The 68,627-nt window shown below is 38.3% G+C and overlaps 2 protein-coding genes across 7 annotated transcripts in view; one reads left to right on the top strand and one right to left on the bottom strand.

The window, feature by feature from the left end:
* Nucleotides 1–5,740, bottom strand: part of radil2b (Ras association and DIL domains 2b) — a 26,591-nt gene extending 20,851 nt beyond the window's left edge. The window contains exons 1-4 of one of the 2 annotated variants that reach the window (XM_026915474.3): nucleotides 5,597–5,740; nucleotides 5,302–5,474; nucleotides 2,959–3,276; nucleotides 171–403 (exon numbers count right to left, since the gene is read on the bottom strand). In XM_026915474.3, coding sequence (XP_026771275.3) covers nucleotides 171–403; nucleotides 2,959–3,276; nucleotides 5,302–5,429 — 679 coding nt within the window. In that variant the 5' untranslated portion in view covers nucleotides 5,430–5,474; nucleotides 5,597–5,740. Of the gene's footprint in view, nucleotides 1–170; nucleotides 404–2,958; nucleotides 3,277–4,055; nucleotides 5,261–5,301; nucleotides 5,475–5,596 lie in introns of those variants that run through there. The other variant, XM_053238906.1, reaches the window with a different exon arrangement.
* An 8,305-nt stretch (nucleotides 5,741–14,045) lies between these two features.
* Nucleotides 14,046–67,751, top strand: abcc3 (ATP-binding cassette, sub-family C (CFTR/MRP), member 3). 5 transcript variants are annotated; one of them, XM_026915886.3, is made up of 31 exons: nucleotides 14,048–14,294; nucleotides 32,381–32,557; nucleotides 33,222–33,347; nucleotides 35,335–35,472; nucleotides 36,405–36,530; nucleotides 36,656–36,717; nucleotides 37,563–37,694; nucleotides 40,473–40,703; nucleotides 42,752–42,929; nucleotides 44,891–45,052; nucleotides 45,480–45,572; nucleotides 45,938–46,141; nucleotides 47,604–47,750; nucleotides 48,074–48,161; nucleotides 48,249–48,315; nucleotides 50,314–50,440; nucleotides 50,537–50,713; nucleotides 50,955–51,122; nucleotides 52,116–52,299; nucleotides 53,333–53,441; nucleotides 53,675–53,831; nucleotides 54,057–54,264; nucleotides 57,637–57,950; nucleotides 59,616–59,815; nucleotides 60,014–60,140; nucleotides 60,854–60,955; nucleotides 61,976–62,122; nucleotides 62,282–62,440; nucleotides 63,912–64,078; nucleotides 64,202–64,396; nucleotides 66,091–67,751. In XM_026915886.3, the coding sequence occupies exons 1-31, from the start codon at nucleotides 14,259–14,261 to the stop codon at nucleotides 66,197–66,199; spliced, it is 4,617 nt and encodes a 1,538-aa protein (XP_026771687.3). In that variant the 5' UTR covers nucleotides 14,048–14,258; the 3' UTR covers nucleotides 66,200–67,751. The 5 variants fall into 5 exon arrangements, with proteins under 5 accessions (XP_053094676.1, XP_026771689.3, XP_026771687.3 ...); XM_026915887.3 differs by lacking the exon at nucleotides 57,637–57,950 and adding an exon at nucleotides 56,142–56,452; XM_053238701.1 differs by lacking the exons at nucleotides 60,014–60,140; nucleotides 60,854–60,955; nucleotides 61,976–62,122; ... (2 more) ...; nucleotides 64,202–64,396; nucleotides 66,091–67,751 and having other exon boundaries at nucleotides 14,046–14,294; nucleotides 57,637–57,856; nucleotides 59,616–59,631.
* The last annotated feature ends 876 nt before the right edge of the window (nucleotides 67,752–68,627 follow it).

Here is a 68,627-nt window from a genome sequence, read left to right as displayed (position 1 = left end):
CTAAGGCTTTTGAACAGTACTGTATATAAGTGTAAAATAAGTTTAAGAAATGCAGCTCATGTTAGTCAACAGGCTTCGGACCTTACTATATACGAGCGTCTTTCATAAAAGATGTTCTAGAAGATGCAGAAAATCTGTTGGTAAATATTACAGAGGACCTATTGCTGTACCTGCAGTCACTGTGTCCTTGTCTTTGGAGATCTTTTCTTCAACGCTGGCTCTGCTCTGGATTTCAAAGCGCCGAGCGTAGCCTTCTCTGGGCTTCCAGAGTGACTGCAGGAGCAGCGGCCGCTCGTTGTCTCCCACCACACGCACACACTCGCTCCTCCATTCTCGTTCTCTGATGCAGCCGATAACATCACAAAGGACGTAGGCATCAGCATCCGCCTTGTTCAGAGAGTATCTAAGAAAACACAACAGAAGTCATAGACATTCATATGTTTTTGTACAAGGTATTCAGGATATGAATTGAAAGAGTGTAAGATCTTGATAGTGGACTTTTTATATGGTGATAAGATTATTAGTACAGGCATGCGTATAACAGGAACAGCCCAGTGGTGCAGTGGGTAGCATTGCTGCCTCACAGCTGCAGGGTTCCTGCCACAAAACCTGAGCTCAGGTTTAATGGAACACACACGAAACAAATTAACATTCAGTCTTTTTAGAGAATGCTTCCATGCTTCTGCCTGATTGCTGATTTTATATGTACAGTAGTATTATAGACTCCAATACAAACACACTCTCAAGTATACACACACACACACACACACGTTTGCCTTACTATCCTTGTGAGGACCTTTCACTGATGTGATTATTAATGCAGCTAATTAATGCTATGTTACACCTAAATCTAACCCTAACCATAGCCTCAATAACCAAAAGGAAACATTTGGCGCTTTAGGTTGTTGTTTTTTTAAATAAAAGTTTTAGTTTTTGTATAAAAATAACAGACCAATTGTGCCTACAAGGTGAAAACTGTCAGATATTTCTATGTTTTTGTGGATACTTGGTCCCCACCAAGATATAAAAACATGGGGCATGCACACACACACACACACACATACACACACACACACACACACACACACAATGAGTCTAGCTGTGGAATGGGAGAAAAGTGAAAGAAACCCACTTTCTAAAAATCCGAGTCAGCATCCTAGTGGTTAGCATTCATGGTTTGCACTGCATTGAAGGAATTCATTTCTGCTCAAATTTCCCTCCATCTCTAACAAAAAATGGGACATTTGGCATTCAGACATTCAACTTAACCCGAACAGACATCTGCCCATGTGCACAATGGCTGTTTCATGCTGATTTTCTTACTTTCCCCCACACCCTTTAATAGTATTAAGCTATAACCCCATAGTTCAACAGCTCTGAATTTGACATCATTGTGAATCCCATCCTAAAGCCAGCTCACACTGCATAACCTATAGCATATAGCATATATTTAGAACATTCTTCTTTTTACAAACAAGGATTATCAGTTAAGTTTTGAAAGGAAAAGTACAGAGATTGGTTCAGGAATGTTTGGGGAGATAAACTGGCTTCCATGCTCTGGTATGACGTCACAAATGTGGTTTAATGACACTGTTCGAGCCATTTTCTGCTCTATAAGGAACAGGACAAAAGACAGAAAAGAGGCTGTAATATTCAGAGAGAACTTGCCTGCACCCATAACTGAACTTATTCATTTGGCAGATTTGATTTACATGGAAACCAGGATCCAATCCTAGCTTGGATGAGCAGTTAAAGGTTCATGGTCTTTCTCAAGGACCAAACAGTGGCTTTCTGCCAGGCCTGGGACTTGTTCCTGAAGCCACTATCAAAGAAGCTTTACCACTAAACTACTAGTGTTCCTGCTGATGCGTCATTATGGTCTGGTTAACTAAAGGTTTCTGTGTATAAAAATGTTATTAACTATATTAACATTATTAACTTTATTCATTTATTAACAGGGACTATAGAGGACTCCTCTTTCACATGAGCAAATGAGCAAGCCGTCCATTTTGTGGGTTTGCCTTAATGAATATGCAGTTTCAGGCCTTTCTATCTAAAGTTGCAAAACACAGGGTGCTGTCTATGCACATTGATTTATTTTGCATCTGCAAAGGATCAGAGCTTGCTTGTGCATATTAGTATGGCCACAAGGCAGGTATAATACTAGTGGAATTCATTTGAAGCCAAAATTATACCATTTGTATACCAATTATAACATTTGTAATTATAAAAAAGTTTAGCAAAAATATGCCCTAACAAAACAAACATGATGCTTCTCAAAATTATGACTTATTATTACTGCTGAAGTTGGTTTCATATTAGGTATTGAGTATACCTCCAATGGTGAAGGCATTTAAATAGAGCATTTGAAAAGGTTTTCATTCACATATAGGCCTACGTTATTAACAGACTCACACTCATATATTGAATTGGATTGTTATTGTATTTCAGACCAAATTTTGACACATCTAATTTCATTTAGTCTTTCAGTTTCTTTTTCGTCTTCCAGGAGTAAAATGAGATCTGAAGATCTGTGAAGCACATGCAAAAATCTTATGCACAAATTATATTCTCAGCCTACTTTGCATGTTATGTCACTCGCACAATCCTTCTTTGTAAGTCACCCACAACACGTCCATTAACTGTGCACATGGTCAGATTGCTTACGCAAATTAGAGCTCGTTATTTGGGATTTTTTGAAAATCAATCCTATGTGTGAATTTTAGTAGTATTTTTAGTAGTATTTTTAGTAGTATTTTTAGTAGTATTTCAGACAAGGTTATTACCAAGTCAGTTATTTTGGAAAGCCATTTAATATCTCTAATGGCAAAGATGCAGTGTCATGGGAGAGGGCTTGTGCATGGGCGTTTTACTCTAACTGACATAAGTGAGTAATAAAAATATCAACGTTTCAGATGAAGCCACCCAAATAAGCACAGGAAGCTCTGGTGTCCTCACCTCTCGAGTGCTTCTTTCACCAGCTCTTTGGCACTGGAGTGGGTTGTAGCCAGGACACTCTTATAGTTGGCACCTTCGCAGATCTCGTTGCCAAAAATCTTCAGGATTCCTGGTGCTGTTATGTGACTGGAGAGTTCTGAGGGATCGTCTGTTACTGATGGTTCTTCTCCAGCTGTAGCTATGTCCCCACGAGCCGAGAGCACACTGCGGCTGAACACAGCGGAAATGCGGTGCTGATGCCGGCGGATTCTGCTCTTGGCTGGTTGCCTGAAGCCCACGCCTTCTGCAGACATGGCAGTGCCACCTGATGAGCTGGATCTGGGTAAAAGAGTGAGAGGGGGTCAGAACCATGTCGACTAGAACCATCTTAACCTCCTACTCAATCTAGAACCATATTAGCCTCCTTCTCAACCATCCTGCTATGGTCTTCTATTAAAATGGACAGGAGCAAGGAACTTTTGATGGGACGTGAGACTGGAACTCAAACTTGAACATGCGTAAACCATGTACTTTGCTTAATCAGAGGCACAAGGGTCCCCTTTCAGCACAGAGAACCACACCAGCAATGTATATTTACTGCATGCCATATTTGAAAAATATTATAAAATAATACTTCCTGTCAAAAATAAAGTCTATTCAAAAACACTACAGCCAAGTTCCACACATATAATGAATGCCTTCAGTCATCAAAGTCTGATAAATGTGTGGTTCAGCATATACTTCCTAAACATTTAATCAATTTTATTATTTTATTGACCTGTCAGTCAAACCAGAGAAGTCTGGAAAACCAGGAGTGTGGAAAATCTTTATGATTGTATTACAATATAATTCAATAATAATAACCAGTATAATTGTTTTACTACCACTATACATTAATCATACTATTAAATCGATCTGATTTGTATAGTGCAACACTGTATGAGTGATTAATGGCAGTTTAGCCTGTATGCTTATATTATAGATTTTCTTGAGATACAACAGAAAGAAAATTGAATAAAAGTCCTTTGTGTAATTCGTACAGTATATGAATGTATATTACATGTAGGCCTACTAAAGTCAGTCTATTTTTTTTTATTCTGTCTGAGTTTGTTACACACCTGAGCAGGGGTGGACTGGGAACAAAAATCAGCCCTAGAAAGTGTATCTATTATTATGACATCCTGCACAGTTTCTGCCCTTCTTGCCTCATGCTTCATCTGCTTTAGTATCACCTGATTCCACATAAACAGCAGCAATCAAATAAAAATACATGAAATTAATTATTCAGCTCATTTTGTATACTTCAATCATTTCTTTGATAAAGCATTGATTTACTTGGTAAGCAAACAGTCAATGGCTCAAAATTATATTCATCAGGTAGCACAGGTGCTCCCATTTCAGAAAGCTTGGAAACTAGAAATGATATATGAAATGATACATCATAAGTAGGGTTTCTGAGTGGTAGTGTCCTAGTGCTGGCCTGCTATACAGTGTGTGTGTGTGTGCGCGTGTGTGTGTGTGTGTGTGTGTGTGTGAGACCTGTCCCCAAGCATGCATCAAAGAGAAGAGAATAAGGGAAAAAAAATTAAAAACATTGGCCCGCCCAGAGGAAAATAAAGCACCCGCTGGAAAAATTCCTGAACTTCCTGATGGCCAGTCCGTCCCTGTACCTGAGCCAGGTAAATACATACTGCAGAACTGCAGATCTCTGCTCTGTCTGAATTACCTTCCATAGTGTCCAGCGTCTTTGATATTTTTGGTCCTGCTAAAGTCTTCGAGTACATAGATCAGGTGACTGGGGAAGTAGATCTTCAGGAGCACCTTCTCAGAAATAAAGGTACCAAACTGTACTTTTCCTTGTCGCTGAGGTGGTACTAGCGTTTACCTGAGGAGGTGAATGTGAAGTCATGTCCCTATATTTACCTGTTAGAGTACTCCAGTGGTCCTTTAAAAGTTTAATATGCACATTTCCAGGTGACAGATGCATACCAAAGGTACAGTAGACGTATTTTTGATGGTACGACCTCAGCAACAAGGAAAACCACATTCTGGCTCATTTATTTATGCAGACATGGCTGACTATAAGAGAACACTGATTTACCTGACTCAGGTGTGTTGGAGCTGGAAAAGAATAAAGCCATGGACAGGGAACTGTTTGGTTCAGACTGCAGATTCAAGAGTCAAGATTTGTATTTGTCACACACAGTTATACACAGTATATAACTTGCAGAAATGGAAGCCTGGCCTACTCCTCTTTAGACTGTGCATTAAATACTAAATGAATGTTAAAATTTAACAGTCAGAAATGAATAAGGAATAAGACAAGAACAACAGCAGAGGTGACTTCAGTCTTCACACACTCACTGGACAGATCCATTGCTGTGTTTGCGGCTCAGCTTGGACAGGCTCCTCTTGGCTGCACTGATGGGTGCTGCTGCAGGTGACGGAGGTGCGGTTCCTGTTCTCCTTAAGGTCCGCTCACTCCACGTCATCGTCACAAGAAAGCTCTCTACAGGCAGCGGCTCTTCGAAATCATTCTTCAGAAAGAAAGACAAGACAAGAGCTCTGTAGCACTGATACTCCAATGGGCATGATGAGAAAAAGCGAAGAGGTTCACTTAAAAAATAATAATAATAATAATAATAATAATAATAATAACTTTGTGCAATATTAATGCGGGGGTAATTATCAAGGTGCAAACTTTGGTTGCAAGATTTTGCAGAAAAAATAAAAATAGTGACAAAAGACAGCAAGGTAACCACTCTGGAGAAGCCAGTCTGACTCTACCTCTACCTCTGACTTGCCCGCGTCTTTTAAAGCGCAGCACTGCCTGGAGCTATAGGCAGGGTTGCCAGATTGTGTGACAATTTCACTCCTAATCTCAAAGCCAATCCTTCTACAATCACCAGTTTATACAGCGTAGCAGCTTCAACTACAAACCTGAGAAACATTATTCCAAGCCAAGTTCATTTACTAAAACAAGCACATTTTGCAATCCAGTAAGTTCTACAGAGCCTGTCCTACAGATGAGGGGAAATGAGACCAATCTGGCAACGCTTTCCAGAGGAAGGGAATGATGAAGCTAAAGGGAGGGTCTATGGCTACTTTCGTGTCACTTCATCTGACTGACTTAAAGGTGCAATAGTCGATTTTCTGTGTTACTTACTTGTTAAAATAACCTGGAAAATACAGTCAGGTTCATAAGTATTTGGACACAATTATCATAATTTTGCCTCTGTACTGTATACCATCACAGTGGATTTGAAATGAAGCAAGTGTGATTCAAGTGTAAACTTTCAGCTTTAATTCAAGGTGTTTAACAAAAATATTGCATTAACCACTTGGAACTATAGCCATTTTCACAGGCTCAAAAGTAATTGGACAAACTAACATAATCATAGATATTAGGATTATTTGTAATACTTGGATGCAAATCCTTTGCAGTCGATGGCTGCCTGATGTCTGGAGCCCATCGACATCACACATCAAATGCTGAGTTTCCTCTCCTGAGATGATTTGTCAGGCCTTTACTGCACCCGCCTTCAGCTGCTGCTTGTTTGTGGGTCTTTCTGCCTTCAGTTTTGTCTTCAGTAAGTGAAAAGCATGCTCAGTTGGGTTGAGGTCAGGTGACTGACTCGGCCATTCCATTTCTTTGCTTTGGGTTGCTTTCATGTTATTTTTTGGGTCATTATCCATCTTTAAAGTGAAGTGCTGTCCTATCAGTTTTGCAGCATTTGACCGAATCTGAGCAGAAAGCACTGTATAGCTCTATATGCTACAGAATTCATCCTGCTACTTCTATCAGCAGTCACATCATCAGTAAACACCAGTGACCCAGTTCCACTGGCAGCCATACATGCCCATGCCGTAACACTGCCTCCACATGATGCTGTGGTATGCTTTGGATCCTGAGCTCTTCCTTTTCTCCTCCACACTCTTCTCTTCCCATCGTTCTGGTACAAGTTAATCTTTTTTTTTTTTTTTTTAGCAAGTTTAATCTGGCCTTTCTGTTCTTGAGTGTTATCAGTGGTTTGCATCTTGAGGTAACCCGTCTGTATTTACATTCATGAAGGCGTTTCTTGATTGTAGACTTTGTCAATCATATGCACACCTCCTCCAGAGTGTTCTTGACTTGGCTAGATGTTGTGAAGGGGTCTTCTGCGATCATCCACTTTAGTAGTCTTCCGTGGTCTTCCAGGCCTTTTGGTGTTGCTGAGCTCGACAGTGCATTTCTTCTTTTTAAGAATGTACCATACAAATGTTCAAAGCACGTTGAACCAGATGGGCTACAACAGCAGAGGACCACACTGGGTTTCACTCCTGTCAGCCAAGAACAGGAATCTGAGGCTACAGTGGACACAGTCTGAAAAAACTGGAGAGTTGAAGAAATAAAGTATATATAGAAACATTTTCCTTCTTTTCCTTTTTTTTTTTTTTTTTAATAAAGCCATGCTTTGGTATTTAATGCATTTTGGATAAATAAATACAACTTGATATTTCACACAAATATGTCTTAAAGCCATGTGTTTAAGATATGTTTAAGTGCTAAATCTAATAATAAATCAAAGTGTATATTAACATCTAGTCATATTTTAACATCTGTTCATATTAAGATCTAGTCATATATAGTCAAACTTAGGGAGAACAATTTTCAAAAATAAAGGCATAAAATATGTCTGGAACCTGTGGAATGAAACAGAAGGAAACTACTTACTAATGGGTGCCAGTCACAACTATTTTCCCTGGGCTCTCGTTATAAGGGTGTGTAGAGGTTGAATAAAAGGCACTGAGTGAAATGATGCTGATATAAATCATCAACAATGTTATTTACTTTAAATCCATTCCAGCTGAACCATACAAGGAAAGAACCACTTTTCTCAAGGCTTTAGTTAAATCTGTTCCCCGTAATGTTCTGACATTAAAATACATGGCAAGTATACTCAAACTATACTCATACTGTAGTACACAAGTAGGAACCACTTTTCTAAGGACTTTCTAAGGAATTTTTGACTTCTGCACTACTGGGTCAGTAAAAAAAAACATTTTAGATTTCCAAACATTATATTACCAAAATTAATTCAGGCTGTAGTTATTAATGTTACAGAACATGCTACAGAACCCATGTTACATGTTACAGAAACATGTTCGTATGTCAATAAAGAAGGTAACATTATGTAATTAAGGCCACTTTTCAGACCAAAAAAAAAACAAAAACATAATTCTGAGTATTGGGGGATTACTTGAAAGAAAGAAAAAAAAACACAAGTGCAACAGATTAGCATGTTTTCCAAGATGCTTAGAAAAATCTACCAGCCAATGTCCTTATAAAGCCGCACAAAGTGTACCTGAGACTAATGATTTTCTGGGTTTTTTTTTAAGGAATTGTCACACAGAATATTGACTCTGTTTATTTATTGTTCTTTACTGCTGTTTACAGAAGTTGTTTTTATGTAGGATACTGAATGTTGAAGTTAAATTTCATTATTTTTGAAGGCATCTTTATTTTACATCATTTCTATTAATAAAACAAAATACCCCAACATACACATTTCTAAAATCCTCAAGATGAATTTGAAAGTTTCATAAGAAGAAAATGATAGTTTGACATCAGTGTGGGTGTTAAGCTTACAGTATATCTGCCTACAATCTTTTCAAAAATAATTAGATTTACGGTCCATTATTTCAGTCCAGAATCGGTTTTGTGATTTTTGGATTATTAATATGTAAATGTTACATATGCATTATAAAAGGATCTTATTCAGACCTTTATTAAAACTCTGATTATAGGCTACCACAAAACACTGAAATTAAACAGTTCTGCTAGCTACATCTTTTCATCCATCAGTAAGACTTGATGAAGGACAGGATTCATGCACTATTATAACAGAAAAGGGAGTAATTTAATGCTCCACACCATAATGTGATTAAACTTGCAGGAAGCATTGTAGGTATTTTTATAGAAGTCAGTCTCAACCACAAGCAATTCGGACACCCAGATGGGGCCATGTGAAGAAGTGTGACTCCATCTGGTGGTCAGTATGTATGGAGGCATTGTTGTTTAAAAAATAGTTTAAAAAATAGTTAAATAGTTTAAAAAATAGTTAAATGTCTATCTATCTATCTATCTATCTATCTATCATTTAATCTACAGATGAAGTTAAAATCAAGACAACCCCTTATAAGGTTCTATCTGACAATTACATGATTTTACGAGAGGTTTTGATTCCTAGGCTGCTTTCATATTAGGTGTTTTTTTTTTTTCCTCAAAAGAGTAACCAGCAGTTAATGTACATACTGTACATAATGTACATACTGTACTAATTGTCTATGAGCAAACCATGCACATTTCTGTGTACCACAATTCAAACCCTATGTAAAAATTGTACAGAATTTGTGGAATTTAACTTTATACTGTCTCACAACACTATCTGACGTATCACCATTAAAGGAAATCTCCACAGTGAAACACTAAATATGATTATCTTAAAAGATTTGTGATGTGTTTAGCAATTCTGGTATTTATCAGTATGGTTAGTGCTGTATTTTTTTATTCTTATGAGAAGTTAGTGGTTGTCTGCTGTGCTGATGTCACTGGGGGACATTACTTGCAGCATTACAATGACATTTGATAGGAGTAAACATTTGAACGATCTCAAGCATAAGGGATAAGGCTCAGATTTCACTGTTAGCTCTTAAAAACAAAAGAAAAAGAGTATTTTTTTCTAACTCACCATTTTCCAGCAACATTATATGCCATATTAATGAGAAATCCATAGAAGTAGTGAGAACAGCAAACACTGGACTCAAAGTTTCAGACTTCAACGCAGTTGTGCTTTGTCATAACAGAAGCTCAACTCGGCTAGTTAGTGATCTCTGACATGACAAGCACAACAGCAGTGTAATGTAGGATAATTGTTAACCAAAGTGAAAAGAAACAAACATGTCAATCAAAGAAGTTAAACTAAAAAGTCGACTCAGAAGTTGAGTACAAAATAAATCTTGGATATCACTGAAGATCACTAGTTAATTATAAACATGTATATGCCAGTCCTTTCCTTTAAACAAAAGGTTTTTTTTTTACAATTTAGAGATTTATGGTCACTCTAATGCAGTCAATTTGCTATGAAGGTTTTTCATGTTACAGCAGTATGAAAGCCTTCTGAATAATGTTCTGCCATACCAATTGGATTAGAGATAATGCAATAACAAAGGACAGAGTGTGTTCACAGAGTAAACCAAGGGCTTCTGGGCAGCACAGTGATGCAGCTCCGTGTGTGTCCATGATGTCCTGCCAGGGTGAGCTCCTGTTTTGCACCCAATGTTCCCAGGATAGTCTTTGAATCCACCGTGACCCTGACCAGGATAAAGCGCTTACTGAAGAATTAACAAGTACTACTCCCTCAGACACAGAAATGAACAAGCTTTTAAACTGAAAAGCTAAGAGTGCTGTGTGTTCACCATTAAACAATGTATGGACACAGATTTATTTTGGAATATAGGCAGGTTGTAATGCATGTAATAGGATTTTCTTCACCAAGCTCAAAGCTTTTCTTCCACTCTCAGCAGGACCAGGAGAGGGCGGCCTTGCTGTTTCCATAGACATTTGCTTGTCTGCTTCACTGTTTCATTTTCACTCACTGTTACAGTCCCAGTTTTATTCACAGTTATCATTTTCCTCTTTGTTTGTTGGAATTGTCATCTCAGTTCCAGCTAAATTGTATTGATTGTTATTTTTAAACCCTTATAAAGGGTGCTACAAGCGTATCATTCAGCTATTCATACACATGCATTATGATGAATTATTCAGTAAGTACAGTAAAACTAGGAATGTTAGTCTGGGCCACTGATCATGTTTTTACATTACAGTGCAAAAATCTGTTTAGTTATTATGGTTAGGATTTCATTATTAGAGCTAAAAGCCTAACTGTGCAGTCTGAATTTGAATTTAAGGTTTTTAATCTAAAACTTAGTAACTTAATTCCTTAAAGGATGGATTCAGACATAAATTCCTTACTCTTGTATTTGTATACCTATTCTATCAGTTTCACTGTAGTTACTGAATAGTTCAGTGCGGTTATAGAATAATATGCTTTATTTAGTATTACTATGAATAATTGAACAATAAGATGAAACTTTAAGGGGATAAATATTTAATGTCTATTAAGTTACTAACTGTAATTTTTTAAATAAAACTAGGAAAAGTGATGTTAATATAATATGTCTATATTTCATCATAATGTAACTGGTTTGGGTTTTACTGGTGGAAAGTTCAAAAATAATAAGCTCCAACTGCTAAAATAAACTAATGTGATTTAACAGCTTGGACTAATGGTTAGATTATATTCGTAAAATAAATCGATGCTGTGATCAGAAGACAGTAGGGGTTCGTGTCTGCAATAACTTTGATACAGTGGGATTCATTTATACGTTTTATGAGAAGTGTCTTCAGTAACATAAAGTAATTTGTGTGTGTGTGTGTGTGCTTGTGTGTTTGTGTGTATGTACACTACCAATCAAAACTAGATTATACACCATAGATATATTTTTCAGTTTCTTTCATTTTGGAAGGCCTATAGTTGAAATTTGTTTCTAAGACAAATGTAAATACTGAAGTTAATGGTAATGTAGAAATTATTTTCTGAATCAAAATCCAAGTGCTCGGCCTATTTCAGAACTTTAACAAGTTTCGGCTTCCTCATGAATCTGTGGTGACCAAGCTTTTGACTGGTAGTGTGTGTATATGTGTGTTTTTGTAATGAGACAGCTGTTTGTGCAGTTTTAATAGCTTTAGGAAGAGGAGTTGTGTATGTGAATATGTTTATGGAGGGAGGAATTGCATGTGTGTGTGCGTGTGTGTGTGTATTGGGGAGAGGAGTTATGTTGGTGCATATGTGCGTTTTTGGAGGGAGGTAAGTTTGTTTGTGTGCGTTAATGGAGGAAGTGTTTATGGAGGGAGGTAAGAGATGTGTAGGAGTGTTAAGGCTGTGAGATATATACAAACATAAGTAAAGAACAAAACTGTTTTAGAGAAATATTCAGCGACCGGATGGGGCGATGCCATTGCCAGCCTGAAGTGTTTTATTTCTCTTACACCACAGAAATTTGCCAGTGACTACAATTTTTTCATTTATTAAAGAATGAAGGACATATACTTTTTATTAATTTATAAATATATCTAATGGTGTAGATGGTCCATGAAACAAGTTAATTCCCGAGATAACTTACATTATAACAGCTATAAATTACAAACTGTCATTCTCTCACCAGGCTCTCTTTTTTTCTCTTTCTTGAAGTGAATAAGAAAAAAAATGCAGTGTATCATGATACTGAGAAACTCCAAAGCCCTCTGTCCTGAAGACATTCCTGTATTGGAAAATATAAAGGAACAGCTGACTATTACAAAGTGCTGCCTCTAGAGACTCCTTCCTACGTACATTTTTTAAAATTTGCTTAGCTGGAGGCAGAGTGGCTTAGTGGTTAGCATGTTTGCCTCGCCCCCTGGGGGTTGGGGGTTTGATTCCAGCCTCCACCCTGTGTGTGTGTGTGCAGCTTGCATGCTCTCTCCATGGCTTGGGGGTTTCCTCCAGGTACTCTGGTTTCCAGTCCAAAGACATGTGTTGTAGGCTGATTGGCATCTCTAAATTAATTGTGTGTGTGTGTGTGTGTGTGTGTGTGTGGTTGGCACCCCACCCAGAGGGTCCCTGCTTTGTGTCCCAAGTTTCCTGGGATAGGCTTATCCCATGACCCCGTGTAGGATAAGCAGTACAGAAAATGGATGGATGGAGTGTACACCATATACTGTAAGTGCCTTTGTATGTTGTTACTATAGAAACAATAACATATTAGAACAAGTGCATTGATATAAACCTGTGATTATCAGCCAGCACTCTTATCAGATTCAGTAAATTTGGGATGAATGTACACACTGATGTGTCCAAATTGTTCCATTCAGCTTTAATGGCCCTTCTTGTATGACAGACAGGCTGTCAAGAGGCTGTGTCCTAACTTGTTTCTGATGATCCGCAACATCTAGTGGTGAAAAGAGCCTCAGAGAACCAGAACAGAGAAACTCCTCAAAAATATATATTGTATTGTTCCAGCCTGGTATCCTATAAAAATGTTCGGGGAATGTTATCTGATATGAAACTAAAAATGTAGTATTCAACGTATTGCAGTATGATATTTTTGCCATTTTGCCCATGCCTGGTGTAAATGTATGAGGAATGTGTGAGTTTATGGGGAAAAGAGTGCTGCGTATAAAAGTGTGAGTGCCTGTTTATGTGTTTATGAAGGGAGGGAAGTTTGTGCATGTGAGCGTTTATACATGTGTGTGTGTGTGTGTGTGTGTGTGTGTGTGTGTGGGGAGGGCATGTTTTTATATCTTGGTGAGTAGTATAGCAAGTATATCAAGTATAGTTATATCTGACAGTTTTGGCATTGTGGAGACATTTAACTGGTCCCCATGAAATAGACTGCTTTCTTATACAAAATTTAAAAAAAATAATAATAATATATGTATACGTATAGGAATATCTGTCAGTTTTGACATTGGCATGGTAAACTGCTTTCTTATACACAGGATGGGGTTAGATTCCGGTGTAACATATTATTATTATTATTATTATTATTATTATTATTAGGTACTTATGTCACGATTATAGACTAGCAAGACAAAAGTGTGTGTGTATGTGTGTGTGTGTGTGTGTGTGTGTGTGTGGGCATATTTTTATATCTTGGTTGGGACCAAATGTATAGAAATATCTAAAAGTAAAATTATAGGAATATCTGACAGTTTTGGCATTGTGGGGACATGTAGCTGGTCCTCATGAAGTAGACTGCTTTCTTACACAAAATTTTATTAAAAAAAACAAACAACAGACAAAAAAACAAACAAAAAAAAACTAAAGGGGCCAATAACTTGCTTTTTGGGTACTGGGGCTAAGGATGTGTTTAGATTTAGGTGTAACATAGCATTTATTAGGTACTTTAATAATTATGTCACGACTATAGACTAGCAAGACAAACAAGCGTGTGTGCATGTGTGTGTGTGTGTTTACATGAAGAGGCGGGACTATGGGCGGGGCTGTGGGCGGGGCCTTGTGTCTCTCTCCGAGCTCCGGAGGGTTTCTGGTGCTCCGCGATAGCGGGGAGGCCAAGACTTACCCCTGTGCTGTCCGTCTCTCAGTCGAGTTACACCCTTCTGGTCAGTCGTGTGTGTGTGTGAGTGTGTGTGAGATATATGTTTGGCAGAAGAAGCTGAGCAGACCTGAAGCTGCGTACTTTCTGCCTGAGGAAGAGTGGGCTTGAGGAGCAGCGGCCAGATGGAGGTTTTGTGCGGATCTCAACTTCCCTTCTGGGTGAGTGTCGGTGCATCTAATAAGCAGGTAGATTAATGATCAGCTTAGTGATCAGGCTGCAGTACAGTCTGTAGCACGACTAGACTTTCCCCTAACACGTCATGAAATGGCATTTTGTCTTACTGTAGGCTATGAAAGCTCAGCTGAGCTCTACCAGTGCCTGAATAAACCCTCTGCAGCTTTACAGCCTGAAGGATGTTCAGCACTGGGAATTAGGATGTTGTTGCTACAACAGAAAAACAAAGCTACAGCCTCCTGTAGAACTGTCTTCAGCTTGTTTACTGGGGTTTCAGACACTCTAGAAGCATCAGTGAGAACAGCTGAACTTTGTCTAGCAGAAGGTGACATGGCTGGTGTGTCTTTTAGCCTAAATGAAGGTCTTTTGAGACATTTGTTTTTAAGGTCATTCAAGCTACATTCATCTGTATGGATCTGTATGGAGTCCTCAGATAGCCTCTTACACTCACACAGGTTTGGTAGTGTAGTGAAACTGAAAACACTGCTGTGCTGGAAGAAGAAGGAATCATGCATGAAATGGATTCATGTTCTGTGGAAATGTAGCTTCCCTTGTCCCTGGGATGGTTGCTTCATCTTTTCTACCTTTAATTAATATCTATATTTTACCCGAAAACATGGATAGAGTTGAGATACAGTTCCTTTTTAAAAAATGATCTGACGTAAATAAAGGGAGCATAATTAGTTTACAGTGTAAAGCTTTAAAGGTCCACTACATGCAGCGTTCTAGGTAAAAGAAATATACCCAGGCACAAAAGGTGTCCGGTTGAGGGTACCACCCCGAGACACCCTTTTTTGTAAGAGTGTAGAGCATGACGTTAACAATATATCAAACTTACATTGGACTTCCTTATCATCGTATTCCATCTTCCATTGCCGCAACCCTATACGCAGCCAGACTGAAGTATTTCTGCTTTAAAAAAAATGTATAGTCTTATAATACCTATAATAATAATAATAATAATAATAATAATAATAATATATACGTCTAGGAGTAACATCATATATTTTACACACACGAAATGCCGACCTCTTTGAGCATGGATAATTTCAAACCTGTTCTTTGAATATATTACATTTTTATACAACATGTTACGATGTTAAAACCAGTTAACTGTGAAGTAATGCTCAACAGGGGACATTTGTATCACAGTGTTCAGTAAAATTTTATTTTAATTTCTTCATGAAGATGAAAAATCAGCTCGACTGTTAGTGGTACAAACAAAAATATATTGCATATATATAATTTTCTTCTGATATATGAGAATCTTACACTGATTTAAAAAGGAGTCTGTGGTAACAGATCAGAAGACTATAAAAATTATATTTAGAAAAGATCAAATAATTTAATTTCATTTCTGTTATTATGCTATAGGCTTGATTACAGCATAACAAATTAATGTAAAAACTGTCCCAAATATCAGGAGCATTGTAACAAGTGCAACAAGTGTACATGTCTTTAAAGGGATAAAACACGGTAGGGCATGCTGTATTAGGCAGATAATTAATGAACTGGTGGTGTGATGCGACACAACATGAAATTGATTGTTTTCCAATAAACGGCACATACCAAAGTGTTTATTGCTCTTATATCATGGCGATGTTTCACTTTTTTATGAGTTTATAGTTAAATTCAGTTTTGTGGAATGTCTAAGAAACAGGTTCGTTCCTGTTTTTACATGTTATAGCAGCTATAAACAGTCATTCTTTCACCAGCCTCTTTATTAATAAAACAAAAAAAAGGCAGCTTGTCATGTTACTGAGAAACAACTAAGCCCTCCATCGTGAAACCCTTCCCGTATCAGAAAACGTACAGCTTTACTTATGACGGCTACAAAGCACTGACACTACAGACGCCTACACTACAGACATTGCTAAATAAATATCTCTTCACAAAAAAACTTACAACAACAACAATTACACACATTTTTAAATTCGTTTTGTGTATGTTGTTTCTATAGAAACATATTAGGACAAGCGCATTAATATAAACCTGTGCTTTGACTTGCATCCAGAACTACTGCTTGATCCGTGAAACAGAAAATGAATCAACGCCATCTGACCAATCAGAAGTGAGCTGTGCTATGGTATAAAATATATATTTGAACATGTTGGTACAGAGTTAAATGAAAGTACAGTATTTGTGTGTAGATGCAAAAAAAACCCCAAAAAAACTGATGTATTAGTAACCTCTGTTTTCCAGGAAGTGAATCATCCATCAAATTCACAGTTGGCGTATTAGACATGGAGCAACTTTATTTTGACTTGGCAAGAGCTGAGACATATTGCTCTTGGATATACTGTATGCAACCACATGCATTTCCCCTCACAGTCTTCACTAATCAGTAAAGATAAGACTTGTGAGTAATAGTATACCAGTCTTAGTATCAGTGCCACTGCTTACTTAAGGCATAACCTTCTCATGAGTAGCACAAAACCTTAAGCACTGAATTAGCATGCAACTTATTTATACTGTCAATGTATATCCCGGAATGTTAGATGTCCTTTAATCGCCAGCTAATGAGCAATGCTTTGTGTTGGGGGACAAGAAAAACTTGAAAGGCCTGGTGTTAAGAGGTCAAAGTTCTTCTAGGCTTCATCTATAGTTCTCAAGCTTGGTAGATTCCTAGGTGTTAGATTTCTGCACCACACTGTGTATGCCAAAATATGCAAACCTGAGTGCTACAACAACAGGCTGAATAAAAGAAGATGGAGGAGGGGAAGACAGATGTGCACTCAACAGTGAGGCTGACCTGCGTTCGCTCTGGCTTGAGGGTACTTTTAATCACATCAGAAATGTCCATGTTCACTTAGGCTCAGAGCTTTTGCTTGTAGATAAGAGTGAAGAGAGAGAGTTGAACATTAGAATTATTCATATTACTATAGAAAGGTTGCTTTGTGGAAAACTTGGTTCTTAAAGTTTCAGATGTTGTTTTGGGTCATGAAGATTACTCGGAGTAACAGAGCCGTGTGAAAGGAGGGAAAAGAGGAGAAGTTTGAGAGAGAGTGATCACGAGGAAGTTAAGAGCCCTTGCTTGTCATGCTCAGATCACACATGAGAGCTTCCTGAGCTCAGCAGAACAGAAGTTTTACTCACTGGTTAACCATAATTTCAACAAAATCGCTACACTGATTTTGTCACACTGACTTTGACTGTAAGCATTTCTTTCACTTCTGCTGCTTTACCCACAGCAGGGTTTCACAGTATCCCAGGCCAAAAGTTTTATCTTTTGGTTTATCTGTTAAAACGTGATAGAGTTTGTTGAACTTTGCTTGTTCATGCATTAGAGTCATGCATTAGAGTCAATTACTAAAGAAAAAGTCAAACTAATCTCTGTAATGCACTAGATTGAGGTTTGCTACTGGCCATAAACACAGCACAGATCTTGCATGTGAAAACAGCACAAACTGTCTCACATCTGTCACTGTCACGTCTCTGTGTTTCACATAACTACGCAACGGAAAGTTGCAGAGTCAGTAATATTCGGATGAGCCAAGTTTACAGACATATGTCTGTTAAGGACGTCTGTAGTAACTATGACTAAGTGTAATCTCTTTATAAATTACAGATACTGTATTTATACAGTATCTGTAATTTAAATTATAGATACTGTGAGTGTACGCCTCGTGTCTTCAGTGCACATTGATTGCTTTGATGATTGATTGGTTTTATTACAATTGCTTCTTTTTAGTAATTAGTAATCCATGCAGTTTGCATTTGATCATAAGTAGGCCACAAGCCCATAGCGAGTATGTAGGCCTTACCTGTGCTAAGAACTCAGTAACATACCTAAAACCCTCAGAAGTAGCTTTTTCTGCATTTGAATGTTTTTAAATATTTGGTTGTGGTTTGGCTTAGACACGAGTTAGTAGCAAAGAGCTTGTCAGTATCGGATACACAGAGCTGTGAGCGCTGTATTGTATCACGGCAGCCACACTTCTCCCATACTGTTTCTTAATATTAGTAGACTTCAGTACGCTGTAACACCTCTTTCTCACACATACTGACTTCCTGAGCACTTTGTCTTGAATTATTTTTTTACCCTCAAGGCACAGCCAGGTCATGTCCTGAAATGTCCTCGGCTCTCTGCTCATGGAGCAGGCAGCCGTGCTTTCCTAAGTTATTCAGGTGAGTTATTCCCTGAGTTACTCAGAATGAGAGACAGATTTGTTATCTTAATGAAAGGTCCTAAATATGTGGAGCAAATGGATGAAAAGGTAAAACTGGATGAAAATAGCTGAGTAAGGCAGATGATCATTATCGCTTTTCAAAAACTGATTCAACAATTATAACAAAGCTCATCACCTAATTTCATTTCAGAAAGTGTACATGGTAAAAGAATTATTGTATACAAGTCACATACAATTTATTAATTTAGAAGTCATTGGATTTAATATAGTTTACGTATTTCATATATCTGCACAAATGGGTCAGGTTTTGGGCAACAACCTATGTTTGGACTGGCACCATACTTAGCCCAAGATGAACAGGAATTAGACATAGTGATGTTCTGCCCTAATTTTACACGAGCACAAGTGGATTTAGACACTTAATCTGGAAGAGATTATCACATTAAGTCTTTCATACTGAACATTGCAGTGTGTAGAACTCAAGCAACTAATGCAGATAAACATATAAGGCCATGCAAAAAACACAAAAAAAACAGTTATTGTGGACAAATAATTGTTGTTGTTCTCTGATTACAGAATTCACAGTATGTCTAGCACTTAGCTATTTTTTTCTTTTCTTGGGCTCAGCTTCCTGAATTTGGACTTGCCTGATATTCTCATGACTAGTTATAGCATCAAAATGGTTCACTGGTTTGTTGCATTGTAAGGGTTGTAAGGCCAAACCCCGACCAATTCAGGTGAGCAGTTAATCTGAGCTGATTCCCTCTTAAAGTCTTCTACTGCCACTTTCCCTGTGCACTGAAACCCTTAGGCTATGTAATCCACTATTGTTGTAAACATGCCACATTGCTACCTTTGCTAACATTCCTAGCATGTTTGTAAGTGACAGGTACCTGACAAAACATGGCGTTGCTGACCAGAGCAAAACCAAACATCTATCTGACAGTGTAAGCAATATTTATGGAAAAGCTATTCTCACAAATGCATTTCTAAGAACGTAAAGCAAATGCACAAATATATATATATATATTTTTTACACAGATCTCGGTAGTGCAAATTCTTTTAACATGCACTACAGACTTGCGTGTTTTTAAGTGGTCAATTAACGACAACATGAGACTGTGAGACTAGGTTGTCATACTGTGAAACTTTCAAAACTTCTTGCACACAAAATATCTTGCACACCTCCTATCGCTGACAGCTGGAAAACGTGACTGGATCAGTATCTCTGATCAGCTCATATTCTGAGAAAAAAAAGACTGCACATAAACAAATCAGAAACCAAGTGGAACTTAGTTAGCCTAAGACACAACTTTACGCCTAACGTATGCTTCTTTCATGATCGGAGTAGCAGGAATTCAACCACCTGAGACATTTTCAAACTGAGATAAAATCAGAAGATACTGTTATGCCCTGCTCTAATACTGCTCTGATTTTCTAAGTCTAATTCTGGTCTTCGGGTTACCAGTTACCGAGAAATCCCCAAGTCCCAGCTTATTATTCAGTTATTTATCTTCAAGCGCACTGTTCAGTAACTAATATGAATTATTCAGTAACTAAAGTGAAATAATAGGATAGGAATGTAATTAAAAGAGTGAAAAATAAGTCTAGATCTGTAGAAAAAAAAGATGTGTCCCTTTAAAATATGGTAAACTACATTGAAATTGTGACAAAGCATTTGTAATGTGAATGATCTTTGGTTCACATGAAAATGATTGTCCTTGGTTACATATGGTTACATAAATGTCCAGTGCATAAGGTCAAGCAGATACAGGTAAAGAGGTTCCGTTAATGTTCACATCAGACGTCAGAATGGGAGGAAAAATGTGATGTCAGTGACTACGGCTGCTGGTGCCAGACAGCCTGGTTTGAGTATTTCAGAAACTGCTGACCTTCTGGGATTTTAATGCACAACATGCTCTATAGTTTACACAGAATGGTGAGAAAACAACAACAACAGCAACAACAAAAAAAAAAAGCATTTAATGAGCAACAGCCCTGTGGGTGAAAAAGCTTTGTTAATGAGAGAGGTCAGAGGAAGATAATCACCACTCTTTACAACCACGGCGAGCAGAAAAGCATCTCAGAATATATGATACTTTAGACCTGGAGGTAGATGGGCTACAGCAGCGAAAGAAAACAGCCATGAACAGAAACCTGTGGCTACAGTGTGCACAGGCTCACAGAACCTGGACAGGGTTTGAAATGTTGTGTGTACGGAGTTGCTTTTCTGCTCATCAAGTTTCATGTTTTATGCAATATTTTGTGGCAAAAGTCGCTGAGGTCAGATTTTTTCTCCATTCTGTTTGTTGTGAACATTAAATGAAGCTCTTGACCTGCATCTGCATGATTTTATGCAATGCACTGCTGTCACATGATTGGCTGATTGGATAATTGCATGAATGAGCAGGGGTACACGTGTTCATATTAAAATCATATCATTTACAGCTACATACTATCATTAAACAGCTTTCCGACCTTTTCACTGTATATTTTATAGTGTAGACTTGATATCCTGAGACCAGCTATTAATCTAAAATAAAAGACAAGATCCAGGCAGTCATGAGTCTCAGTCAAATAATCTGAAATTGTTATGTACTTCTTGAATAATCAGAGAAAATCACTTGCCTTTTGGTCAGCTTTTACACTCATTTGAGTTTCACTTCTTCATCTTGTTTTGCTCATATGATTGTCAGGAAGAGCCACTGCAGTGTTGTAAAGAAGCAACAAGGAACCTGTTCTTGATAGGAAAGCAAAACTGGTCTTGGGGAACTACTTATCCAATAATGCTTTATTATATGACTAAATAGCTGTGAATTTATGTTATTTGGTTTTAATTAATTGTTCATTTAAAATAGATTTCACTTTCCTAAAACATTCTAGACATCAAATGACATGCTTTTCACATCAGTGCGAGAATAAACATGTTGCATCATGGAAAGCGAAATGTAATATTACTTCCTTGTATTGCGGAATAACAAAGTACATCGTTATGTTTTATTGCTGCACACACATCCTTTAATGGATTTAAATTAAGGCAAGTCATCCGTGTGTAGCAAAATAGAACTTCTACGTAGGAATTTGTGAGATATTTGGTCATACACACCTCTTATCCTCAGACTCCTTTTGGGACACTTTTTGGTGTTTTAGTTGCATGGGAATGACATTTTTAAAGCAATCAATCAAGTGGACTGTAAACCCAGTTACTCATGTTTAATGAGATGGTTAGTCTTGCCAATTCTGTCATAATTACATTTTCTCAGTAGGTCAGTAAGAACAATGTATACTGTTGTTACAGGGATCAGACAGGAAATCCATATGAGAAGAGGCCTTTGTGGCGAGAGCGCATATGTGTACAGTGTCATGGAGTGCAATGGTTTGGAATTACAAGCTAATTTTTTTTTCTCACAATTGCTGTGCAGCTCCCAGGAAATGGAACATACGTTGTGAAATTTGGTGGGAGATTATAGCTTAAACAAACATCAAGAACGCCTCTTAGAAGCTTTCATATCAGTCAGGTTTATATGGTACAATAAAAAAAATCCCACTCGGGTGTGTTTTATCTGTAGTAGAGGAGAACTGCAAATATGAAAATGTGATTCGTATTTATTTGACAGTTGCTTTCATCCAGTGTGAATTACATGTGAGACAGAGTTCAAACCAAGCACTTATGGACGCTTGACAGCATTGCTTGAGCACCCAGCAGTGGCTCTCTTGCATCTCTGGCATTAACTTTAACATACCACCATCCTATATGTACAGTATTAACATACAACATGTGAAATAACAGGAAAAATATCAAATAACCTGCAAGCTGTCTTCTCTGCTTCTTAAAAGCACACTGCAAATATATAACATTGTAAAAAATAATAATAATAATAATAATTAAAAAAAAAAAACGCTGTTAGAGAAATAACCTGCAGGAAGCAGGAAAACTAATGCTGTGTCATATATCCACACATGCCATATCCACTACCCTTACCACAGGTTTAGCTATTACACCCGCCACTGCCTGGCTGTTCCGGCTGGATTAGATTACACAAGGGCACAGCAGTCTGTTTCCCTCCCTCTCTCGCTCACTCACAGCCATACACAAGCATGCACATGAACACAAAGCCTGCTGTGAGTTTGGCTAGTGTTGAGGTAGCTCAGCAAGAGTAGTTTGTGAATGTCAGAAAGCATTTGCAAACAGTATGCTGGTGGGTGCGTGCATGATTTGGATGCATGAGTTGTAATGTTATGAATAAATGACTCAGTGCTTGTGTGTACCTTGGCAAAAAAAACAGCTTGCTAAATATTTACTTTGTGTATATTTTAGTCATCCCTGGTGTTGCACTGTGAAGTAAATTAGAAGGAATCAAATTACTAAAGGATGATGTGTTATGAATTGTAGACTATTTCATCAGCCCTACATGATTTTACACTGACATGATATCCAGTGACGTTTACTCTGATTATATTGTATCACCAGACCTGCCAACCTTTACATATTTTGTAGGAGTTCTGCAATTTAAGATCAGGGAACACTAGTATTAGTTATCACTAAAAATACACCATTTTTTAAACCATTTTCAACTGAAACAGAAAAAAAGAAGATTTTGACCTGAAGAGATTAAATAAGCATACAATGATGTGTCAGATCTAACACTTTATAAAGTTTATAAACACTGAATTTTGCAATTGCCACTGCCATCCAGCAGTTCCAGACTGCACAGCTTTTATTACTCCCTCCCCTATTCTCCTTAAACCTGAAATGGTTTAGGACTAAGTACTAAGGACAATTAAATCATTTATCAAGAATTTTTTAAAATGGAAAATCATGAGCAGGGAAAAGTCAATATCTCACAAGCCTAATGTACACTTGTGTAGTTTGTCAGCATGTCTCTCTGCAATGCAAGCCAATCTTTCCAAGATTCTTTTACAATCATAAAGATGATTGAATGAGTGATATAAAGTACATTCATAGACAAATCCTTATCCTTGACAGATATTTAGTTTAATTGATTGCTGTAAGCATGTTCTTATTGAGGGATTTTCTGAATTGAACACTAGTATTTAAATATAAACTCTATGAACATGAGTGGTTAGGAATGCCACAAGGTTTCCACAAAGTACTCAGGCCCTGATTTGCTAAGGGCGTTTTCACACTTGGTGACAAGACATGCATTTTGAGTGCACACCTACTGACACACTGTGCTCGGTTGGGGGCAGGGCTCATAACCAGAAAAAAAAAAATCCTTCCGACTGTGAATTTTGCAATTTCCTACATGACTACATGAAACACTATTAGATCACTTGTCTTGCTGTGTTGTATGTTTTGGTGGTTTCAGATTAGCAGGACACTCCTGGAGAGTGGCATCGCATGCAGGGTGTGAGGGAGGGATGTACGGATGGAGATGCTCAAAGAGATAAAACAGGTGCAAAACTCTCAAGGACAGGAAGAGAAGTTAAGTTTAGACAGCAAGAAAAGATTAGTAACCAATGTAGTCGATGAAGCACAGGGTTGTTTTTAAGGCAGACCATGAAAATACTTCATATTGTAGAAAAATATTTTGGAAGCATTATTCATTTCAACTTTTTTTATGTACAAAACAAAATGATTCTCTTTAATTCTCTTTAATTTAATTTAATATTGTCGCCACTTCTTCTTTTTTTGTGGTGTTGTCCTTTTGTGGTGGTTGGTGATGACGGAACTGTTTGATGCCACATTTCCGTCTGTAAAATTTTAACACTATAACCATTTTAATTTCATCTACAGTAACAGTTAAACCTTTTCGACGAATAAACTTGTGACTTCATATGTAAATGGTATGGCAAAAAAAACTATTTTCAGAATGCTCTGTTTTGAATGCAAAATGCATGTCACATTTATTCAGACTTCACCTAGGGATATTATTAATTGCATGATGAGATGGTGTATATCATGTGTACAACATGACTGCATCATTAGTTCATTAATTGCAATCCCTTATAGATAAATTTATGCTTGTATTCTTTCAGAATGACTTGAATCATCACATTGATTAGTTTACTGGCATGATTTATTTACTGGCAATATTATGATGCAGTGTGAGGCATGGAATTATGAAATAACTGAAATGAGGGACAAAGACCATGCCAAAAGCTCCACCTCCTTCCTAGTAAACGTCCTATACATTCACATCTTTCTCTTTCTCCACTAGCGATGACATTTCTACACCACCACTTCCCCATCTCCTCGTTATATTTAACAACTCCTATCAAGCGTCTTTATTGGGAGGCTTGGCTCTGTAGCACAAACCAGAAGACACCCAGAACTCTATGTTGTCAGAGTTCTCCCCATTTTTAATGGTTCCACAAACACTCTTCATGTCACTTAGTTCAGGGCGCGGTCTGCACTCGGAAACTGTCATGCTGGTGATCGGTCACTATGCAAAGCCGTAACCATGCTGTACTTCCTCAATACAACTGATAATGAATGTTCTCACGTTGTCTGGTAGTGAGTGAAGTGAGATGCAGTTTTCTGGAAGGTGCAATTAAAAATAATTTTATTACATACTAAATATGATCATATCATTTGCAAATGAGGAGATAATGTGAACGTCACCAAGCGTCATTCGAGCTACTGTTGGAACTGTGTGTTTGATGGGGCTGTTTTGTACCTGGTAGTTCAGGGGCACTTGTGTAAAATATGATTGCATCATGAATTTTACTAAGTACCAGGATATTTCAACCAAAAACCTTGTTGCTTCTGCCATGAGGTTCCAACTTGCCACAGTTAGTGCTTTCAACAAGATGATGCAGTAAATATACCTCTGGATCAACACAGAAATGGTTAAAGATAAACAAAACCAATGTTTCGCAGTGACCATCTCGGTCTCTGAGTTTGAATCCTACTGAAATCCTTTGCTCTGAATTGAAGAGGGAAGTCCACATGCACAAGATTATAAAGGAGATTAAAATGTTCTGCATTGAGGAGTGGACTAAGATCCCTCTACAACACTCTCCAACATTGTTAGACATTACGAGAAGAGTCTCAGTGTTGTTATTCTCTAAGCCAGGCGTCATAAAATATTAATCATAAAGGTACTGATCATTTTTGAAGAAAAAAATGTATTACTAATAAAATGTTTTGTGTTTTTTAAAAAAAAGGTTTCAATAAAACTACAAAAAAAATATAATTTATTGCTTGTTGTTATTCTTTCTATACTGTACATTAATTGTTTCTCATTTACATGAATGGTACCAATAATAAGCTTTTGTGATCAAATATTTCCTCTGAACAAGATGAATGTGTAAAAACTACCCTGGTGGTCTTTTTGATTATAGTTTACCTCGCAGCTGTGTGTACGAGAGGATAAATTGATAGAGCCTGTTCCTCATCCAGCTTTGAGGACAGATATTGGGCCATCTGGCTGCCTGCTTAAAGAGGCCTTGCCAAAGAAGACAGAGATGGGTGTAGCACATGGATAGATCAAGCAAAGCTATCTTTAACCCCAGTATCCATGCAGTGCCATGGCAGCAGTTGGCATATGATTTACTCATGAGTTCCTACTTTGCAGAGGGGGAGGCAGATGCAGCTTGATGCAGTACAAACTCTCAGTGAAATATTCTGTCCTCTGCGTAAATGTTTATATGTTTGTATAAATTGTTGCTTCTTTGGATGTGATGCATTTCTCTTGATTTCCTCTTTATACTCAGCATGGCTTGTATCTCAGAAGATCAAATCTCACAGTGAATCACTGATGCAAGGCTGAAGGCCTCTCAGGAAAATTCCGGCTTCAATGGAAAACCATGCCGGTTAATATGAGTGTTATGCGCTTACACACACGTTCACACTTAGTGCTGCGCTGACAGACTGAGAGCAAGCCAGGCAGCTGTGTTTATCTTCCGACAGACCTTTCCCTACAGAGAGGGCACATTTCACCTCAAGCTCACTTCAACATTATGCTACATGCTAGCATGTAAAGTGTTTGCTGATTTGTCCGTTTTATAGTTGTGTGAAGAAATGGCTCCAGATGTCATCCATCACTTTGTACTTTATTTTAAATTAATATATCTTGCAGGTGAAAAAGCACTGAGAGTAAACATCTGTCTTACGCATACCAACCCCACCCTATTCAAACTTCTCTTTAGCTATGGCAGTAATGAGGAGAAAGACCAGCACATTTGTATGGCGATCTGAGAAAACCAATCAGATGTTGGTGTGACTGCTGAAAATTTCAAAATATAGCATAGTTTGACACCTCAGCTTAAAGGAAGCGTAAATATATTTCGCAAATCAGCATAGAAATATTGTTATTGAATTGTTATTCAGTTGTTAGGTAGCTACAGTATGTGGGCTATAATAACTTATAAAAACTATAATATACTTATATAAATGTGAAATATAATAACTTAATCAGTTGTATCAGACACTGGCTGTGAAAATGTGCACAATGCTACCTGCGCCACGGCCAGAATGTCATTTTTTAAATGCTTTAAACAAGGTTTCTGTACCATATAGAATAGATAATATCAAAAGTTCCCCACGTGTGTTCTGCCACACATATTTGTTGCTGATACTGTTAGAGAATTCATAAGAACTTGCCTGTGAACATGTGTTGCATACCACGTTTCTGTACAAACAGGTAAATCAACTTTCAACAATGGCCACAGCACGTTATCAGACTTCTCTTTTAGAATAGGAGTAGTCCCACTTGGAGTACGTTATACCATCATCCTTGCATGTTTTACAGTGTGATAACTACTTATGTTTTAACCAACACCCTGTAACATTAATACGCTACCTGTCTGCTAGCAAGATAGGTGAGGAAAATGTGCAAATGTCCACACATGCTGTAAATGGCTGTGGTTTCTTGGCAATTTCATTTTTGAAGTTCAGTGTACTGATTCACTGAGTCAGTTAGGTCTCAAATGTAGGTATGGTTTCTTTATTCCAGACCATTAAAAAGTTCTTTTATTTTTTTTTCTATTGTCGTGCCATATCACATATTTAAATGGTACATCAGAGATCTCTAAATGTGATGCCTAGCCATCAATAGCAGGTGTACAGGAGGTCAGCTTCATATACAGTACGTACATAATTATACTACTATTATGCTTATGAGTGGCAAAAGAAAAGAGAAATTGCTAATCGTAACTGTTTGTATTGCAACTAACTGTCAGCCAGATTTTCTTAATGGTGAGAAGCCAGCTATTGCATCTTTTCAAGCATGCATTCCCACTTGCAAAAGAAAGAAGATGCTTGGAAGAGAGGGCTAACTGCCTTAGACTGTTTACATGAACAGACAGACGCCTGTTGCACTAATAAACAAAAGGGAGATGGGAACAAGGCGATTCTTCTCATGCACAAAACAGCTTCTGTTATGCTCTTCCACATTCCTGGCTATTAAAGGCTATATAATTGTTATCTAATGTGGGTTTTGTGGCTAGATGGTGTGTTGATAAGCCATTGCTGTCACAAAAGAACATCAAAGACAGAATGAAGTTTTAGGCAGAATATGGAAAGTTCGATTCAGTGTGGTTCAGTGTGCGGAGTTGTGTGGAGTGATGAATCACGATTTGAGTGAAATGGTGATGCTTCAGAGAGGTGTCTCTGAAGATCTGGTGGGAAATACAATAGTGAATGCATTTCTACCACAGTTAAGCATGGAGGAAGAAGTGTCATGGTGTGGGGAGCCTTTTCAGCTGCTGGTCCTGGTGAGCTGCTTCACTGTGAAAAGTCAGTTAATGCTTTGGAATACAGGAGAATATTGCAGAAAGGCTCGCTTCAGACAATTGAAAAGTCGTTTTCTAAAGAGGAACGATGAAATGTCCTTTTTCAACATGAAAACGTTCCTGCCCACACTGCAATGACCACCAAAAAGTAGCTTGAGAACAAGTCCATCAGGCTCATGTTTTGTCCTGGTCAGAGTCCAGATTTGAACCCTATAGAGAATTTAGTCTCACATTAAACACAAACTAACTGGGAAATATTATTCAGCTACTCATCAACATTGAATGGAATAACACTGACTCTTCTTTCTGTAAAAAGCTGCCCGCAAGTTTACTCACAACGCTGAGACATTTAATGAAATCAAAGGGAAAAGCTATTCCATACTAAGTTACTTAATCTATTTGTTTAATTCTTTAATATCTTTAACTTCCTGACTTGTTGATTTGTTGTCAAGACCATTAAAAGCTTAGTATTTTGCCATTTTGGGCATGGCTCATTTTTTTTCCCCCAGTTAAAAAAAAAAGACAGTGTTGCTTCATATACAGTATTTCAATGGCAGTAATATTGGTCTTAACATAATATTGTAACATATTGTATTGCATATAATTAGTAAATAATGAAAATGAAAGATGATGTAATCTTTGGTCTAAGTTGAATGTATGACACAGTGCCCTACAGCCCTACAGCTATATTGTGAGGTATGATAATAATGCAATATGGATGATAATGCTGGTTAATAGAAATATGCCTACTCTAGTACCAAATATTAAGAGAACACTTGATCGTAAGTTTATCTTTCTTAGTGGCTCCAATAGCTTTCTTTCCTGCAAAAAAAGTAAAGGAGGGAAGCAGAATATCTTTGACTACTACTTCCCTCCTTTACTTTTTTTTTTGCAGGAAAGAAACCTATTAAACCTATAAGAAACCTTAGTGACTCCAATAGGTTTCTTTCCTGAAAAAAAATAGTGGAGGGAAGTAACAAAGGTATTGTACACTTTAGGCAGCCATGCAAGGGTGGAAGTGAATATTTCTCCTGGACATGCACTCGTCCAGTAAATTCCTCAACAGCAATATCTGCGCAGTAATAATACAGAAAGCAGAGCAAAGCCTGACACCAAAAATTCTCCTTAGACGTCATAAAAATGCTGCTGGGAAGTGCATGACTGTGTGCAATTTCATGGTACTACTGTATATAATAATAACAACCTGTGATTTGCACTTTCTTTTGGGTTGTATGGGAAATTTTATACTGTATATGGTAATAATAACCTGTGATTTACACTTTCATTTGGGTTGTATGGGAAATTTTATACTGTATATGGTAATAATAACCTGTGATTTGCACTTTCTTTTGGGTTGTATGGGAAATTTTATACTTTATATGGTAATAATAACCTGTGATTTGCACTTTCATTTGGGTTGTATGGGAAATTTTATACTGTATATGGTAATAATAACCTGTGATTTACACTTTCATTTGGGTTGTATGGGAAATTTTATACTGTATATGGTAATAATAACCTGTGATTTACACTTTCATTTGGGTTGTATGGGAAATTTTATACTGTATATGGTAATAATAACCTGTGATTTACACTTTCATTTGGGTTGTATGGGAAATTTTATACTGTATATGCTAATAATAACCTGTGATTTGCACTTTCATTTGGGTTGTTCCTCTTGATGGATGACCAAGTGGTGCTTCCCCATTTTCAATATAGTCATACTTGTATGTGCTTACTGTCTCTGTTGTCCTTTATGCATTTACATTCTGATATATCGTAGGATAGGTATTCATCATATTGCGTGACAGGTCAGTATGGAAATCCATATGTTTGCTCATGTTTAGGCTTATAACTGTGAAGATAATTTCATCCAGAAATATGTTGTTCTAAGCCTGGAAAAATCCCTAACTTGAAACAGAGAAAAGTACAGTTAAATACTAGTGGGCTTTTTCTCCATTTTAGACATGAGAACCATACATAGTGGAATATAAAAGTCAACTAACAACTGTTTTTTTTTTCATTACTGAAACACAGTTCAGTTTGTAAACTGAAACTGAAAGCAAATAGTGGGAGAAACAAAAGGAATTTAAGCAATTTTTCAGTCACCCCAAATGTAACCAATCAGCCAAGACTATGTGGATTTATTAAGCAGTCTCAAATAGACCTGTTTATACTGCACACACATTATGATTACATGACATTGATTTTGTATTAAATATTGACATATCTTTTGAATTTAAGTAAACAACTCTGAATGCGAAATTCCAGTGTACACCTGGAATAACCTGCAAACTGCAAACAAAAGTGATATTAGTCAGCTTAAGATATAATTTCCACATACTTACGCGTGAATTTCTGCTGCATAGTTCACCTACTGAATGGTCTGTACAGTGGATGTAAAAAGTCTACACACCCCTGTTAATAAGGCAGGTTTTTGTGAAAGTATACAAATAAAGTGAAATACAATCAGAAACTTTTTTTAGGGAAAAAAACAATACAATAACCTAGTTGCATAAGTGTGCACACTCCTAAACTAACACTTTGTTAAAAGAGCTGTTGATATTATTACACCACTCAGTCTTCTTGGGTAAGAGTCTAGCAGTCTAGAGTCTTGACTTGGCGATATTTTCCCACTATTTCTTGCATAAACATTATAGATCAATTGTGAGGGCATCTCTTGGGCACAGCCCGCTTCAGGTCACCCCACAGATTTTTAGTTGGATTGAGGTCTGGGCTCTGGCTAGGCCATTCAAAAACATTGATCTTTTGGGGCAGTTGTGGCCTAATGGTCAGAGGCTTGGACTTGTAACCCGAAGGTGAACCTGAAGGTCATGGGTTCGATTCTCAGGTCCATCAGGGATTGTAGGTGGGGGGAGTGAATGACCAGCGCTCTCTCTCCCAGCCGCAGCAAAAAAAGGCTGCCCACTGCTCCGGGTGTGTGTGTTCACTACTGTGTGTGTGTACTTGGATGGGTTAAATGCAGAGCACAAATTCCGAGTATGGGTCACCATACTTGGCCACAAGTCACTTCATTCCATTGTTGATTTGGATGTATGCTTTGGTTCACTGTCATGCTGAAAGGTTAAATTTCTTTTCATCTTCAGCTTACTAGCAGACACCTGATGGTTTTGCACTAAAATTGACTGGTATTTGTAGATATTCCTGATTCCCTCCACTTTGATAAAAGCCCCAGTTTTAACTGAAGAAAAGCAGCGCTAAAGCTTAATGCAACCACCACCATGCTTCACTGTGGGTATAGTGTTCCTTTGGTGATGTTCTTTTTTTGTGCCAAACGTACCTTTTGGAATTGGGAATTATGGAATTATTACACCTTTATGAATTGGTCTCTTCAGACACATAACACATTTTTCCACATGGTTTGGGGTGATTTAGTTGGGCTTGGAGGTTTTTTGTGAGAAAGGGTTTCCGTCTAGCCACCTACTCTGTAGCCTAGACATGTGAAGAATATGAGAAATTGTTGTCACATGCAGAGAGTAATCAGTACTTGTCAGATATTCCTGCAGCTCCTTTAATGTTGCTGTAGGTCTCTTGGCAGCCTCCCTGGTAAGTTTTTGTCTTGTCCTTTTGTAAATTTGGAGGGATGCCCTGTTTTGGTGATATCAGTGTGGTGCTCGATTTTCTCCACTTGTTCATGATGGCCTTCATGGTGTTCCATGGTACATCTAATGTTTTGGAAATTCTTTGTACCCCTCTTCTGCTCGATATTTTTCAACTAGTGAGATACCATGCATGCTGTGTAAGCGCTTTGCGGACCGTGGCATCAACAGTCAGATGAAACCAAGAAGATATCAAGAAAGTCCTACAGAAACATCTGGTCTTTATATGATGTTAATCAGAATTATTTCATTGACGACAGCTGTGTGATAATTACTTTTGAACATGAGATTGAATATGATTGGTTCATTCTGAACACACCCACATCCCCAATTATAAAAGGGTGTGCATACTTATGCAACCAGGTTATTGTAACATTTTTATTTTTCCTATTTTTTCCCTAAAATATGTCTGATTGTTTTTCACTTAATTTTTATACATTATAATTTCACATTAAGGGTGGAAAAAGATGATTTATCTGACATGCTTTATCTTGGATTCAATTTTACTTCACAAAAACTATTTTATCAGGGCTGTGTAGACTTTTTATATCCACTGTACATATGCTAATGCAGATATGACCTGTGTAAGCTGTAACAAACCATTTTGTTTTCCATTTGCAGGACCTGAATCTGACCCTATACCATAACAACCCTGATCTCACAGAGTGCTTTCAGCTTTCTGTGCTTCCATGGATCCCCTGCATCTACCTGTGGCTGGTCTTCCCTTTTTACTTCATTTACCTCAAGTTGAACAACAGAGGCTATATTATGATGTCTATATTAAACAGAATAAAAACGGTAAGGGTTGCATGGCTGTATGCAGAACTTCTGGCAGATATGGTAATTGAGACTTGCAAAATCTTTTATACCTCCTTGCTCCATTATTGCAAAACACTCTCTAGACTACAATACATTCAGTATTACATTACATCATATCACATTCTCACACAAAACAACCGTTTTGTCCATGTCTCCCTCTCTCCTGCTGTATTCAATACAAATCCTTCCTCCTCACCGACACAGCGTCTAGCTGAACTCTTCCTTCTTTATATTCCTACCTGTTGAGGTCATTTGATTCCAGTTTACTCCCATTCCCTAGATTTAGACTTCTCTTCATGGGTGCAGACCAGTCAGCTGTGGAATTCACTCCCACAGAGCCTCTGTGATAGCTCACCTTCTGTATATTCCAGTCTTCTGTATATAAGATCTGCATTTTACTCCCTCTTATACAGCCACTTTAGTGATTTTCACTAATCATGCTATTCATTTTATTTTCTTATTGTCTTGATCATGAGAATTGTGCGTTGTTGTTTGGTTTTATAAGCGACTTTGAGTATAAGAAAGGTGGTATTTAAAATTAAATGTATTATCATCATGCATTATACTACTGTTTTCAGTATATTACCATAGGCTTGTGATTAAATGTCTTCACTCTGTCACTCTTTTTTTCCTCTGTGTGCAGGTGTTTGGCTTGATTTTATGGATTGTGTGCTGGACAGACCTCTTTGCCTCGTTCAGTGAAATGGAGCAGGGGATTTTCAGACCTCCAATATACTTTGTTACTCCATTAGTACTTGGCATGACTATGGTAATTATAGAAACATTTGGATAATTCTGTCATTTCAGAATCAGAATCTGTATTTGCCAAGTACAAAAATTACAATACACAAATGTACACTATATTACCAAAAGTATTCGGTCACCCATCCAAATGATCAGAATCAGGTGTCCTAATCACTTGGCCTGGCCACAGGTGTATAAAATCAAGCACTTAGGCATGCAGACTGTTTTTACAAAAATTTTGAAAGAATGGGCCGCTCTCAGGAGCTCAGTGAATTCCAGCGTGGAACTGTCATAGGATGCCACCTGTGCAACAAATCCAGTCGTGAAATTTCCTCGCTCCTAAATATTCCACAGTCAACTGTCAGCTTTATCATAACAAAATGGAAGAGTTTGGGAACAACAGCAACTCAGCCACGAAGTGGTAGGCCACATAAACTGACGGAGAGGGGTCAGCGGATGCTGAAGCGCATAGTGCAAAGAGGTCGTCGACTTTCTTCAAAGTCAATTGCTACAGAGCTCCAAACTTCACGTGACCTTCAGATTAGCCCAAGTACAGTACGCAGAGAGCTTCATGGAATGGGTTTCCATGGCCGAGCAGCTGCATCCAAGCCACACATCACCAAGTGCAATGCAAAGCGTCGGATGCAGTGGTGTAAAGCACGCCGCCACTGGACTCTAGAGCAGTGGAGACGCGTTCTCTGGAGTGATGAATCACGCTTTCCATCTGGCAATCTGATGGACGAGTCTGGGTTTGGAGGTTGCCAGGAGAACGGTACATTTCGGACTGCATTGTGCCGAGTGTGAAATTTGGTGGAGGAGGAATTATGGTGTGGGGTTGTTTTTCAGGAGTTGGGCTTGGCCCCTTAGTTCCAGTGAAAGGTACAACCTTGTGGGAACAGTTTGGAGCGGGCCCCTTCCTCTTCCAACATGACTGTGCACCAGTGCACAAAGCAAGGTCCATAAAAACATGGATGACAGAGTCTGGTGTGGATGAACTTGACTGGCCTGCACAGAGTCCTGACCTGAACCCGATAGAACACCTTTGGGATGAATTAGAGCGGAGACTGAGAGCCAGGCCTTCTCGACCAACATCAGTGTGTGACCTCACCAATGCGCTTTTGGAAGAATGGTCAAAAATTCCTATAAACACACTCCTCAACCTTGTGGACAGCCTTCCCAGAAGAGTTGAAGCTGTAATAGCTGCAAAAGGTGGACCGACATCATATTGAACCCTATGGGTTAGGAATGGGATGGCACTTAAGTTCATATGTGAGTCAAGGCAGGTGACCGAATACTTTTGGTAATATAGTGTACATCAGCCAATCAGCCAATCATGTGGCAGCAGAGCAATGCATAAAATCATGCAGATACAGGTCAAGAGCTTCAGTTTATGTTCACATCAAACATCAGTATGGGGACAAAATGTGACCAAGCCACATTTTACACCTGCTAATGTCCAGGTTGTGTGAGCTTGTGTCCACTGTAGCCTCAGATTCCTGTTCTTGACTGACAGCAGTGGAACCCAGTGTGGTGTTTTACTGTTGTAGCCCATGCACCTCAAGGTTTGTCATGTTGTGCTTTCTAAGATGCTTTTCCGCACACTATAGTTGTAAAGAGTGGTTGTTTGAGTTACTGTCGACTTCCTGTCTTCTCAAACCAGTCTAGTCATTCTCCTCTCACCTCTTGCATCAACAAGTCATTTTTGCCCACAATACTGATGCTCACTGGATATATTCCCCCCATTCTGATGTTTGATGCAGACATTACCTGAGGCTCTTGACCTGTATCTGCGTGATTTTATGCATTGGTCTGTTGCCACATGATTGCACGAATGTACAGGTGTACCGGTTTTCCTATTAAAGTGACTAGTGAGTGAAAATGTACAATGTATTCTGTTCAATATAATTTCAGTATAATAACATAAAACTCAGCTTTGCCTTTCCTACTGAACCCAATATTTCCATATCTGTATGTGACTCTGTCTCACTCCACTCTCTCTCTCTTTCTGACAGCTATTAGCCACCTTTCTTATCCAGTTTGAGCGTCTGAAAGGGGTGCAGTCCTCTGGAGTGCTTTTTATATTTTGGGTGATCTCCGTACTGTGTGCCATCGTGCCTTTTCGCTCAAAGATCCTTCAGGCCCGCCAAGAGGTTCGCACCAATTTAGTTTTTTTTACACCTAAAGCACAGTTGCAGCTTGAATTAAATATATTACAAATGTGCCTGATCATATAAGCTTATTCCCCAGTTGACAAAACAGAACTGTAGCTTTTGCTTTTCTCCATCTCCTTTATTTCACTCTCTCACAATTTAATTAAAGCCCCTGTCAACTTAATTGAATGATTTGCTTCTTATCTACAGTTCTCTGGTGAGTTTACTATCAAATGCAAAAGAAAGAGCAGTGGGGGTTCTTCAGTTGACATAGTTTGCATCTGGTAGCAATTTGTATGATTCTGTAGAGACCTTTTTTTTTGCAGTAGTTTATCTGTGGTCATGATCAGTAATTCTGTCGTGGTTTTTTTTTTTTTTTTTTATGAGGAATAGAGCAGGACTTAGTGGTTTATGATAATTGCAATGTTCAGCAGTCACTTGAAATATCTGTGCTTAGTGCTATAAAAGACAGGAAAAACAAAATGCACAAAACCAAACTTTATGGTGCTTTTGGTGCCTTTCGAAAAACACTATGCCCCTAGAGCTATGTACAGCATACACCCTGCAACATTTTTGGAATTTCAAACCATCACTTGTTGTCATTCCTACAGTCACTTTAAAAAAAATTCTTTTTTGTTAATGCTTATTATGTAACAGAGCTGCTGAATTATCAAATCTGATTGGCAAGAAGGTATAACCCAGGCCAAAAAAACTTCCGAACCAGTGTACTGTACCTTTATTTTTGCATCATCCAATACACTGTACTTTTGTCTTGAATGAAAACATATTCCCACTGGTTTGTATGAACTAGACAAATAGAGGAAGGTCAGACATTGGGTAGGGTGAAGAGCAGGAAGAGAAGGATTTCCTTGTGTTTGAAATACTGTTAATAAATGTGATGGCGAAATGAAAGGCTATTTCTTTTTATCCAGGATGATATTAAAGACAAACTGCGGTTCACAACATTCTACATGTATTTTGGCCTCGTGATGGGAGAACTCATTCTGTCCTGCTTCAGTGAGAAGCCTCCACACTTCTCCAGCGCAGTCACAGATCCTGTAAGTGTGGGTGTGTGGGGTTTGTACTATTAATTTGGTCAGTGAATTTTATACGTATGGGTTCAGATGATATGTTCAGTAATGCACATGCTGAAGTGATTATACTCATTTTATTTATTTTCTAGAATCCATGTCCAGAATCATCTGCTGGCTTCCTCTCAAGAATGACCTTTTGGTGGTTTACAAGGTAGAAACCATGTTTATTCTGGGCCATAGGTTTACACCAATGTAGTGTGTCAAATACTTTGTTCTTTCTTTGATGTTTTCTCTTAGCAATTGTGCTTGACGCTCTGTACAGACTGAGTGATCAGATTTAGTTACAGAAAACTTGAATAACTAAGGTCATTATCACTGTAGTTATTAACTGTATCAGCAATGTCAAAGAGGAGTGCAAGTATTACTGGGCGTTGCTGCTGCAGCTTAGATAGAGAAATGATTTGCAAACATTAGCATTTGTTGTCGCAGAGGCTGGGCCAGATATTAACCTTTAACCACCACACCATGGCCTCCGGGTAAGAAAACAATAGAGGTGGTATAATACCAGTACATAAAAACCTGTAGCTCACAATGTCTTGATGCCAGTACCCAAATAGCTGCCCACAAACTTTTTTTAATTTGCACCCAACTAGTAGCATGATTGTCTATATAGTGTCATAATTCCAAAAAAATTCAAAAGCTTACATTTAACCTATCCTATAAATAAACATCAGTGACCAACCACCAAATATTGCTGTTCAGCTACCTGAACTCATCTTTAGGTTTCGTTCCAGTATACAGTGATGGAAATATACATCTATTTAGCTTTTCTAGTTTTACTCCTCTTCTTTTCAAAAATATTAAGATATAAGAATCACATATTATTCAACCAGTCAGCACATGAGAAGTTACGCTACGATTAAATCTACAGTGTGCATCAATGCATAATCTCCCTTGACTGTCTGAACTCAATCCTTCATCTGACCTATTTAGCTTAACCTTGTTTTTTATTTGTTTAGTGAATGTGTGAGTCTGATATGTGTTTCTGTTTCCCAGCATGGCAATAAAAGGCTACAAATCTCCACTGGAAAACAAAGACCTGTGGTCCCTGAACAAGGATGACAGCTCAGAGGTGGTGGTACCCAAACTCCTCAAGGAGTGGGAAGTGGAAAAGTCTAAAGTACATAGGTATGCTGTGGCTCAGTGCCGTCTGCACAGAGTGGATGTGTTCGAGTGTCAGTTCTCTCAAAACAAATAGCTTCAAGATCATACTTGCTGAAAAAAATACAGTCTACCACATTTTATAGTGTTACAGCCTAGGACTGAATGTCATGAATTTACATAAAATAGCCTATAATATTTAAGTGGGGGAAGAATCTGAATGGTTTGCAAAATTATTTACAAATGAAAAAGTAAAAGTTAAGTATTTACATCTGTTAGCTGAATGGAGTTGGCCTGTGTGCAGTTAAAGTGTCACATGGAAAAAGGGAAAGAATATGGTACAGCCACGACTTTGCCAAAAATGGTAGTGACTAGATAAGGAAGGCATTAGTTATAGAGCAACCAAGAGGCCAAGGGTAACTCTGAAGGAGCTGGAGAGAACCACAACTCAGATGAGAGAAGCTGTTCACAGGACAACTATTAGCCACCTTTCTTATCCAGTTTGAGCGTCTGAAAGGGGTGCAGGGAGTGCTTTTTATATTTTGGACGATCTCTGTACTCTGTGCCATCTTGTCTTTCGTCTCGAAGATCCTTCCGGCCTGCCAGGAGGTTCGCACCAATTTAGTTTTTGTCAACATCTAAAGCACAATTGCAGCTTGAATTAAATATATTACAAATGCGCCTGTTCATATATGCTTATTCCCCAATTGACAAAACAGAAATGTAGTGTTGTAGTACTATTAATAAAGTGTCACATGGAAAAATGAAAAGAATATGGTACAGCCACGACTTTGCCAAATGGTAGTGACTAGATAAGAACGGCCTTCGTATTGGGGGAACCAAGAGGCCACGGGTAACTCTGAAGGAGCTAAAGAGAACCACAACTCAGATGAATGAAGCTGTTCACAGGACAATCACAGCCTTGATACTCCACAAAGCTGGGCTTTATGGAAGAGTGGAAGAAGAAAACCATTATTGAAAAAAAAGCCACATGAAATCCTGGAGAGTAAGCAACCATGTGGAAAAATAACTTTTTTGCCTTGGGACAAAGCACTGCATTTGGTGAAAACCAAACACTGCTCATCACCCTGAGAGCACCATCCATGTAGTGAAATATGATGGTGGTAGCGTTACGTTGTAGGGATGCATTACTTCAGCAAGGACTGGGAAACTGTTGAATGAAAGATGGATGTAGCCAAATACCACGCACTCCTAGAAGAAAACCTGCTCAAGTCAGCCAGAGACATGAGACTAGGGCAGAGGTTCAACTTCCAATTGGGCATTGACCCTAAGAATACTGCCAAAGTTACTCTGGAGTAGAAGAATGTCAAGAACCTGAATGGCCCAGTCAAACCCCAGACCTCAATCTGATTGAGAATCTGTGGCAGGACGTACTAACAGTCTCCATCCAATCTGACAGTGTTTGAGCAATTTTGTCAAGAAGAATGAGCAAAAATATCAAGATTCACAGGTGCAAGGCTGATAGACATTGTAGCTACGTATAAATATAGCCAAAGGTGGTTCTACTACCTATAAGAATTCACCCATTCACCAACTTTCTGCTTTTTTGTTTAATTAACCTTTGTGTCACAATGAAAATATGTTGCACATTTCAATTCCAGGTTGTAACACTACCAAATCAGGAAATGTTCAAGGGGATGGATACATGCATGGCATTATTAGTACATGATATGAAAAGATGCTGGAGGCAAAAACAGGAGTCACGAATAAGTCTTGGATGTTAGGTGGCCAACACTGATCATTCTCGTATTTGTTGTTTGAAAACACCAAAATCTGATCAAAGATTAAAATTCATTTTTAAATGCTGCAGATGGGCAAACAGAATGCAGTGCATAATAATTCTGCATTAATGTGTAAAAAAAAAAAAAAAAAGAAGAGTATTCCATGTTTCATGTATTGCAAAGTCTTATTAAAAATGACTGAAACGGTTTATCAAGGTAGAAAGTAGAAAGTGGTGAGTGGCATTGCTGCACTTATGATTTCATAGTCAGGGAGAAAGTAAGGTGAAAGCAGAAGCCTACGAGAATGCTGTCTCATTTCAGATCTAAGGGACTTTCATCTTTTCCTAGTGCATGAATAAAGGTGGCTACAACTCTTTATAGAGCTTTCTTGTTTGCTTTTTGGCACTTGGTTTCCTTTCTTTTTTATCCATAGTGGTAGGAAATGTCTGCTTGTGCCTTCTGCTACAGTCACAATATAACCTATTGTGCAAATGTTCCTTTGGTTTTAAAAGCTAATTTGGTGCACTTGACGCTCCCATCAACTTGAGCCCAAATAACTGTTGCAATGTTCCTCTTTCACTTTTATAGCCAACCTTTTCTGTTCTCTGCTAAGCATTGTCATGTTCTCCCTTGGCACACATTTCTAATATTGACTTTTGTTATCATGTCTTTTCAGGCCACCAGCTTCTAAAAACCATTTGAACAACATTCTGAACCTCTTTTAGATATGCATTTGACTAGATATATTGTATACACAGGGTTTTTTTAGTGTAAATACTCACTTTTTTAATCATATACAAGAAAACAATTCTTATTGTGGAAAGGATGCAAAAAGGTAATTGGAAATATCCTTGTTCTTCCCATTCAACGTTCAATGCTAAGATTTCATGTGTTATTTCGACCCCTACAGCTATTGAAACAGTTCCAAAGAAATTTCCCTAAAAGATGCCTTTTATCACGTGACATTTCCATAGGAAACTGTTAACTGTTCTAAAAAAAAATACACCACAGTTACAAGCTAAGCAGTTCCTCATGACCACTGCTCTGTGAATAACTCCCACAGGTCTGCACAGGAAATGAATGGGCAGGCCGTATACTCTAAAGCTGAGTCAGAGAGCAACCACGTGGGTGTAAATCCTGAGGAGGTGGAAGTGCTACTCTCCAAGAAGAAGGAGTCACAGCAACCTTCCTTCCTACGTGCCCTAATCAGAGCCTTTGGGCCCTACTTCCTCATTGGCTCAGCCTTCAAGCTGCTACAGGATATCATCGTCTTCATCAACCCTCAGCTGCTCAGGTGAAAAGCAGGGATGGCATTGAGGGCCAGTAATTTATGACAGGGAAGAGAGTGTTGTGTGAAGAGTTACAGCTATGTACTGAAAGGCAGAAGCGATAAATGGTGTTTGATCAGCCTTATCTTGGAGTCATTTATCAGTGGCTGTCAGCAGCTCTGTAGCGTTGCTGGGTTTCCTGTGATGCTGCTATCTACTTAAATATTAGATATTAGAGTTGCATCAATGGGGACTAATGAAATGGCACAAAAAGGACAGTTGGGAGGGAACAGATGTTGCAGCACTATATGAATACTTAAAATTGATAAGCGCCTGCATGGTGTTCATGGTGCTAACTGCTTTTGAACCTACTTTTAGAACATACATTGTATTTTTGAACAATTGACCTACTTATTTCATAAAAGTTTGTATTAACAATAGGAACGTACATTGTATTTAATGTAACTCTAATCAACAATTCCATATACTCTCACCATTCTCTTCATTAGGAATATCTACTTTTAGAAAATGACCTTCGCGTATGCAATAAACATGCATTTACCTTCGGCTTGTTTGCGTGATGTAAACACAGAGCTGCATATGCCGATTAGATGGTCAGCATGAGCACAATGCTGGCTTGTCCTCTGCTGCTATTTCTTTTTGTTTTTTCACAGCCATAAGCCTGTAGGGAATTTGAGTCATTTGCAAAGCAAAGGCCAAATGCAAATTTGTTTTATCTCGGCACATTTCCTTCCTAAGGTGTTTGTGAATGTATGACCAGAGATATTGTACAATTGGTCAGGCTTGTTTCCAGTGCTCTGATGTTCCTACATATTTGGCAAAGCTACAACTAGGCTATGTTTAGTGTATGAGCGAGCACCAGATGAGAATATAAAAACATTTCCGTGTACTAAGCAAATAACTAAAAATTTGCCTGTTCACAGCTCACGTACATAATGAAGGTCTAAAAGCATAATCATAAACATTTTATTGTAGAACACTTTAATGAAGTCTTCGGTCAAAGGCGTTTGCAAATTAAGCTTTAAATTGTAAAGTGTAAATTATCCTTTCAATGATGGGACCATTTTTTCAGAAAGGAGAATTATGGTTATTTGTTGCCAGCATAGTCAAGCTAAACACACTAACCACACAAGTGATGGCACATGGATAACACAGAGAAAGCACAAGTAATCAGAATTGATTCTATCTGTATTGCTCCAGTGTTTGAAACTTGGTTAAAACAACATTTCATTTTTGGTCAAACTTTTCACATGTCTGTCTCATCCTAACATTTTTATTATTAGAGTATAACAAGTTGTAATTTTGAATTCACATTATACATTCACCATCCACTTTATTAGGAACACCTGTATACCTGCATATTCATCCTATTAATTAATCAGCCAATCATGAGTTAGTAGCACAGTGTATAAAATCATGATGATGCAGGTCAAGAGCTGTAGTTAATGTAATGTTCATATCAACCATCAGAATGGAGTAAATATGTGATGTTACTGTGGCATGGTGGTTGGTGCCAGACAGCCTTCTTTGAGGATTTCAGAAACTGCTGATCTCCTGGGATTTTCACACACAATAGTCCCTAGCATTTATACATAATAGTGTGAAAAAATAAAAACCATCCTGTGAGCAGCAGTTCTGTGAGCCTTGTTGATGAGAGAGGTCAGAGGAGAATGGCCACTCTTTACAACTGTGGTGAGCAGAAAAGCATGTCAGAATGCACAGTATGTCGAACCTTGAGGCAGTAAATGGCAGCCAAGTACAGGAATCTGAGTTTGGCACATGCTCACCGAAACTGGACAGTTTTATGTTTCTTTTTCAACTGTGCAGTGAATAGTCACATATTTTACACATTTACTGGCACAATTCAATAATTGTCTTTAGACTTTTATCATAAGTGATTTTTGAGTAAATGGGTTTTCTGTTCTTTTCTTACTGCAGTCTGGTGTGTTAAAATATTTGTTTGTCATAATCTCCCACATGCGATAGATGCAGTGGATAAAGATTAGCTGGAACATGCCTGTAACTTGCTTATGCCACTTATTGTGACTGTCAGGATGCTGATTGCGTTCACCAAAAACAAGAATGTGCCATCGTGGTGGGGCTTCGCTCTGGCCTTCCTCATGTTTGGTTGTGCCCTGCTGCAGACACTCATCCTGCATCAGCACTTTCAGTACTGCTTCGTTACAGGCATGAGGCTGCGCACAGCTATCATCGGTGCCATCTACAGAAAGGTACATGTATACACACACACATACACACACACACACAAAATCCCTGCTTACTGATGATAATCTCAGACTAAAATTCTTGCTGATATGAATCAGATTCATCCACTACTCTTATAGAAAGCAGCTGTTTGTGAAATAGCTCAAGGCTAGCATGAAGCCTTTTATTTAAAAACATAAATGCCAATGTCACTCATGTCTTTATGGTGAGCTTTAAATGCTCTGAACCATCAGGTAAGACTACATTTAAAAATATCAGAAACCTGATTGACTTAGTATGTTCACTAAATAGAGCTAGAGTGGTGTGTCATGCCTTGAATGAATGCGTGAGTAATGAAAAAGGCACCTGTCCTGGTGTGGGTGAAGGGATAGGTGTGGATCTTTTACCCTGCTACAGTGCACTTTCACCCAGTGATGTGGGATTGTGTTGAAGCTGAAGATACGCCTCCTTGATTTATACACCATGTTTACAGAGAGATGAAAAGATAATAAAAGACGTTGCTTTCAAGAGAATTTGAATATTAATCTCACTGATCCAATCTACTTACAAAACAGAAGGAGATTAGTTGGTTTTAATGGTTTTAATGGGTTGGAGTGCAGTTTTAGCAAAGTAAAATACATATACATGAGTTATGCAGTAATAGATACCGGCACACTGAAGGCTCCCCTTGAGGATTACAACACTTCTGAATATGAAGCAATGAGAAGTTGTAGGGATGACTAATGTGAAATTAATGTAGATACTGTAGCGTCCGGCCTTTTTTATTGAAGAAAGGATGTTGAATGTAGTACAATAGAATGTTTTATTACAATTATGCTACAGTGAATGATAGTTTCCTTTCATTTAAAAAATACCCTTGCTGAATTTTACAACTATACTTTTGAACTTTATACTGATTTATATGCACTGACATGCTGTGTCATGTCAGTGAGTGAGATTTGCACAAGTTTCATCACTTCTTATTATACACCCAATACGTTGTTTCTGACAGGTCTGAAGTAAACCTAGGGGAGGGACTGGGTGTGGTGGTGAGGGGGATTAGTTGATACAGTTGTGGTTACCTGTTTGTCAAGCTTTTATCTTAACTCATTGGTTTCTTTTAGGTTACTGCTGCTCTGCCCTCTCTCCTGACTCCAAACCAAAGTGCGAACAGTCTTATTTTTTGTTTTATTTTATTATTTTTTAGAATAATCACTTGTTATAATCCCAGTACTACAGTCCCCTCTGAAACTACTGGAATGGCAAGGCCAGTTCTTTTGTTTTTACTAAACACTGAAGACATTTGGGTTTGAGATCAAAAGATGAATATTAGATGCCATATTCTAAGTTGTTTAACCCATCTAGATCAGGAGATGAAAGCTGAAATTGTGTTCTTTCGTCTCGTATTCATCTTTTGATCTCAAACCCAAATGTCCTCATTGGCCTTGCCATCCCAATACTGTATATCACGGCTGGACAAATGATAAATCCATTACCTAGCTCATCAGACAAAATAAATCCCCAGTGTGCTTGCAAAGTCCCATGTTTTGGTGGCCCAGAAATTGGGCCAGAAAATTGTAGCTAACTTATAGCCAGCTTAACTAGTTAATTAATTAAGTGTATTCATAGAAACTGATATGATGTAGCACTTTGTGTTTGCAGCTTCAAAAAGTCACCAAGTCACTGCCCAGTGTTTCCGCTACGAGATGTAGTGTACTGACTTCGCATCACAAGGAGAACTATTATTTGTCGGGTTATCTGGAATCTGGATTATTTATTTTCTATCATAAAGTTTAACTGCGAGGTGACTGTGTGTTGTGCCAGCAGAAGAGTTATATGACAGCTATGTCAGTGTTTCCACATACTGTACCTGCATGTTCCTGATCCTGGAAAGATCTTCTGTCATTTGTACATGGTAATTAAGCTGGCTAGTAAAAAACTCTCTACATCCAACCTTATTGCTGTGATGCTGACTCTGTTTGTGCAGTCGCTGGTCATTACTAATGAAGCGAAGCGTTCTTCCACTGTGGGAGAGATCGTTAACTTGATGTCCGTGGATGCTCAGCGCTTTATGGACCTCACCACGTTCCTGAACATGCTGTGGTCTGCACCGCTGCAGATCATACTGGCTCTCTTCTTCCTCTGGCAGGTCAGTAATTCAGCCCCCTCACCTTTTTGCTCTAAAGCTAATTTTTATAACAGGCTCAACAAAAAGCAGAAAATCTGCAGAGACTAGAAGTAGGAGGTTATCCTGAATGTGCATGAACCTCAAAATGTTCTTTTACAACATTCATTTCATCATGTTTCTTACTCCCAGTAAGAAGTCTATAAAGTCACAGTTTATTGCAATTTGTCTCTAAATGAGGATTATAATAGTCACGGTTGTAGAGCATGGAGCATCCATGAGCATTAATGCACATTTTGACATATTATGCAATAACCGAAAAGTGCTTACTGAAAAGTGCAAATGCTACATGTTAGATCTTGCTAGATAAGAAACATCAAAATCAGGGTCTTATTTTTTACTGATCTTTTTGCCATCTGTTTTTTTTTTTTTTTTCTTCTCAACCTTGTAGACTCTGGGCCCCTCTGTCCTGGCAGGTGTTGCTGTTATGGTTCTCCTAATTCCTTTTAATGCTGTGATTGCCATGAAAACCAGAGCATACCAGGTCTCTTCTCCTTTCTTTCTGTCTGCCAACTGCCAAGTGATGTAGAGATTAATATTTGTTTGCTGAGCACAAGCTTTGCCGTGTTGAAATGTTTGTGGTTTGTGGTAAACTCTTCATGCCTCAGTGTGCTGTAAGGCTGTGTTTCGATCACATAACAAACATAGCAAAGCCGCTAAGGGAAATTCTTAACCAAAACAGCATCTTTTCGTATTAGGATGGGTTATTGAGCTGCTCAGCATCACATTTAAACTGCAAATACACTGCTATAGAAAAGAAAATGTTCCCTTGCAACATCTAATGAACCTCTTTTAGAAGTTCAGTAAACCTACTTCAGGTGTTCATTTTAGCTGTTTTATGGTCTGCAGGTGGAGCAGATGCAGTACAAAGATGCTCGCATCAAGGTGATGAATGAAATCCTGAACGGGATGAAAGTGCTGAAGCTCTACGCCTGGGAGCACTCCTTCAAGGAGAAGGTCCTACAAATTCGGCAAAAGGAGCTCGACGTGCTGCGCAAGTCTGGCTACCTTAGTGCCCTGTCTGTCATGGCCTGGACAAGCGCCCCCTTTCTGGTGGGTGTAAAGATCCAGTTATTATAATTACAGGGATGGAGTAAAGCTGTTTGCGTAGAAATTAGACACAGTGCACTTAGATTGCAAATTTATTTGTCATAGTGTGGTAGTTGGTAATGGTATAGCAAGGATATAACAGGGAAAGCTTGGGAGATCTAGAAATTACAAGAAAGGAAATACTTGGAAAAAGAGAGACTGAATAAAATCCCTTGGAAAAGTAATGATGGCCTAGAAAAGTGTAAATATGGACTATTTAGCCATAGATTCCATATTTTAGTATATTTTTAGCTGAGGAGCAGACACACTAAGGAAAACGATATGCTAAAATACATGACTATATTCTTAGATGTCAGTTCTCAATTTCATCATCATGTTACAGAGTCAACTTTTGTAGTTTGGAGAGCTTTTGTGTCAGTGTTGACATATGAATACTACATGGGAGCGACTGGTAAAGCAAAGAAACCTTCGTTTATATTGATTGGCTGTAGGTTTTTCAGTTTAAAGCCTTATTTGAAGCTTATTTTGAGGCAGAACATTGTCTATAGCCTTTCATATAATGCTTATAGTCTGGCTTCTGGTCAAATTCTTCTTCTTTTTTTTTTTTTTTGTTATTTGGTGGTGGTGGATTGAGGGGGTGTATCTCCAACAGTGAGTGTGTTTATATACTTCGCTTCTAATATACACTGTGAATAAAACATTTGGACAGATTTGACTGAATATACTGTGTACAGTATTTTCATTGTCTTAAAGACATGATGATAAAAACAATAAGTATTTGTTTAAAGAAATAGTTCTTACCTAAAACAAGTAATTATGACTGAAATTGTTTCCCCAACCAAGTAATTTTCATTTAGGATAATTTAGGACAAACAGCCAACAAGTGCTCAACTGTTTGGGAATTTTAAGATGTTTTGGCTCCCTCATAAAGCTGGTTGAGAAGATGCCAAGAGTGTATGCAAGCTTCATCAGGAATACTTTGAAGAATTTAAAATATAAAATAGCTTTGATTTGTTTGACACTGTTCTCGATCCCTGCATAATTGTATCTGTGTTACCTGAGAGCGTTAATGTCTTCCTTATTGTTCTAAAATAGTAGAAAAAAATGAAGAAAACCTTTTATAAGTAGGAGTGCCCAAAACCTTTGATCTTGGTGGTGTGTAACAGTGAGTAAGCATATATATTTCACTTCTAATACTTCTAATATGTGAGGAAATCATGTGATTAAATGATAATTGAAATCATTAGTGAGAGTGTGTTTCTATTTCAATCAGTCAGCTTGTTCTGTTGAGGATAATTTTCAGGATGTTGGCAGATTTGAGCCATTCTAACACAACCTATTGTGGGCAAAGGCACTCTTTCCAAAAAAAAAAAAAAAAGAGCGGAGAAGCTTGAGTAATATCAGTGTCAAGGCTTTTGGAGGAAATAAGTGTGGTCTAACAGACATTCCTAAAATGTTTCCTTAGGTTGCTATGACAACATTTGCCGTGTATGTGACTGTGGACAAAAACAACGTCTTAGATGCAGAGAAGGCCTTTGTCTCACTTTCTCTGTTCAACATCTTAAGATTTCCCCTGAACATGCTTCCACAGGTCATAAGCAGCGTCATGCAGGTGAGTACGCTTCAACATTTTAGGTATTCCAGGCAGGTTTTAACACAACACTTTTTTTTCTTACACAAGCTAATCATTTTGGTGTAAATAAGTTGTCACTAATTGTATTTGTAACCCCCAGAAGACGTGTGTTTGTGTGAGAGACATTTGTTTGGGTTATATTTATTCAACAGTAGTTATTGTGAAAGACCGTGGTTTACTCATCCCCAGAGGGAACATGTCCTTATTAAGAATTTGGAAATCATTTCCAGGGGCTTTCATCACAAGCTCTGTTTTGAAATGTCACAATGTTTTCGTTTCCTGTCCTCACGCCCGGCACCCAGGCTAGCGTGTCTCTCAAGCGTATCCAGCAATTCTTGAGTCATGATGAGCTGGACCCAGACAGCGTGGATAGAAAGCCTGCAGCTTCGGGTAAGGCATCATCATGACACTGCAGTTTTCATGTTTCCTTTCATTGATTGTATGAGTCATGAATTTGATTCTTACTCACACTTTCAGAATATGCTGTAACTGTTGTGAACGGGAAATTCTCATGGGCCAAGAAAGATCCGCCTGCTCTTCAAAAGTAAGGATGTTTATTTGCACAAGAATGTAGTGTGGTATTAAAACAATAATATAGTACAATATTACAGTTAACATATAACATGCCTTGACAGCTGATGAAGGACTTTTGTCTGAAATGTCCTGTTCTCTAAAAACGTTATATTTTGATTTAATTATACATTTATAATACCTAATTACGAAGCAGTTATTCCCATAGTTGTCTGCTTGACATAATCAATTATGTTGATTATGAAAACTTGTCAATGTGGATTTTTATATTTGATGTGCGGTTTACTTAACCAACAGCAAAAACATGCTATAATGTAAGTGCACATAGGCCTCTATTCCTGGGAAGAATGTAATACAATAGTGAAACTCCTGGGGGCAGCAGCAGTACTGTATTATAGTACCACATAGCACAAAACTGCTTCAGGTGGCCTAACACTGTTAAGGCCCTTTTAAAGAACACACAAAAAGACTGATTTCTCCTGCAACATATCAGCTTGTTACTTAAATAACAACATTTTGAATGGAGCCGTCAGACCTATTTTGGAAAAGAGGTTTTGTCTAGAGTTCTTAAAAGTGCCCTTAAAAGCATGAAAGATAGAAAACATGAAGGCAAACCATGCTGTCTTCTTTACATTCACACCTGCAACACTACAGAAGGAATCACATATTACAGACAGAAATTTGAAGGATGGTGCAATGAGAGAGCAAGTCAAAAAAGTTTAGTTTACTTTTTCACTTGCACTATGATCATGCATGAAAAAAAAGAAAGGCACTTGAAAATTCCTGCTTGGTAAGTGAAATATACTGATCAATTGACCTTATAGCATCATATTAAATTTCACAGAAGGGGCTTGATACACTGTATGGCCAAAATTACGTGGACACCTTCCATCACATCCATATGAGCTTGTTGAAAATCCCATTCCAAAACCATGAGCATTGATCTTCCCTTTGCTGCTCTAAAAGCCTCCACTTTATTTATTTTTTTTAAAAAAAGGCTTTCCGCTAAATTTTAGTTTTTAGAGCGTGGCTGTAGGGATTTCACCATTCAGCCACAAGAGCTTTAGTGAGGTCACGTACTGATGTCAAGTGAGGAGACCTGGTGTGCAGTCAGTGTTCCAGTTCAGCCCAAAGGTGTTCAGTGGAGTTAAGATCAGGACTCTGCAGAACATTTGAGTTCTTCCACTCCAACATTGGCAAACCCTGTCTTCATGGACCATGTTCCAGTGAAGGGAAATCTTAACCTATAGCACACAAAGACATTCTAGACAATTGCGTGCTTCCAACTTTGTTGCTACGAACAGTTTTGCACTCAAGTCTCCATCATCGATAACTTCAACAGTTGATAACTTCAACATGATAGACTTCAAGTTAAGACTAGAATTAATTCAGAAATGACTCTGAGTACTCATATACTCATATGTTGCTCATAAGCTCATAAGTTCCTGTTGCACTTTTTGACCATGTAGTACACAGTTATAAAAGTTATATAATCTCACTATCCAGTGTCACCCAGATAAGGATGGGTTCCCTTTTGAGTCTGATTCCTCTCAAGGTTTCTTCCTCATGTCATCTCATGGAGTTTTTCTTGCCACCTTCACCACTGGTTTGCTTATTGGGGAGAAATTTATAAATTTAAAATTTCTGTAAAGCTGCTTTGTGACAATGTCCATTGTTAAAAGCCCTATACAAATAAAATTGAATTGAATTGAACTTTGTGTCAACAGTTTGTGGAAAGTATGGGCGTGATGGTCATGTGTTCCACAAACCTTTGGCTATATAGTGGTTTTTTATGTCGTAGTAACATGTGTAATGTAAATTTCATAGTTTAATGAGGCCAGTGAAGTTTATCCTGTTTAATTTTGGCTTAATGATGAGGCAATGTCTACGTGATTCAGTACAGTTGTTTTTGTTGAAAAGAAATACCTTATTCCTTATTATAAGAATTCCTTATTTTTCATTTAAATTGATTTATTGTTATATACATATCTACCTGTATCCTGTCTTCCAGCATTAATGTGATGGTGCCCCAGGGCTCAGTGTTAGCAGTGGTGGGTCATGTAGGATGTGGGAAAACATCTCTTGTGTCAGCTCTGCTAGGAGAGATGGAGAAGCTAGATGGGGAGATGTCCATAAGGGTGAGTGGATTCTTCTCATATCTTATCTTATATTAGTGATATTAAAAATGTTATACTAAAAATAATACTCTGGAATGAACTATCTTCTTGTGTTAGGGTTCCGTGGCTTATGTGCCACAGCAGGCGTGGATCCAGAATGCCACACTGAGAGACAACATCCTGTTCGGCAGACCTTACATAGAGGAGAAGTACCGCCGTGTGCTGGATGCCTGCGCCCTTACCACTGATCTCGAAGTACTTCCTGGAGGTGACCAAACAGAGATAGGAGAGAAGGTACAGAGGCTTTCTGTCTTGGCTACCTAAATCCTGGGCCTTTTAATCACACAGTTTGTTCATCACGTTTGTAAAATTTCTCAACTTTTAAAATAACTTTTCAAACTGTGTAGCTATGAGATGACCTGGGTCAGTCAGTGAGCCATTGCTATATATTGAACAGAACATGAGCATCTTGTGTTTGTCTATTGTCCTGTTAAGTCTTGAAGAAGTATAATGACAGGATGTTGTGTTTGTGCAGGGAATTAATCTTTCTGGAGGTCAGAGGCAGAGGGTGAGTTTGGCCAGGGCTCTGTACAGTGAAGCAGACGTTTACCTCCTGGATGACCCGCTGTCTGCTGTGGATGCCCATGTCGCCAAGCACATCTTTGACAATGTCATTGGGCCAGAGGGAGCACTCCGTCAAAAGGTAAATATTAAGACAACTTTAGAGCAGAGCCTGCTTCCTCTCTTGTGAAGTCACGAGGAATCAAAGATGAAAAATTATACACTTATAACGTTATACACTTCTGACTCTATTATATTTGTGTTTTCTGCTAGACCATGGGTGTCCAGTCTTATCCACAAAGGGCCAGTGTGGATGCAGGTTTTCATTGCAATCAAGCAGAATCCACAACTGATTCCACCGGTTTAATCAGTTGAGCTTGGCTTTCAGTAGACTGAGGTGTGGCGTCTGCTTGGTTGGAATGAAAACTTGCACCCCCATTGTGTGCTAGACAGTGATGAATGATGGTTAATGTTTATTGAGTCCCAGTCTTATTGTATTTAAATGTGATGCTCTGGTAATGTTTCGTGTCTCAAATACTGCTGGGCTTAGGCAAATTTAGCCTCATATCTGGTGACATCAAAGCTCCCTTGGGAGCACAATATATATCTGTTCTACATGGCTAAAAAAATCTTGCTCTTTACATGCCTATCTGTCGAGGTCTGTTGAGGTGTTCAGCAGCATACAATGCCAGAATATTGTCAGCTTAGCTTTTCAAATAGGAATATCTCATGAATCAATGAGCTGACAGTGTCATATTAGCTAGCTAACTTTAACCATGGAAACAACTTCTGTCAATCTAGAACACAACTGCATTTTAAAACAGTGAAGATTATGTTTGCTTCAAAATAGACCTTTATGTACTTTTAAATTATGCTTTTAGTCTTCCAACAGAATTATAGCATTGTCTTTTCAGAGTAGAAAAGGTGCAACATCCCTTTCAATTTTCATAAATAATTAGGTAGTAAATTAGAAATCAATATCCTTATGCTATCTAGAATGTCTTGAATTTATTGTGCAAGTTGAAAATTGTGGCATATTGAGGAACATACAGGCCTGTGCACTCTATGCCAATGTAATTGTGCTTACAATGATCTGAGCAATTGTGATTGAGTGTATGTGTGTTTCATGGTGCAGACACGAATCCTGGTGACCCACGGCATCAGCTTCCTGCCCCAGGTGGATAACATCATGGTGCTAGTGGAGGGCAGGGTATCAGAGATGGGATCTTACCAGGACTTGCTCAATGAGAATGGGGCCTTCGCTGAGTTCCTGAGGAACTACTCTGTAGAGGACATAATGGAGGATGACGAAGTGACAGGTATACAAGACACAGCGCATTGAAAATTCATAGGTGAGAAGAGTACATAGGGAGAGAACATTGTTTCCACTTGGTGTCTCGTAGCACCAGTCATTAGCGAGAGAATAAAATGATTTTTCATTGCTTTTTTTCTTAACCAGTCAAGATGTTTCCACCAATCAGTTTGCATAGCATTTTCACAGCCATTTGACAACATTTGACAGGTCCATGTTCGAGCACACACACTCACACACACATACACACAATATAGGCTCGTTTGTTCTGATTGATCTTCACAATACTAATTATTATAATTAAAATAGCTTAATAAGTGAATGCAGAGATGAACAAATAAGGAAAAACATGGCAATTAAAACACAGTTGATAAACAGAAGAAAAAGATTCTTTATAGATTAATTTCCTCTTTTCTCCCATGCCAACTTCACTGGTTTGTGTTCTCAGTTCTACACAAAGGCTCAAAATAGACATTTTATTTGAAAATCGTGCTGTTAAATACTTTCTCTGCGCTCCCATGAGCTCTGATGACCAGACTGCTTAGGTCATTTCATAATTAGTTTTAATACAGCATGAAAAAGAGTAGTTGCTTTATTAAACAATGATGTTCTAGTAATGCACACTAGTGTTCCAAAAAAGCTGTGCATATTTTGGCTTACTAGGCTCCTGGCTGTTGTTGGGTTTAATCTGCTCTTGAAACAGAGACAACATGGAGGTTATGTCTTTTTTTTAACTACATTCATCTATATTTGAGATAAAACCTGTTGAAATTGAGGTGTGTTGAAAGTGAAACTGGGGACATCAGACAACCTGTGACATATGGAACGTCATAAATTATTCCCTGCAACCTCTCTGTGCAGTTCCCCTTGATCTAGACACATTACCTGGACCTGTTACATTTTATGGTTATCAGAATGATCCGAAGTTATACTGCAATCTGACTGGTTGTTATTTTCTCTTCGACATGGGCACAGATTTTTCTCGTTTGGGGAAAAATAGAGTTTATTCTTCTCTTTGGACATGTATCTGTCTGTTGCAGAGGTGCTGATTGATGAGGAAGAGTTATTCCCTGATGATGCTCTCAGTACCCACACTGATATGGTGGACCAGGAACCTGCAGTCAATGAGGCTCGAAGGCAGTTTATGAGGTAGCCTCTATGCCTTTTACCATCTTTCTGGTTTTTTTTTTCAGCTTCCTGATTTGTGTCTGTCATAAATCAACACAAAAGTGTGCAAGCCTTGTGGCACTTCAGGAATTGGACCATTACTGGCAATCCATTCTTCCACTTGAATGCTGTTTCTAAACAGATGCCTCCAGTGGGTATATACTAGATATGTGGGTTATGGTTCATGGCGTGGTTTTTTTTGTCTTTTCTCACAGGCAAATCAGCATCATGTCTAATGATATGGAGAACACAAGGGCGAAATCAGTACGCAAACGTCGCTTCAGCGAGAGGAGGCATGGAGAGCCACCGCAGGAGAAGAAAGAGTCCAAAGTGGAGAAGCTTATCCAGGCTGAGACTACAGAGACGGGCCGGGTCAGTGCTCTCAGCTTCCCTCATCATTTATTTCAATCAAAACCTGTACTGAAATTTTGATAATGTCATTTCGTTATTCATTCTGAATTTTATAAGGATGTGGAAGAATATGCTTTATAAACTGGAAATAAAGAGGCCCTGTTAGTTTGCAGACAGGTCACTACTTGGCTGAGTTGGAGCTCCAGTATATTTACACTGTATGTGTACTACCTTCATTTTTTTTAGGTGAAACTCAAGGTTTATTGGGAGTATGTGAAAGCTGTGGGGCCTTTGATGTCCATTTTCATCTGCTTCCTGTATGGCGCTCAGAGTGCAGCAGCTATCGGGGCCAACATTTGGCTCACCGTGTGGACTAATGACACCGAGAAGAGCAACAGAGAAGACGATGTACCAATGAGAGTGGGGGTGTATGCAGCACTGGGCATTACACAAGGTATGGCACAGGTTACAGGTTACATATTACCGTGGTGCTTAATTTCATCTGCAGGTGGGTTCCACATGTAGCATAGGGCATTATACTGAGTGAGCTGGCAAATGGTCAGAAGTGTTTGATTGATTTTGAACATATTCCATTCTGAAATATTTAGTGGAGTCTAAGAAGAAAAAAGTTTAAGCTCTTAAAAAAGCTTTTAAAAATCTTAAAATATTTACTGGAAACATTTATGGCTATTTTTTGTGAAATTATCTTTTCATAGTGTTGATAGGGCAGCATGGTGGTGCAAAAGGTAGCGTTGCCACCTCACAGCTCCAGGATACCCATTTCAGTCCTGAGCTCGGCTTACTGTCTGTGCAGAGTTTGTTTGTATGTTCTCCCCATGTGTGTGTCAGTTGCCTCTGGGTTTTCCAGTTTCCTCCCACCTCCAAAAACCATGCATGTATGTGGAGTGACTACGGAAAATTGCCGGGATAGGCTCCAGATCCACCATGACCCTGAACCAGGATAAAGCAGTTACTGAAGATGATGGAATTAATGAGCGAAAACAATTATTTTATTATTATTCTAAAACTCTTTTAATGTATAAACTCTTTTATTATGAACACCTATACACCTGCATTTTCATGTAATTATCCAGTCAGCCAATCAAGTGGCAGCAGAACAATACATAAAATAATGCAGATATGGATCAGGAGCTTCAGTTAATATTCACATCAAACATCAGAATGTGGAAAAAATGTGATCTCAGTGACTTTGACCATGGTATGGTTGTTGGTGCCAGACAGGCTTGTTTTGGAATTTCAGAAACTGCTGGTCTCCTGGAATTTTTACACACAACAGTTTAACAATCAACAGTATACAGATGGTTTTTGGTGTGAAAAAACAACCTTGATGATTAGAGGGGTCAGGGGAAAATGGCCAGGTTCAAGCTGACATGTAGGTTACAGTAACTCAAATAACCACTCTTTACACCCCTGGTGAGCAGAAAAGCATCTCAGAACAGCAGAAGACCACATCAGGTTTCACTCCTGTCAGCCATGAACAGGAATCTGAGGCTACTGGACAACTGAAGATTAGAAAAAGACCAGGAGACAGTTTTTCTAATTTAAATTTCAGTTTCCTTTTCTTGGCTGACAGGAATGGAACCCAGTATTAGTCTTCTGTTGTTGTAGCCCATCTACACACATTTCTTCTCCATTCTGATGTATGTGAACATTAATTGAAGCTCTTGACCTGTATCTGCATGATGTTATGTGCTGTTGCCACATGATTTGCTGATTGTATTTATTTTTTATTTGTATAGTGCTTTTTACAATGGACATTGTCACAAAGCAGCTTTACAGAAATAAAGAAATTACACATATAAATTTTACATTTTTAAAAGTATCCCTTTAATACATTTATTATAAGACAACAGTACAACTACAATACTACAACTACAAGTTGAATAATACTTTGTATTATTTAAGTGCATTATTGATTTATTGGAAAAAGAACAGCCTCACATCTCATATTTACCCAGTAGTAGTAAATAAAAGTGAGTGAATTTCCTGAATTATTAAAGCGCAAATGAATCATGAATCATCATGACTATAGCACTGCACTCAGCTTAACGTTACTACAACTGGACACTCCATGTTTCTTTTTTTTTTAATGCAGCACAAATACATATGTATTTATTTATTTTTTTTCTGAGATTGTTCTTTGCCTTGTGTTCCTGCTCTGTAATCTATAATAACCCATATCCCACCTCATAACCCAAATGTCTTATTCTTTTATACCTCCTCTCTCCCCATACATGCTCCTTTCCCCTACAGGTCTGCATAGTGTATAGTGTAGTGACTCTCTTATCCCCCTTCCTCTCTTTGTGGCAGGCCTCCTGGTCATGTTATCTTCCTTTGCTCTGGTCCTGGGGAAAATCCAGGCTGCCCGCAAGCTGCACCAGGGCCTGCTGGACAACAAATTTCACACCCCACAGTCTTTCTTTGATACTACACCCATAGGGCGCATCATCAACCGCTTCTCCAAAGATATTTACGTGATCGACGAGGCCCTGCCCTCCACTATCCTCATGTTCCTGGGCACCTTTTTTACCTCCCTCTCCACCGTGATCGTTATCGTTTCCAGCACCCCTATCTTTGCTGTGGTCATTGGCCCCTTGGCTATAATTTACTTCTTTGTGCAGGTATTGTGTTTTTCACAACATTAGCCAAACTGAAGGAATCGCCAATAATATTTTCATTTGTCTCCCTCCTTTCAAAATAGAAGGGTTTGTGCTCTGGCATGCAGTAAAGCTGACGGCAAAGAAGGTTCTAGCTGTGATTTCCCTTTTCTTTTCCTCTCTCCTTTCTCCTTACTTCTTGTCCTTTCAGTTCCCTTACGCTCGCTCTTACTCTCTTTCTCTTTCTGTCTCCGTCTCAGGCTCACTCTCCTCCCCTCTCTAACCAAGTGTTCATTTCCTCTCTCCCCACCAGCAGCTTGCCTGCCCACTTCCTGCCTTGTGTGTTTGCTTGCGTGTTCTCTCTCTCTCTCTCTCTCTCTCTCTCACACACACACACACACACACACACACACACACACAAACACACACACACTTCCTTACTCACTCATGTATTGGTTTTTATTGCTCAATCCTCAAACCTCAGGATTTGTGTATAAGGATTTCTGACGTGTTACAGACCCCTGGTGGCGATAACAGGATATTACATCAGTATTTTTCTTTTATTGATGGAATAGAAATTACAGTCACTGACTGGAATTGTAGAGTACACTTTTCATTTCAGATAACAGAGCTCGGATCGGATGCACAGAGCATTACTCATATGTTTGCCATTCCTTCTTTTGCCTTTGGACTAATATTCAATTCAATTCAATTTTATTTGTATAGCGCTTTTAAAAGTGGACATTGTTACGAAGCACCTTTATAGAAATATATAAATTCAGGATATAAATTTTAAATTTATAAATGTTACCCTAATGAGCAAGCCAGAGGTGACTGTGGCAAGGAAAATCTCCCTGAGACGACATGAGGACGAAACCTTGAGAGGAACCAGACACAGAAAGGAACCTGTCCTCATCTGTGTGACACAGTATAGTGCGATTATAAATAATTCCCTTCTATAACTGTACCAGCAAGACTTAAAACGCCCTGAAACACCCCCTAGTTTTATTACTAAATTCTGTAGCATTGATGAGAGATTCTTGAGAAATGATGAGCTTTTGAACACCTGAACACACACACAGCAACTCTGTCTGTGTGCAGAGAACAACCTCTACATAAATGTCCATGTTTTTTAGTCTCCGGGAGTGAACGAATGAGTGTGTGAGTCCATTGATCAGCTGATTAAATCTCCCCTCCCCTCCACACAGGTGTGCTGATTCTGGCCAACTCTTTACTGAGCCGGGCCTACGGTATGCTGAAGGCTGCCCACATCACCCACCTCCACATGCTTGGTGCTGTTCTGAGGGCGCCGCAGGCCTTTTTTGAGTCCAACCCCTCAGGGCGTGTGTTGAATCGCTTCAGCAAAGATGTGGACACAATAGACTCTCTTATTCCAGAAAATATCGATATCTGGATGCGCACTTTCTGGTACACAGTCTCTGTGCTGGTCATATGCTCTGCCCTCACCCCTATGTTCTTCATAGTCATAGTGCCGTTAATGATGTTCTATTGGTGGGTCCAGGTAAATAGGAACATTAACTCATTAATGCAGCATGCTAACGTGTGTCATTATGTATATTGTTTTAGTATATGTAGTCACATTGCCATTCTCGTAGTAGTACATGCTGTAGTTTGGTTGCTTGGTTTAGTAATTTGGGAGTGTTTATCATCAGTTGTTCTTTATCCAACTGGAATGGGAACTCCAAGTGGTGCAGACTAGTGCACCATAAAACCCCTTTTCAATTAAATGACTTAAAAGAGGTCATTGATATCTAAAAATATTGGTACCAATTTACTGTTTTGGTGAGATTACATTCTATGCGAACATGTTAATGACACAAATGGGTGTGCATAAAGAACAGCTGTTTGTAGGAGTAGTCTGCTGTGGGAGTTGAGATGTAGAAAATAATTTATCATATCTTTTTCCAGGTTTGATTTGTCTGATATGTTGCTTTTGTTCCCTGGTCTCAGTTCGCTTGTGTCTTGAGCCAGACTAATTTCTCTATATTTAACACTAGTGTTCTATCATTACAATCATACTAATATTATCACAGTCATTCAAATGAGCTTTTCCATTCTACCTGGCATTTAGGTAATGAAAAACCAGCTGGCCTTTAGGGATGGTTGGGTTGTGATCATTAATCGCTAGTTTTAGATCTGATACTTCTCATTGACCTTTGTTCATTCCAAGAGCTTAACACTGTAGTAGATTTGATCCTATGTAAAGCTTTTGAGCAACAGAATACAACATAGTCATACTAATCCTTATCTAAACTGACCACCAATCCTAAGATCTTTAATGCTATACAAAGGGGCTTATCTGAGACAGTGGAGGACATGTGTAGTAGGGGACAATACCCTTCCAATAAGTATTTTAACAACAACAACAACTATGTAAGGGTTTTTGAATACGTCCATATGTGCCTCTGTTGTACAGTATAAAAGTTCCATAACTTGCGAACCCATAATACATTCACATGGCTTACTCCAGCCTCCTTTATGATTCTTTCCTACTTTCACATATCGCTTTTGGTTTGGCTTCAGCTGTGCATGAGATTTAAATAATCCAGATTCTCTCTTTATGGTTTTTTTTTATGTTGGATTGATTAACCTTGCCTTAAGTGTTTTTATGTCTTTGTTACATGAATGTTAAAAGCTAAACCGAATACACAATAACATTATGATGGTACATAATTTTTACTGTATAGTTTGGTAATTGCCATTTAAAATGGTGAGGATTCCAGAAAGCATCTGCAGAGATTTCAGCACTGATAATTAGTATATTATTTAGCACAATGATTATCAAAAAGCTCCATTAGAAAATTCTAAATGGTTCGCTTCCTCTGTGAAATATATGGCACATTCATACGCAAAGTACTTCCAAAGTTGTGCTGCCTCTTTAACTGGTTTACTTTTTTTTAAATGAAAAAAAAAAAAATGGAAATGTTCATTATTCAGTTAAACTGTAATTCTCAGGGAGAAACAATGTACAATTTTTGTGTTCAATTTTAACAAATTTTACACTAAAATGATTTTAATGGTTTACATGACTGATTCAGTACGGTGTTTTTGGAATCCTCAACCCACTATACTGTGTGCTCCTTGTTTCATTTCTGCTCTGTATTATAGTCATGGCCATAGCTGTTAAACCTGCTGTGTGTCTCTCTCCTCCTCATCTCCTCTGTAGAGATTTTATGTAGCCACCTCACGGCAGCTAAAGAGACTGGAGTCGGTCAGTAGATCCCCTATATACTCTCATTTTTCGGAGACCATCACTGGCACTAGCGTGATCCGTGCTTATGGGCTCAGCACTTCTTTTGTGCTCATGAGTGATATGAAAGTGGATGAGAACCAAAAGAGTTACTACCCTGGTATTGTTTCCAACAGGTAGGTCTGGCCTCACTCCCTCTGGATGCATGATTGTCTGCAGATGTTCAGCCTCAGTCTTGCCAAATTTTCTCTTTACTTGCAGTAATGTCTTTGGCAAGACCAGCAGTGATTCTTATGTAGCCCACCATTCACATGCAGGCTAATGCTCAAAGTCATTGTGTCTTTATGTGTAATGACGGTGGTGTGTTTTGATAGGTGGTTGGGGGTACGGATTGAGTTTATTGGAAATTGCATTGTGCTGTTTGCTGCTCTGTTTGCCGTTATCGGGAAGGACAACCTCAGCGAAGGACTTGTGGGGCTCTCTGTCACTTATGCCCTGCAGGTACTCTATCAAAACAGTTTTGTAAAGCAGCTTTGTAGTAAATAGTACATGTAGTCAATGTGCTGAACATATTGCTTATGTAAATACATTCATGCTGTGTATGCAGCATCACTGCATAGGTATGTAGTTGCAAATTTCTCAAGTCCATATGTAGATATGACATAAACAAATGTCTACCAATGTTGTAGACATCATTGTGAACAACATGGTGTAATATTGTGAAACAGCATTAAATTGTTTCAGACCATAAGAAAGGTGGGTCATTGTATAAGGATGGCAGAGTCTGACTGTTGTGTATCTTGTTCATTCACTTGTCACAGTCACAAAGTTGAAATTCAATAGAAAATATTTTTATTCACCCGGCTTTCATCCAGACATCAGTGTGCATAAGTACCGCCTAACTTAAGTGATCACCTGGCTGTAAATATATCCATCACATTTGTCATATATGTTAGTCACAGTTCACGCTGTCATTAGTTCTGCAACAGTGACTTTTTAACCCAAAGCCAATAAAACAATTAGCCTCAAGACATTAGTGCTGCAGTGTTTTTACAGCTGTCTAACACATCACCCTATTTGTGAAAAAAAAAAAAATCCACTCGTGTCAGAATTCCTTTTAGTATGGTACAGCTTTTGTTTAGTCTTACTCATTGCCTCAATATCACATGTTAAAGATTGCATAGTGACTGATTTTCACTTTCCCTGTTCAACAGGTCACCATGTCCTTGAACTGGATGGTGAGAATGACCTCTGACCTTGAGAGCAACATTGTTGCTGTAGAGAGAGTGAAGGAGTACTCAGAGACACCACCTGAGGTCAGTATTGCCAACATAGCGACTCTGTCGCTAGATCTGGTGACTTTCTAGACCCCCTTTACCATGTTTATTGCCCTGTGTTTATTGCACACATGCCCTGTGAACCTTTCTGGCAAGCTTTCTAGAAAAAAATATTGTGCCCCTCGTATTTGTAGTGGTATTTGCATCCATTTAGAAGACATTATCTGTTAAATCTGAATAATATATTTGTATTCAGTTATATCCCTACAGAAGAGGATAGAGACTTTGTCTGCACCACTTCAAGTACTCAGTTATTTTCCAAAGTCTGTATTAATGCACGTAATTAGCTTGTCACACTTTTATGCTAAGTTATGTTTCCACTTCTAAGCCTTATTAATTGGGTCTCAGTACAAGCATAACATGGGATTGGGCAATCACATTGGAGCTTTGATTGCCCAGTGGGCTGGCTAATGAATTTATGACTTGTCCATCCCTGTTAGTGTGAAATACATTGGACACCATTGTAGCAAACGACAGCTCACAACTGATGAAACTCAGCGAGCTCAGGTTGAAATTGCACATGAGTTTTATTTTATTCCTGGGCCACAGAACATTACTGAAAATAGAAGTCTTTTCAGCGTGTGACTTCGGCTCTTTCGCTCATGCTTGACATACACATAAGCATACAGGCTAGGCTCACTATAAGAGTGTGAGAGCGACAAACTCTCTTGTTATTCTACTCTGACAAATAAGCCACAGGTGCTAGATGTTAAATCACTCATTCCCGACACTAACACTGCAGACTCCAGCTAAACCACGCCCCCACCTGCCACAGTCAAACATTCTTCTTCTGTATATCTTTAGACGATTATATCTTTTAATGTAATCTAGTGTATAAGCATTTACATTAGTGATTCATATGTGAACACTGTATTACTCTACTTTAAAAGTATTCGAATTTGATTAAATACTGATTATTCAGAGATGACACTGCTGTGTGGACATACCACACTGGTGTGAATTTTTGATGAAATAAAGTGCAATTGATGATTTATGTAGGCACCATGGGAGGTGGAGGACAAAAAGCCTTCATCTGACTGGCCTCCTGAGGGCAATGTGGAGTTTACTGACTACAGTGTGAGGTATCGGGAGGGACTTGACTTGGTGCTGAGGAATATTTCTCTCCAGGTGAAAGGAGGAGAAAAGGTCAGTAATGACTTCAGGCAGTGCGGATACTAAGTATTGCTTCTTAGACTTTTTTTTGCTCTGCATTGTATTGTGTATAGTGTATAGTGACTTACCAACATAAAAAAAACCATAGTCCCATTTTTTTTTTTTTGTTGGAAATTCTGTGTTTGTTTGCAGATTGGCATTGTGGGTAGGACTGGAGCAGGCAAGTCCTCCATGACGCTGTGTCTGTTCCGTCTGCTGGAGGCAGCAGGAGGGGAAATTACCATTGACGGAGTAAAGATTGCTGAGATCGGCCTGCATGACCTAAGAACCAAACTCACCATAATCCCCCAGGTCGAACACTTTCTCTCCTTCACCCGCCTCATGCAATCTGTTTTAATTTAAACACAGCTTTGAAAATGGTATTTATTGTTATATTAATATTTCTCGCATGTTGGGTTTTAATGTGTCCGCAAAAAAGAATTCGGTCTGATTGCCAAAAAATTTCATGCTGGCAAAAATATACAATCCAAAGCCGCTTTAGACTCACAAAACATCTTGAAATGTTTATCAGTGGCTAATTAGCATGCTTCACTCCAAACACAACTGTAGCTAATTTGCTGTGAGTTCACGTCCAGATTGTTAACATTTTGGGCTTGTCCTTTGTTTTCTGCAGTAATTCCTGTTCTTGTTACCCTAATTCACTTTTAAACACTTTTATTTCTGCTAATTCACTTTCTAACCATGAGAACCACCTGTCCTTATTTGCCCCTCTTTGCTGATCTCAGATTTAGGTATTGAGTAATAAAGACTGCTACAATAGTAGTACTATAAGCACAAACACACTACACAATGCTAGTTGTATGACAGTTTATTGATTGCATTTTAATCGATAAATATTGCTACACATTATGTTGTTGATGTTTCCTGTAGTTTTTTCATGTAGCACTCAGTATAGTTTTTAGGACTATGGATTTTGTTGGATAAGCATAAAAAGAAGCAAAGGTACAGAATTTTTGCCTGTGTATTTATATATTTTGTGTGTAGAATAACGATTTAGGTTAGTGTGAGGAAATGTGAATTTTTTTACTGCTCATATGGGTGTGTGTGAGCTTTTGTATGGTCATGCACACAAATCTATGAATTGCGTAGTGTGGATTTTGCTTTTCATCTTCCCTTGACAGTGCTTTCTGGATTCCTTAGACCTAATCGAAAGATGAAGACTATAAAATCATGAAGAATCATGGTGTGGGTTTTAAGAATAGAAACAGCAAAAGTTATATAGTAGTTATATATTAGTTATATGTAACTAGGTAACTGAAACTAACTGAAAGTGATTAAAGAAAATGAGCTGAGAAGAACATGCCCATATCAGTGGTCTTAGAAATGAAGAACAACTTTATAGGGTGAGGATGAAGGAGTCAGTATCTGCTGTGTGCAGAAGCACAATTTAAGACAGTCAAAACTTAAAAATACTAGATTAGAATGTGTTAAAAATTACAAAGATGATCCAGTTCATCTTGATTGATTGATCTTATCCAGTAGATGTTCTATGGACAGATGAGGGGAACAATTACCTTTATCAAAATGACAGAAAGATGAAAGAATTAAGGAAGAAAAATTTACTGCACAGACTGTGTTTACTTCTTTTTTCTTAAAAAAAATCAACAAAATACATAATTTGGCCAGGGGCGTCCAAACTTTTTTACGCAACTGTATATGTTTGGTTTGGATTCTGCCTTGCCATCAATCATCATGTATAACTTGTCAATATGAAGGGAGCTGTAAAAATTGAAATGTGACCTGCATAATTTCCTTTTTATAGGAACCAGTTCTGTTCTCAGGGACGTTGAGGATGAACCTTGACCCTTTTGACAAATACAGTGATGATGATATTTGGAACGCTCTGAAACTGTCTCATCTACATAAGTTTGTCAGCAACCAGCAAGCTAAACTCGAGTTGGAGTGCACGGAAGGAGGAGAGAATTTAAGGTACATCAACAACATGCAAGACCTCCAATATGTTTCAGTTAACAGGTTTCAGTGTTTGATTATTACAGTAGAGTTTATGCTTATGAGCTCACAGCCACTGTATTCTGTATATGGTATGTGTAGTGTGGGACAGAGGCAACTTGTCTGTTTGGCTCGAGCTTTGCTAAGGAAGACCAGAATCCTCATCCTTGATGAAGCCACAGCTGCTATTGACTTGGAGACAGATGATCTCATCCAGTCCACCATCCGCACACAGTTCGAGGACTGCACAGTCTTCACCATCGCTCACAGACTCAACACCATCATGGACTACACAAGGTGTGATTGGATTACCCTTTACTACTTTGGTTTAAAATCTGGTCCATTAGTACAGAATTCAGTTGTTGCGATGCCTACACGTATATAGATTTTACAACAGCTTCAAAGGTGGCTCAGCCAATCAGATTTTAGACATGAAACCCTCAATTTTATAATGGAATTTATATGCTTTAACCTGTATATCCTGTTTAGTATTTACCAATAGATGTTTAATTCAGGATTTTACCTGAGTTCTTTATGAAAAACTATTGATTTTGTAATCATTTAAATAAAATCAGCACACTGTGAGCTCTTGAGTGGTGCAGCAGAAAAGGGATCACCCTATCATGACCCGGGATCTTGCAAGTTCAAATCCCGACGATGCCACAGCCATCCGAGGCTAGCAGTCAAAAGAGCAAAATTGGTCTTGCTCTCTGGGTGGGAGGGATCATATACTCTCTCTCCCGTCAATCACAGAGACACTAGCCAATCATGAGCATCTGTGTGTTCATGTATGCGGAAGATGGTAGATAGCACATTTCCTCCGAGTGTGTTATGGCAGATTTATACTGTTGCCAGGGTGAAGTCTTCCTACTTGCACGTAACATGAGTGTGTCCTCTAGGAGGCGCTGTCGCATGAACTACACCAGAATTTACAATGTGAGTTCCGTGTCTCACTGCAGGAATAATAAATGAAAGATAACAATAATAAATGAAAATTTCAGCAATATGAGCACCTTTTGTATCACTTCAATTTAACTAGTGTTTAAAGTGCATTCCTGCATGATTAAACTGGCTATTATAGTGAACTTGTTATAGAGTATCGCTTTTTATATAATATTTTTATATTAATACAATATCATGATCGCAGTTTTCAATACATAAATCCTTTATACAGTAATGTGATCATATCGCAGTGTGTGAAGCAAACATTAAACACAGGGGAAAAACTCACCGGTTTATTTATACTAGCTGTTCAGTATGAGGGTGTTATCATAGATTTTATTGTTTTAAATGGACTACACTTTCAGAAAGCAGTTTCGGAGCACAAGCTTTTCTATAGAAGATGGAAAATACTAGATGCTATGAGGAAAAATTTGATTGTTTAGCATTTTTTTGTTTACACTTCAGATGTACTTTGAACAGTATTAATCTAAACTATATTAAATTATATGTCACAACATCTCATCAAACCGTTTTCATGTACACAATCAGACACACCTCTCCACTAATCAGTCCACATTCGCCTGACGCATAGCACTGAAGAGACACACAATGTGTAGTTAACTCATGGGAGGACTGCGTGCTGGCATGTCTCTGCATGCCACGTTTACCCATGATCCCTCTCTCTGTATCGCAATGCAACGATGCATTAACGCCGAAGTATAAATCAGCCTTTACGCTGCCCTGTGATGTCAGCAGTTCGAAAAGATGCTTCGTGTGTCTCAGAGGAAGCACATGTTTACTCTTACCCTCCTCAGTTGGTAGCTGTCATGTGATGGGGAGGTAGTAGGTGAGAAGTGACAAGACCAATAGGGAGAAAATGGGTAAAGTATTTATAAAAAAAAAAAAAAAAAAAAAAAAACACCAGAGCAAGGGTTCTGGCATCTCTTTGGAGCTCATATTGATTTCATTTGAAATTTTTTAGACCTTACGTATTTGTAATATTTTAGCTCACTTTATTGTTTTTAATCACATTCTCTTTTTGTTCACAGAGTTCTGGTTTTGGACAAGGGACAGATAGCAGAGTTTGACACACCAGCAAACCTTATTGCACAGAAAGGAATATTCCATGGCATGGCAAGAGACGCAGGGTTGGCGTGAGCCGTCAAAGCTGTACAAACACAACAGTGCCTTCATCCACAGTGAGACAGTGAATGTATCTTTGTTTTGTTACTCAGCTGGACCTGTAATTGTTTTTGCATTATTGTTATTTTATATGAACTCAGTGCTACTGTTACTTTGGCCACTGAATTTTAATAATGAACCAGTCTATTTTTGTACTGTATTATTTAAGTTACTTTTGAGGCTTTGCCATAGGGAAAATATGCTGTTGAAATAAAGGTGCCATTCCTTTTTGTACAGTACATATTTTATTACCAACGTGGAATTATGTTACTTTTACTGTCTAAAGCAATAGTGCATTGTTTTGTTGTCATCAGGAAGTTCCAAAGTTGTTTTTTTGACCAAATTTTGTGCGTGACAATCAGATTCAGCACGACATGCAAGTCTGAGATGTCTGAAGTGTGTCCAGACTGGACCCATGCTTTAGATTGATTAGACTTCAGCACAGAAGCATTAATATTGTGGCCCTCTGTATTTTAATGTTTTGAGTTAAAGGGATCATATCTATTTCTTCCTTCAGCAGCTACACCTCATATGAGCCAGGCTTGCACTGTTTGCTCCAGGTCCATTTAGATTCAGATATAAAGAACAGCTTTTACTGATTAAGTTGATTAGATTCCTAAGCAACTTTATACTGTGAGCAAATGGCAATCTGTATGCTGTGAACATGTGAAAACACATGAGGTCTATTTTCTGAATAATGAAACGAGATTTTTATATTTCATTTGTAAACAAAAATATGATTATATGTAAGACTGTAAGAAAAACACTATGAGAGATTTTAATAAAACTGAGAAACATTACGGGGTGAATGATCCAAGATATGTTTTACAACTTTATTATGTAATTCACTTCGTGTATAAATCATATTATAAATTAAAACTTAATAATCTTGCTCATACTGTGCCTCACTTTTTTCATCAAGTTTTCCCAAATAGCACGCATATGTTGGCATGACATGCGCATTTGTACGTCTGAAGTTGAAACAACCTAATTTCTAATTGGGAAGGCATTGGCACAAAAGTTCTGACCAATCCCCATCACTCCTACGGATGGTTTGAGCAATCCCAATCTCTCCCACAGTTTTTTTTTACATGTATCTGCCCACCGTATTTTCTAATGAACTTAGTTGGTTCTACTTTCAAAAATATAAACAAATATTGTTTATATAATATAAACCAAAGCAGTACTGATATAAAGCAATTAAAGATGATGGATAAATGTTAATGAACTTGGACTTTCTTTCTGCAAGTTTCAAACCTGACTACCCACTCCTGTGGAGATTTTGTGACAGACAGAAAAGCAATCACACTTGACGGGAAACATACAGTGCATCAGGGAATTACATTAACTTCTGAACAAAGTCAGCATTTAATTCCTAAAAAAAGCAATCCCCTGCTAATTGTTTTTCAATGAAAAGACCAGCTTCTGTATATCACTAATGAAAAGCAATACAGTTTGTTTATTGTTTTTCTCATGAACGGAAGCACACAGTGACATGCAATGCTTATAACTGTAAAAAAAAAATAAATAAAGCCACATATTCACACTTTCAGTGTGACATGTTGTCCTCGTGTCACAAATGAAAAGCTGTACTGCCTGTTTATTGTATTTCAAGTTCCCCCCCCCAAGTGTGATGGATCTGACGTAGCATCTTCCCTATACACTCTCACCTGCATGACAGTAAATAAACACCTGCTCCTGTGACTTTTTTGTTGCATCCTGCAGGATGCCAATCCTCATGCACACCGGAGTTCGTTCTCCTACATTCCGTTGCTGATTAGCTCAGAGCTCAATGGCAATTCAGTGAAACCTAAGGGTTCTCATGATTAATCGACATCACACTTTTTTGGGGGTGTAATTTAGCCAGTAAAACTGATTACAGTCAGCAACTGAATAAATATTTCAACTGGTCTAAATCTATAATGAACTTTAAGTGATCAAACTCGACATTGTGATGAAGTCTTGCCAATTAACAAATGAGGTGTGTGCGTCATTGCTGAGACATTATTTGCGCTCATTGTGGTGATTGACTAGATGTGTGTAGGGCTATCTGGGATTACAATTAATATACTGCCACTGATTGTGTGCCCACTAAGAATGCCATATAAAACTTTTTCACATTCATGAATCAAGAAATGAAAAAGCAAAGATCGGACAGTAATCATTTTCAGTCTGTGATTTGCCACTCTCCAATATTGGGGAATTTACTAGCTTAAAGCGCTGGATTGTTATTCAATATTGAATTTTGAATGACACAACAAATCTTTCACTTGAATGGAGAATTATATCAGTATCGAGTATCAGCTGATATTCAGAACTGATATGGTATTGTATCTTTAATTCCAATAGATGCAGCTGTTTTAAGCAGTTGAACATTTGATCCTCGATCACTGCAAATGCCTTT

This window comes from Pangasianodon hypophthalmus, chromosome 12, assembly GCF_027358585.1.
Source record: "Pangasianodon hypophthalmus isolate fPanHyp1 chromosome 12, fPanHyp1.pri, whole genome shotgun sequence".
In the NCBI taxonomy this organism is placed as follows: domain Eukaryota; kingdom Metazoa; phylum Chordata; class Actinopteri; order Siluriformes; family Pangasiidae; genus Pangasianodon; species Pangasianodon hypophthalmus.
This window is presented reverse-complemented; position numbering and strand designations above follow the sequence as displayed.

Excerpts from the sequence above, each read along its gene's own strand:
- abcc3 (XM_026915886.3), top strand. The coding sequence starts at position 14,259 with ATGGAGGTTTTGTGCGGATCTCAACTTCCCTTCTGG. Across the intron at positions 46,142-47,603 it reads GGACAAGCGCCCCCTTTCTG|GTTGCTATGACAACATTTGC; the intron begins GTGGGTGTAAAG and ends ATGTTTCCTTAG. Across the intron at positions 54,265-57,636 it reads AGCACTGGGCATTACACAAG|GTGTGCTGATTCTGGCCAAC; the intron begins GTATGGCACAGG and ends CCCTCCACACAG.